The sequence below is a fragment of the Chionomys nivalis genome, chromosome 6, assembly GCF_950005125.1.
Source record: "Chionomys nivalis chromosome 6, mChiNiv1.1, whole genome shotgun sequence".
NCBI classification, from domain to species: domain Eukaryota; kingdom Metazoa; phylum Chordata; class Mammalia; order Rodentia; family Cricetidae; genus Chionomys; species Chionomys nivalis.
This window is the reverse complement of record NC_080091.1, coordinates 6936847-7004098: the sequence shown is the minus strand read 5'-3', so window position 1 is coordinate 7004098 and position 67252 is coordinate 6936847. Positions and strand designations below refer to the sequence as shown.

The 67252-nt window shown below is 55.7% G+C and overlaps 5 protein-coding genes and 1 long non-coding RNA gene across 15 annotated transcripts in view; 3 read left to right on the top strand and 3 right to left on the bottom strand.

Moving 5' to 3' along the window:
• The window catches only part of LOC130875929 (ankyrin repeat domain-containing protein 24-like), a 14059-nt gene extending 11158 nt beyond the window's left edge, over positions 1-2901 (bottom strand). The window contains exons 1-5 of the mRNA XM_057772239.1: positions 2863-2901; positions 1600-1730; positions 1437-1525; positions 880-944; positions 176-233 (exon numbers count right to left, since the gene is read on the bottom strand). Of these exons, the coding sequence (XP_057628222.1) occupies positions 176-233; positions 880-944; positions 1437-1525; positions 1600-1730; positions 2863-2901 (382 nt within the window). The remainder of the gene's footprint in view (positions 1-175; positions 234-879; positions 945-1436; positions 1526-1599; positions 1731-2862) is intronic.
• Positions 2902-8955: 6054 nt separating this feature from the next.
• On the top strand, positions 8956-13797 carry LOC130875838 (NAD-dependent protein deacylase sirtuin-6). 5 transcript variants are annotated; one of them, XM_057772093.1, is made up of 8 exons: positions 8956-9067; positions 9622-9749; positions 10237-10419; positions 11217-11276; positions 12181-12276; positions 12348-12428; positions 12792-12915; positions 12998-13797. In XM_057772093.1, exons 1-8 carry the CDS (start codon positions 9002-9004, stop codon positions 13262-13264), a joined length of 1005 nt encoding a protein of 334 aa, XP_057628076.1. In that variant the 5' UTR covers positions 8956-9001; the 3' UTR covers positions 13265-13797. The 5 variants fall into 5 exon arrangements, with proteins under 5 accessions (XP_057628076.1, XP_057628078.1, XP_057628081.1 ...); XM_057772095.1 differs by having other exon boundaries at positions 8969-9047; XM_057772098.1 differs by having other exon boundaries at positions 8969-9067; positions 12832-12915; positions 12998-13174.
• Positions 13798-31481: 17684 nt separating this feature from the next.
• Positions 31482-32139, top strand: LOC130876039 (uncharacterized). The gene is made up of 3 exons (XR_009057271.1): positions 31482-31546; positions 31824-31852; positions 32076-32139. It is a non-coding gene; the product is annotated as an uncharacterized LOC130876039 (long non-coding RNA).
• A 1285-nt stretch (positions 32140-33424) lies between these two features.
• On the top strand, positions 33425-41516 carry LOC130876038 (transducin-like enhancer protein 6). Its single transcript, XM_057772459.1, has 15 exons — positions 33425-33467; positions 33762-33807; positions 34166-34207; positions 36026-36091; positions 36176-36428; positions 36532-36548; positions 36706-36787; positions 36878-36957; positions 37035-37072; positions 37717-37975; positions 38062-38309; positions 39425-39566; positions 40329-40482; positions 41168-41244; positions 41328-41516. Exons 1-15 carry the CDS (start codon positions 33448-33450, stop codon positions 41430-41432), a joined length of 1629 nt encoding a protein of 542 aa, XP_057628442.1. The 5' UTR covers positions 33425-33447; the 3' UTR covers positions 41433-41516.
• Positions 41517-42102: 586 nt separating this feature from the next.
• LOC130875437 (transducin-like enhancer protein 2) lies at positions 42103-56374 on the bottom strand. 5 transcript variants are annotated; one of them, XM_057771214.1, is made up of 21 exons: positions 56266-56374; positions 55889-56002; positions 55675-55772; positions 55244-55307; positions 54899-54943; positions 53519-53581; positions 51056-51130; positions 50769-50952; positions 50554-50573; positions 49801-49911; positions 49042-49086; positions 48609-48758; positions 46701-46839; positions 46007-46167; positions 45246-45316; positions 44872-45121; positions 44486-44733; positions 44256-44403; positions 43584-43734; positions 43073-43149; positions 42103-42266 (listed from the first exon to the last, which is right to left on the bottom strand). In XM_057771214.1, the coding sequence occupies exons 2-21, from the start codon at positions 55910-55912 to the stop codon at positions 42159-42161; spliced, it is 2232 nt and encodes a 743-aa protein (XP_057627197.1). In that variant the 5' UTR covers positions 55913-56002; positions 56266-56374; the 3' UTR covers positions 42103-42158. The 5 variants fall into 5 exon arrangements, with proteins under 5 accessions (XP_057627197.1, XP_057627200.1, XP_057627198.1 ...); XM_057771217.1 differs by having other exon boundaries at positions 46043-46167; XM_057771215.1 differs by having other exon boundaries at positions 50769-50949.
• Positions 56375-64296: 7922 nt separating this feature from the next.
• Positions 64297-67252, bottom strand: part of LOC130875439 (TLE family member 5) — a 6970-nt gene continuing 4014 nt past the window's right edge. The window contains exons 3-7 of one of the 2 annotated variants that reach the window (XM_057771220.1): positions 66700-66763; positions 66163-66207; positions 65889-65951; positions 65437-65511; positions 64297-65205 (exon numbers count right to left, since the gene is read on the bottom strand). In XM_057771220.1, coding sequence (XP_057627203.1) covers positions 64987-65205; positions 65437-65511; positions 65889-65951; positions 66163-66207; positions 66700-66763 — 466 coding nt within the window. In that variant the 3' untranslated portion in view covers positions 64297-64986. Of the gene's footprint in view, positions 65209-65436; positions 65512-65888; positions 65952-66162; positions 66208-66699; positions 66764-67252 lie in introns of both variants that reach the window. The other variant, XM_057771219.1, reaches the window with a different exon arrangement.

Sequence of the window (67252 nt, the reverse complement as noted above, 5' to 3'; positions counted from 1 at the left end):
ATCCCCAGTGAGGGGGGTAGGGGCGTGGTCAGAATGGAGCCCCGCCTAGAATCCCCAGTGAGAGGCTGGGGCGTGGTCAGAGCGGAGCCCCGCCTAGAATCCCCAGTGAGGGACTGGGAGCGTCATCCACTGACAGGAGCCTGCCTTGAATTTGGGAGGCCCTGGTTGCACCCACCTGCGTGATGAAGGGCTGTCCACCCACTGCTGTCCTCAATGTCCACCACGCAGGAAGCCTGGGAAGTAGTGACAGGTGTTGTCATCTCTATCCCCTGAGTGACTGATTTCTTCAGCCCTCCCTACTCCCTTGGACTCTGCTGCCCTTGTTTCTGTGTGTGTGCTTGCATGTTGCCGGGTGGGAGACTGTTCTTTCCTTCCCTGAGGTTCCCAGTGAACAAAATCAGGTGAGCAAGCTTGGGGTAAGTACTTCTACCTACTGAGACATCTCATCGGCTCACAGTTTCGCTATTTTTAAGCTATTTTAGTTTGTGTGTGTGTGTGTGTGTGTGTGTGTGCGCGCGCGCGTGCGCGTGCGCGCATGAGTTCCCAAGAACACCGGAAGGGCAAGCAGGGTCCCCTGGAGCTGCAGTCACAGATGGTTATGAGCCTCCATATGGGTGCTGGGAGTCGAACATCAGTCCTCCAGGAGAACAGACAGTCTTCTAACCACTGAGCCGCCTCTCCATCCCCTCTGGCTCTTTTTCTCCCTTCCCCCATCTTGTTTCCCTGAGAAAACCATTTTCCAGACCCCGGGTGACCCTATTTTGATGACGGTAACAGAAGGGACCTAGCTGGGGGCCCGGGAGTAGCTGGGGGCCCGGGAGTAGCTGGGGGCCTGGGAGTAGCTGGAGTTTCGTGTGGACAGAGAAAGAGCATCGGGACCTCCAAGAGCTGCTTCAGGCACTCGGGGTGCCCATACTTGGCTGCCAGGTGAAGGGCGTTGTAACCTGAGGGTAGAAGAGATGGGGAGTGTCCTCCAGGTGTGCTCAGCGGCCTCCCGCGCCTCAACCTCCAAACTCAACTACTTCTTAAAACCGGCTGCCTCCGTAGACCTTTTGGTTGTTGTCTGTTGCCTCTCCATACAGGGCCAAATTACGTAGTCCAGGTTGGCCTGGAACTCGCAAGGATCTGCCTGCCTCTGCCACCCAGATGCTGGGACTGAGGTCTTTTATTTTATTTTTATTTTTGACCAAGTCTCATACAACACAAGCTGGCCTCCAGCGCACATATAGCTGAGCTGAATCGCTTGAACTCCTGATCTTGAGCCTCCACACCAGCTGCTGGAACGATGACAGGCATACACCCACCACGGATGCACCCCGGGGCTTCCCTTCATGGTTGGTGAGTGTCCTACCCACGGAGCTACAGTCTCAATGTGGACCTTACTCTGGACAGCCAACGAAACCCTGCCGTCCACCCAGGGGCGGGTCCGGAAGTACCTGCTCCATCTGTGCTCATGACGTCTGAGCCTTGAGCCAGCATCACCTCCAGACAGCCCACGGCACCCTTCATGGCCGCTAAGTGGAACCTACAGGCATTGAGTTAGGGGTCATTCCCAGAAGAGTGTCCAAAGCACCCCAGTCCCAGGGCTTGGGCACTCACGCAGACTTGCCCTCGGGGTCCAGTTTTGTGGGGACCAGCCCTTTGTGGGCGATCAACGAGGCCACTCTGGCTGCATCGTTGTTCTCCACGGCCTGGAGCAGGCGCTGGTCATTTTTGCCCCAGTCTTGGCCCTGTGGTGGCACACCCAGAGGTGTGTGGGACTGAGTGGTTCACCGTCCCCTCCCCACCAAGGAACAAAGGCAGTGGCTCCGGACTCTCACCCACCCACTCCTGGGCACTTGCCTGGCGCCTGCCTCTTGCTGCGGGTTTCGGGATAGGGCACGGGCCACAGGGCGGGCAGGAGCCAAGGTCGGTGGGACCGAGCCGGAGCTGTGGGGTAGGTGGTCCTGGCTGGGGGCCTCGAGACAGCGTCTCTGAAACCTGCACCCCCCAGCATGTGTCTGCAGGCCCACCACCACGGTGTCTTCCGAATGTCAGTCCTCGAGCCACCTCCCCTCACTGTGCCTTAAGCCAAAGCCAGTTTTGTAAGACAACGCCCATCTTCCTTCTTTTCTTTTTTAAAAGTATCTCTCTGTGTAGATCAGGCTAGCCTGGAACTCACAGAGATAGGCCTGCTTCTGCCCCCAAAATGCTGGGATTAAAGGCGAGGTCTCCAATATCCCCATTCTGTTTTTGAGGCAGAGTCGGGCACCACGTAGTCCCGACAGGCTTCAAACTCCTTGAGTCAAAGATGACCTTGAGTTCCTGGTCTTCCTGCCTCCCCCTCCCCAGGACTGGGATGGCAGGTATGAAGCAGCTCACCTAGTTTTACGTAGCGCTGGGGAGGGCAGCCAACAACCCATCACCTCACCCCTCCTCCACAATTATTTTACTATCTTTTGTTGTTTTGAGACAGCGTCTCACTATGTGGTCAGGCTAGCCTCAAATTAAAGATCCCCCTGCCTCAGCCTATGAATGCTACGATAACTGGCCTTTCACAAAACATCCTCCAGCGCCCATTGACCCCACTACCTCCCCACCCTTCACAGCTGCTCTGCCAAGGTCCCATTGTCCCCTGTAGCATTAAGGCCTGGCCGGTAGAGCTGCAGCCACAAATATGCCCAGGTTCCCAAGTCATTGTCCGCAGTGCCCTCCAAGACCTGCATCCCGCAACGCTCGGCTGACCCCGCGCGAGCACAGAGACCCTCGGCGCCGCCCTCCACGTCCGGCCCGCGCCCCGCAGCTGCCCCGCCCCCCGCCCCCCGCCCCCGCCGAGAGTCTTCCGGGGAAGAAGGGAAGGCGCAAAGGGACCCAAACGCCTACCGCGAAGGAGGCGGATGCGCAAAGACACAGCTGCTTCATAGCGAATGGATGGGACTGGGCCAAACAAGACCACGCCCATCCCCCCCCCGACTCGTGGCCACGCCCTCATCCTCAAGCACAGGCTCCTCTCAGCTTCACCCTCCCCACGCCCCCACCCCCGCTCAGGCCCCTCCCACCTCCTCCCCAGGCTTCTCCCTGTCTGGCAGCTGGCCCATCATTCATTCACACATCGTCTCCCAGCCGTTTACTCATTCATTCATCTCCGGCACTCATTCATTCACATATTTGTTTTTTTTTTTTTTTTTTTTTTTTTTGGGTTTTTCGAGACAGGGTTTCTCTGTGGTTTTTGGAGCCTGTCCTGGAACTAGCTCTTGTAGACCAGGCTGGTCTCGAACTCACAGAGATCCGCCCATTCACATATTTGTTAATCCTTTCATTCACCTTTCCCTTCTCTCGTTAATTCTCTCGCCGCCCCCCATTCACTAACTCATCTTTTCATGGGCACATTCAGTGGCTCACTCCTCCCTTCGCCCGCTCACTCCTGTAGCCCACCCGTCCATCCTCTCTTCCACCATTTGCTCCGGTCCAGCTGCTCTCACTCTGAAATGGAATCCCGCGCCTACCTCGCCCCTATCCACCTATGGGCCTGACCTAGAGCTCACCTACTGGGGCCTCTGCCCTCCTCACGTGCGCACTGGGGTTCAGGTAGATTGCCAGCTGAGCGGGACGCACCACCCCGCACGGGCCTGGTACACAGTGAGAACACAGTAAAAGCCGCTTCACTCACCGGACACATAGAGCGGTGCCTGCGCAATTCATTAGATCAACCTTTCAGTGCAGGGGTGCGGCCTGCGTTTCTGTCTCCGGGGTCTGTGGGCACCTGTCCCGCCTTGGCTGGAATTAGAGCTCTCCACGCAGGACACACAGATGCATCCCACGATCTGCCGCTCGGGGACTGGGGGGACAGGGTATGGGCACCCTGGGCACCCTGGGCACCCTGGGCAGAGGCTCTGCTGTTCAGCATTTGTCGGGTGACTGCTGGATGCCTTGGAGACTCAGAGCCAAGGCAAGCCCTCTCCAGTTTCGTGGCTTCTGTGCAAGTGGTTGGTACTATAGAAAGTGTCTTGGGGACAGGACGAGAACTGTGGGATGTGGAGTTTCCAGACAGGCAGAACTCTGAAGTGAGGGTCTCACCCAGTCCTTGCAGTTACGAATGTTTCCCTAACAAACCAATCCTGCCTTCCTGTCCCTCAACACTCTGGGCACTGGGCTGGTGTGTCAGTGTGTCATTCTCTATGGGGAGTCCTGGCACACACACACACACACACACACGTGCAGACACACACATATACGCCAACTTTGAGAGAGAGAGAGAGAGAGAGAGAGAGAGAGAGAGAGAGAGAATGAGAATACTTTGAGCTGGGTGTGGATGTCCAACTTGTGATCTCAGCACTCAGGAGGCTGAGGTGGTAGGGTTGTGAGTTCAAGTCCAGCCCGAGCTATCAGGACAGCATCAGCAAACCTCTACAAGCCTCCTCACTGCCCTGGAGGGATTTTTCTCAAATAAGATCAGAAAGTCGGTGAGAGGCCCCCTAAAGTAATTCCAACTCTAAACAAGGGAAACCGAGACCCAGAGCCCGCTGCGCCCAGCTGCGCCCCTGCTGGAGCCTGGAAGGACAGCGTGAGGACACCTGCTGGCATACAGCTTGGCGCTTGCCTGCCCCAGGAGGGGACCCAGAGCCACGGGTGTTCGCTTTCTTCCCTCGAGGCTGCCTTGACAAAAGCGGAGCTTCATTCTGGCTGCTGTGCGGAAACCGGAGAAGGGCGGGCAGAGGCGGCCCAGGCCTCCCATCTGCTGCCCAGGCTGGCGAGCGCCCCACTCCCCCACCCCCACCACCGCTCCTCCCACCCCGAAGCTGCCCCTTCAGCAACCCACGGAAATACACCTGCTTCCCATCCCAAACTAGGTGTTTCTCATCAGGGGTGGGCTGCAAGATTTCGAAATAATTCAGCTTTTAATAATAGATCTTTTTCCCAAACAGGGTTTCTAGGTATAGTCCAGGCTGTCCTGGAACTCACTCTGTAACCCAGGCTGGCCTCGAACTCAGAGATCCGCCTGCCTCTGTCTCCCGAGTGCTGGGATTAAAGGCGTGCGCCATCACAGCTGCCCTAATTCAGCTTTTCAAAAACTATTTTTCCTTTAATTTAAAATTTATATTTATGTGGGTGCGTGGGCGGGTGCATGACGACAGAGGTCAGGGGGCAACTTTGAGGAGTCCTTTTCCTCCTTCCCCCAGTGGGTTCTGGGAATCAAACTCAGAAGTCAGCGCACAGGCTGCCCCTGCAGAGGACCACGCTGGGCTCACAACCACCAGCGACTCCAGCGCCAGAGGAACCCGACGCCCCCTTCCGGCCTCCGCGGGTACTGCACACACGCGGTGCCCACACAGCTGTGCAGGACACAGGAAAAGCTTTGGCTGGATCACCTTTCCCCTCTGAGCCATCTTGTCAGCCCATTACTTGGCTTTTGCAGTAACTGGGTTTCCAACTGGCTGTGATTCCCAGGGTTTCTGTGAAAAATGTATCGGAGGAAATGAGGGGCCAGTCCAGCCTGTGTAGCTGTGTAGGAAAGCTTCTCTCTCTCCTCTCCCTCTCTCTCTCTCTCTCTCCCCCCCTTCCCTCCCTCCCTCCCTTCCATCTCCATTTCCCCATGCAGCAGGTCACACCCACAGATGCCTGGCCCCTACAGGAGGCAGGACCCTTCGGAGCTGTGTGACTTTGATCCTCTCTGAGCCTCCCTTCATCTCTGAAATGCAGACAACATAAGTTCATTCCTTGAAGAATCCGTGTGAGGGTGAGACAGGCTGACTGTGCAGAGCACCTGGGAACCCTGTGGAGTCACTAAATTCGGGGGTTCAAATGAAAACAGGTGGAGAGAGTTGGAGGTATCTTGCTGACACCTTGCTAACAGGCACAAAGGTCCTGCTTCCATCTCTGGGGGAGGCGTGATCCAGACTGGGAGGACAGAGTGGGGCCATCAAGGGAGTCAGTGGACCCATGTGGAGGGTAGCATTTGGCTAGCAGAAAAAAAAACACTGGTCCATGAAGCTGCTCTGGGCTCATGGGGTGGGGGTGGGGAGGCCTAAAGGCAGAGCCCTGGGTTCTGAGCTACTGTGGCAGGAGATTAGACAAGGGTTCATGCCCTCCCTCCCCCAGGTGGGTGGACTCACCTCTGTCTTCTTGAACCTTGCCCGAAGGGTCTTCATCATACCAGTTAGGGGCTCTTGTCCTGTCTCTGGGGAAGGGGGGGATGGAGTAAGGGAGGGTGTTGGCTGGGGCCACAGCACCCTGCACAGCACAGCCTCTGTCTTTCTCTTGCACTGCAAGCCCCTACATGGGCAGATCTGCTACCCACTCTGCTGTGTGTCCCTGTGCAGGTTACTTACCCTCTCTGAGGGAACTGTCCTCAACTGTAAAAAGAGGAGATAATTCCTCCTTGGCTCAGACACTGTGCTTCTGCATCAGCTCACAGCACCATCCTGTGCTGTATTAGCTCACACCACCTTCCTGTGCTTCTGCATCAGCTCACACCACCATCCTGTGCTTCTGCATTAGCTCACAGCACCTTCCTGTACTGCATCAGCTCACACCACCGTCCTGTGCTTCTGCATCAGTCACTGATGCTAAGAACCCTCCCCGCTTCTCTGTAGACCTAGTCATAAAACCCCATGTGCTCATCAGTGTTCTGTCTCCCAGACAGAATAAACTCTACCTCCCCAAGTGGAATGTCCTGCATTCTCCACAACTAGGTCACTTCCTCTGCCTCTAACTTGGCTTCTAAGCAAGGAGCAGCCACCAGGCTGCTTCCAGGTTTGCCCAGTGACAGGCTTCTTACTAGGGGTAAAGGAGAGGAGACACTGGACTGTCAGTTCCTTGTAGGAAAGCCAGGCACACTTGTCACTACTCTTGGTAAACAAGAGCAATCTATTCAGGGTAGACCCATCCACTCACCCATCCACCCACCCATCCACCCATCCACCACCCATCCACCCACCCATCCACCATCCATCCACCCACCCACCCATTTATCCACCCATCCACCATCCATCCACCCATCCACCCACCCACCCATCCATCCACCCATCCACCCACCCATTTATCCATCCATCCACCCACCCATCCACCCATCCACCACCCATCCACCCACCCATCCACCATCCATCCACCCACCCACCCATTTATCCACCCATCCACCATCCATCCATCCACCCACCCACCCACCCATCCATCCACCCACCCACCCATTTATCCATCCATCCACCCACCCATTTATCCATCCATCCACCCACCCACCCACCCATCCATCCACCCACCCACCCATTTATCCATCCATCCACCCACCCATTTATCCATCCATCCACCCATCCACCCACCCATCCATCCATCCACCCATCCATTCGTCTGTCTATCCACCCACACACCCACCTGTCTGTCTGTCCATCCATCCATCCACCCACCCATCCATCCATTCGTCTGTCCATCCACCCACACACCCACCTGTCCATCCATCCATCCGCCCACACACCCATCCGTCCATCCTTCCTACCCCCTCTACTACTCAGTGTAACGGTTCACTCTCACCCCCCAACTATAAAGTTCAATCACACCCAAGGGTGAGTAACAGGACACCCAGGAGAGTTGTCCACAGGTTGCCTGTCAGGAGGGAATCGCGGCATGGGGGCAGGGAAGGTCTGTGGATTTAGGGGTCTCTCTTTTAGAAGAGGTGACAGCAGCACAGGTCCAGTGGCCTGTGGGTCCCCACAACGGTTCAGGGTGGAGGCTGCGCATTGATCCAGGGCAGCAGCAGTGGGGTGGGACGCGTGCACCTATCACGATTGCGTAGGTGCATGTGTTCAGGGTGTCGCAGGCAGTCCCCCGCGGGGCAGCACCAGGACCCAGGCCTCCCCTTCCTTGGGACCCAGGGCAGCGTCTGCCCTGGCCTCCCCCAGCCTCATCCCCTACCTCAGGCAACTCCAGGCCAGAGCCCCGTGTCCACCGCAGCCTCTCTGGTTACCCGCTCCAGGTACGAGCTGCCAGCAGCGGAGTCAGGGTGATACCCGATCAGGTTGGGGGGGAGCACCCGCCCAGGAGGACCGGATGAGCCGAGGTGAGCTGTTGTTGGCCAGCCTGCTCAGGTGGGCAGCCCGGAGGACCGCCTCTCCCTCCAGCCTGTGCGCTCCCGCCGCCGGGAAGCCTTCCTCGGGTGTCCCCACGGGGATCAGGAGGTTCCTCTAGTTATGTGCTGCCCGTCACCCGGGTCCCCAGTCATCATCACCACGGTTTGGTCCTGTCTGTGACCACCAACAAGGTTCAGGATGGTGGCTCCTACTGCATAGATGACCACGGGACGGGGGATCATAGGGGGTCCTTGTGCCCCCAATATCCCCTTCTCCATTTCTCGGTATCTCTGGGCACCTCTGTGTAGTATGTGGCTCACTTCGTTCTGGGGACCTGACCCTGAAACTCTGTGCTATCCCGGGAGATGCACCCCAGAAACAGCCGAGAAAATGTTGGCAGGTAGTCCTGGGGGTCTTTACTCGGCCCGAGAACCGTTCCCATTCATCCTATCCTGTGGCCCAGAGAGAGGCAGACACGGGCTGACAGTCACACAGCAGAGACCCAAGAGCTGCCCTATGGTGTCAAGAAGCTCGCACCGGCTCTAGGCACCAGGGGTTGGGCTCTGCCCACTGAGCAAAAGCCTATTTTCATGGATTTTGTTGATGGTTGTGTCTCTTTTAGAAACAGGGTCTCTCTACACAGCCAGACTGGTCTGGGACTCGCAATCCTCCTGCCTCGGCTCCTGCGAGCGGCCGCATCAACTTTCCGGTCCAGAACTGGCCCAGCCAGACCGGGTGAACGCTTGTCAGTCGGCCAGGTAGTCTCTACCAGCACTAAAGATGGCGGCCGCGGCATCAGCGCAGCACAGCGCATGCGCCTTGAAAGAACGCCTCCCGACCCCTCCACACCCGTGTCTCTAGAGGAGGCGGCTCCTCTTCCCGGACCGTCCCTTCCCCACTTCCGGCGGAAGCCACCTCAACAAGGGAAACTTTATTGTTCCCGTGCTGCGGTGCCGACGAGGATGTCGGTGAATTATGCAGCCGGGCTGTCGCCGTACGCGGATAAGGGCAAGTGTGGGCTGCCCGAGGTGAGGGCCGCGGTGTCGGCTCGCCGAATGACCCCAGATGGGGGCGGCGCGGCGGAGTGGGGCATTGCGCGAGCAGCGAGAAGCACGGGATCTAGACAATGGGGAAAACTTCCCTGCAAGGAGGGGGCGGGAAGTGACGCCCCCCGCGCGTCCTGGGGGACACCGAGGTACCCGGTTCCGCGAGGGGGCGAGGGTGGCGGGGAAGCGACCGGGTGCGCCTGTCGGGAGACTGGGGTCCGCGGGACCGGAAGCCGGCACCCCGTCCGGGGCACCCGCGTCGGCCGGGCTGGCCTCGCGACCCCGAGGGTGGGGGGAGAGGAGCCTCTCTTCGCAGCCCAGGCTGGCCTCGAACTCACAGAGATCCCCCGGCCTCTGCCTCCCGAGTGCTGGGGTTATCTGAGGTCAGGGGTCAGAGGTGACATCACGGGGGTGTCAAGGAAGGGGAGTGGGTGCCCGCAGCGCATGCAGAGGCCACGGCCGGGGGAGAGTGACAGCACCGACCTCAGGAAGCCCACCCACGGGAGTCACGTGTTGCATGCCCTCTGACCCCACAGATCTTCGACCCCCCAGAGGAGCTGGAGCGGAAGGTATGGGAGCTGGCAAGGCTGATGTGGCAGTCCTCCAGCGTGGTTTTCCACACGGGCGCCGGCATCAGCACCGCCTCTGGCATCCCCGACTTCAGGTCCGTGAACAAGGAGGGGAAACTGAGGCAGGGCTCTTGCTGATACCTCTGGGACCGAGGTGAGGTGGGAGAGCGACCTTTCCGTTCCCCTAGGTCTCTGGAAGGCCCAGCGAACACGTCACATGCCCAATACACAGAACATACCCAGATGATGTAGTAGCCGCAAGGGATGCCGGAAATGTACCGTTTGCGTGGCCACCCACCCGTTGGGGTTTATAAGATCACCGTGACCACAGCAAAGCATTCTGGGAAACCGGACCTCAACCCCAATGAACTCCCATGCCTTTGCTTACCCCTGGGTCTTTCCCACTCCACAGAGCCCTTGTCCACCAGGTTGCCCGCCTCTCCCCGAGAGAGTCCTAAGCAACCCAAGAGCAGAACTGGGGACCACTGGGACCCCAGCATCACCAGCATGGACTGACTAACAGGAGTCGTCCGTGGGCTGGAAAATGAATTTTGTCCTCCTCCCTCTGCTCGCTGTCCTCAGAGGCCCCCACGGCGTGTGGACCATGGAGGAGCGTGGCCTGGCCCCCAAGTTTGACACCACCTTCGAGAGCGCCCGGCCCTCGAAGACCCACATGGCCCTGGTGCAGCTGGAACGCAGGGGCTTCCTCAGCTTCCTGGTCAGCCAGAACGTGGACGGGCTGCACGTACGCTCCGGCTTCCCCAGGTCAGGTGGAAGCAGACCAGGGGGCGCGGGGCTCAGCTGCGCCTCTTCCTCCTCTGGGAACCCGGGTACCCGAGCTCACGGGCATTTTACTGGCGATGGAAAAAGGCGAAGAGGGGAAGAGCTCAGAGCCCAAAGCCGGCCAGCACTGGATCACCGGGGGACTCTAGGCAGGGCTCTCTGCCTGGCCACGCCCCAGCTCCTCACTGGGGGACTCTAGGCGGACACTCTAAGGCCAACAGATTTGGTTTTTGTTTTTGTTTTTCGAGACAGGGTTTCTCTGTAGCTTTGGTGTCTGTCCTGGAACTAGCTCTTGTAGACCAGGCTGGCCTCGAACTCACAGAGATCCGCCTGCCTCTGCCTCCCGAGTGCTGGGATTAAAGGCGTGCGCCACCACCACCCGGCAACAGATTTTTTTTTTTTAACCATTTTTCGAGGATTTTTCTGTCTAGCGCTGGCTGTCCTGGAACTCGCTCTGTAGACCAGGCTGACCTTGAAATCACAGAAATCGCCTCTCTCTGCCTTCCAAGTGCTGCGGTTAAAAGACGTGGGCCACCACATACAATTAGCCAACAGATTTTTGTAGTGGGGAGCAGATATTTGTGTGTCTGCAGAGATAAGGTCAGCTCTGCCTGTGACAGTTCCTCTGGCACAGGCTGGGGCATCCTCCCTAGACTTGAGAAGTCCCTGGTCTTGTGGATGAGCAGCTCAGGAAGGCTTCCTGGAGGAGGGGGCAGGCTGAGCAGCTGACCCAAGCCTCAGGATTTAGGAAGGCTCCGAACTCACTTTCTCCTCCTCAGAGACAAGCTGGCTGAGCTCCACGGAAACATGTTTGTAGAGGAATGTCCCAAGTGTAAGACGTGAGTATCAGTGAGTGTCGCCTGTGTATGGGGGCGGGGGGGTGTGAAGCTTTTCCAGGCTCTCCCGGGATGGGGCACCACCAGGTCGTTCCCTCCACTCCCACCCCCTCAGCCAGCTAAGGGATCCTAAAACCTAAAATGCCCCTACAGAAGGCTGGGAGATGTCCCTGTTCCCAGGGACAGTCAGATAAAAACAGACGAACCAGAAGAAGGCAGGCCTACCTTCGCGTCCCCAAGCAAGGAACTACAGAACAGGGTGGCACAAGCCATGCCCTTGGAAATGAGGGGCTCCCCCTGCTCCGCCCTGCTGTGGCTCCAGCTGGGCAATTGCATGGCCTTACCCAAGAGCCCCGGGGTGTTAGGCATAAGCCATGCTCCTGAGCCTCGGCCCCTGGGCCTTCTCCAGGGGCTCTTTTTCAAAGGGGACCTCCTTAAGTTGTCCGGGTTAGCCTGGAACCTGCCTTCCTCCTGCCTCAGCCTCCTGGGCGCCGAAATCCCAGGTGTGAGCCATCACGTTGGGCTTAGCTGCCTCCCTCCCCTCGCGCCCGGTGTATGGGTGCCAGAAGCTGGCGTCAGGTGTCTTAACTCAGTGCCTCTCCTTGTGTTCTGAGGCAGAGTCTTCCAGAACTCACTGGTTTGGCAGAGTGGCCAGCGAACTCCTGGGGTCCCCGCCTCCATAGCACTGGAGAGTTAAGTCTGCTCCACGAGCCCTCTTTCTCGCATAGATTCAGGGCTTCCTGTCTGCATGGCAAGCCCTTTCCAGACCGAGCCATCTTTCTGCCTGTCCCTCAGTCTTGCTGTGTTCTCAGGGGTTGAACCTGTACCCCAATACACTGGTTACACCACCCCCGGATCCTTGAAAGAACACCAAAAAGGGCACATCCCCTCCTTCCTCCCTGTCCAGGCAGTACGTGAGAGACACAGTCGTGGGCACCATGGGCCTCAAGGCCACAGGCCGGCTCTGCACAGTGGCCAAGGCGCGGGGACTTCGGGCTTGTAGGTGAGTGACTTTCCCTAGGCCTGCCCCTGTCTGAGGTGAAGGCCCTGACTCCCTTCCCTGACCTGCCACAGGGGGGAGCTGAGGGACACCATTCTGGACTGGGAAGACTCGCTGCCTGACCGGGACCTGATGCTCGCTGACGAGGCCAGCAGGTGTGACCCGGCGCTCCCTAGGTGGGAATGGGTGGGGACAGCTGCACAGGCCTGGGATAAACTTCCGGGTGGGACAGCAGAGGTGGCGCCTGCATCACCCATACCCCTGGGCAGGATAGATGCAGAGGAGAACCTGGGACACAGGAAGATTAGGTTTGTTAGGTTCCTTATTTTCAGAGTTTCTGTAGTGGGGAGGGGAGATACTTGTGTGTACTCAACAAGCCCATGGTACAGAGCCAGCCCCTCACTGGGGATTCTGGGCGGGGCTCCACCATGACCATGCCCCCAGCCCCTCACTGGGGGATTCTAGGCAGGGGCCCCACCCTGTCCACGCCCCAGGCCCTCACTGCTTCCTGCTCCCAGGACCGCAGACCTGTCAGTCACCCTGGGCACCTCGCTGCAGATCCGCCCCAGTGGGAACCTGCCCCTTGCCACTAAGCGCCGGGGAGGTCGTCTGGTCATTGTCAATCTGCAGCCCACAAAACACGTATGTGCCAGTGCCCTGCCCTGTGGCCCCATATCCCCTGCAGTGTCCTCTGCCCCGGCCTGACCATCCATCACTCCGACAGGACCGCCAGGCTGACCTGCGCATCCATGGCTACGTGGACGAGGTAATGAGCAAACTCATGAAGCATCTGGGCCTGGAGATCCCCGCCTGGGAGGGACCCTGCGTGCTGGACAAGGCCCTGCCGCCCCTGCCGCGCCCTGCTGCACCCAAGGCTGAGCCCCCTGTGCATCTCAACGGCTCGGTGCACACTGTGTATAAGCCAGAGCCTGACAGCCCTGTATCCCAGAGGCCCCCCAAAAGGGTGAAGACCGAGGCTGTCCCCAGCTGACCCGAGTGCGTGGGACCAGAGAGGTGCTTGTAGGAACCACACATGTTGGGGTTTTTCTGTTTTGTTTTCTTATGTGCTGGGGACCACACCCAGACTTGCACATACCGTACCACGCCTTTTCGGATTTTTCTTTGAGACCTGGGCTCCCTAAGTCACTCAGGCTGCTCTTGAACTCATTGCTATAGCCCAGGCTGGCCTGGAGCTGGTGCCCTTCGCCCCGCAGCCGGCACAGTAGCAGGGATCCCAGCACAGCTCCTTCCAGGTCTCACTGTGTCTCTTGTCCGGGTCCCTCCGGGGAATCTCGGAATACAGGGAGTCCCACTCGGGTGGAGGAGGCTATGTCCCGGGGCTGGGGTTCACACGCCTCTCCACTGGCCACACCCCCTTGTGACTCAGGATGTGCCCAGAGCGGCACCCACACACTCCACCTCCCCACCTTGACCCATCTATGCATAGGAGGGACAAGGGGCCCATCTATGCTAAGGGCCCCAGGCTTCCAGAAGCCCCCAATGCAATAAACACAGTTCCTTTCAGTTCTTCTTTCCTTTATGTGTGCACATGTGTGTTTATGTGTACTTGTGCATACACACGTGTGTCTGTGTGTGTAGTGTGTAGGTTCATGGGTGGAGATCAGGACAGCTTGAAGGAGTCAGTTCCCTCCTACCATATGGCTTCCAGGAATGGACCGCCCAGCCGAGCCTTCCCCCCAGCGCCTGGTCTTCTTTATTTGCCTGAATGTGTTGGAATCCCCAGCCAGCCCAGGCTATGTGAAACCTGTCCCAAAACATCCCATTTGGTTATTTTAGTCATCCCCCAACATGGCCAGATGCGTGGATCAGACTGCTCTGTGCCCTCCCTCGCTACAGACACCACCCTTCACTTGGTCTTTGAGAGAGGTTCTCATTTAGTGTGTAGGTTTTGTCTGATCCTGCGTGGCTGCCTGGTGACTGCAGAGGACATCAGATCCCCGGAATCTGGATGGTTGTGAGCTACCATGTGGGTTCAAGGATTCAAATGCAGGTCCTCTGTGAGAGCAGCTGATATTCTGATCACTGGGCTGTCTCTCCAGCACCCTGCCCCTCATACAGATTCTTTTGAGACAGGGTCTCATCCCTGGCTGGCCTGGAACTCACAGAGATCAAAGGTGTGACCCACCATGCCCTGGTAAAGCCTGCCATTTTTTTTTTTTTTTTTTTTTTGGTTTTTCGAGACAGGGTTTCTCTGTGGTTTTGGAGCCTGTCCTGGAACTAGCTCTTGTAGACCAGGCTGGTCTCGAACTCACAGAGATCCGCCTGCCTCTGCCTCCCAAGTGCTGGGATTAAAGGCGTGCGCCGCCACCACCCGGCTAAGCCTGCCATTTTTTATATGGGTTCTGGGGATTTGAACTCAGGTCCTCACACTTACACTGAGCCTTGTCCCAGCAGTTCTTAGGCATCTGGTTGGTCAACCCAGCCACTGTGCCCAGCTTGGCACTGTTTCAAGGTCTTTATTAGACCATCAGGTGTTTTAGACAGGCAAAGAATCAGAGCTTCTCAGAGTTAAACAAATGCAGCGTAGACAAAAGCTACACAGCTTAAAATACTATTCCCCAACCCCTGGAAGGAGAGAGCCAGGTCCACAGTTGTTCCCTGCCCTTCATTGCATGCCAGCCACATGCACCCCCAACTAACATACCATCCACCCAAAGCAAGCAAAACTGACTTACCATCTAAACAAAAACATGCAAACATTCAAACAAATAGGAGACACTCAGCAGTTTAAGACCTTACTTACCCCATGAGCAAAAGCCTAGCCTTCACACATCCAGAATGTACGTAAACTGCATGTGGTATGGCCATCTGCCTTAAAGTCCTGCCTTGAAAGGGTTGGCAGGGGACCTGGTTTCATTGCGAGATCCCAAGTCAAAGAACTAGAGAGAGGTAGAATCCAACAGTAACCTCAGACACGGCCTCGTGAAGCTCAGACTGGCCCCAAACTTACTGTGCAGACAAGGAATGAGCTAGGACTGCTGATTCTCCTGTCTCCTCTCCAGGCTGAAGTGTGCACCACCATGTCTGGCTCCTGTGGAGCTGGACAGGCAGTCCCTGCACGCTCATCCACTCACTGGAGTTTAAGGGAAATGTCCCTTGCACCCTCTTGATTGGGACACTGGGAAAGGCCTCCTGAGGGATGTTTGTACAGTGTGAAAGTATATTGCTGTGATTGGTGTAATAAAAAGTTCAACAGTCATAGCTAGGCAGGAGAGATAGGTGAGCTTCAGGGCAGAGGGAATTCTGGAAAGAAGGCAAAATCACCAGCCAGCCACAGAGGAAGCAGCGTGGACAGTACGAAGTGATGAGGTAGCAAGCCACTTGACAGAACATAGGTTAATAATGGGTTAATTTAAGTTATTAGAGCTAGTTAGGAATAAGCCTAAACCATAGGCCGAGCTTTCATAATATAAGTATCCGTGTGGTTATTTGGGAGCTGGCCAGTGGGAAAGAGACTCATTCTCCTGAGAGGAGAGGACCTGACTGACTGAAACTTCTAGAAGGTTTCCTGCAAAACCAACTGTCAAGGAAAGCTGCTTCCAGATTCAGGGCACGCGGATCACTGCATCAGAGCAGGCTCCACACTCGAGATGCCAGGAAATCAACAGACACAAAACAGTGCTGGTCCACAGACTGGACCAAGTACATTGCAGGCAGCAAAGCTGGAGGGGCTGAGGCCATATCACAGCCAATGTTCCACTGCTGTGAGGAGACACCATGACCACCGCAGCTCTTATAAAAGAGGTATTTAACAGGCTGGTGTACAGCTTCAGAGAATTAGTCCGTGATGATCGCAGCAGGAAATAGACACTGGGGCAGTAGCTGAGTCCCTCATATGCCAATACACAGACAGCAGGCAGAGAGACGCTGGGCCTGCTGTGGGGCCCAGCCCAGGGACACCCCCCAAAAACCACACCCCTCCGGCATCACGGCCACACCACCAGCAAGGCCCTCCAGAAAGGCCACACTCACAATCCTTCCCAAACAGTTACACTAACTTACTAAGCATTCAAACAAAGTCTATGTCCGGGCGGTGGTGGCGCACGCCTTTAATCCCAGCACTTGGGAGGCAGAGGCAGGCAGATCTCTGTGAGTTCAAGACCAGCCTGGTCTACAAGAGCTAGTTCCAGGACAGGCTCCAAAACCACAGAGAAACCCTGTCTCGAAAAACCAAAAAAAAAAAAAAAAAGTCTATGGAAGCTATTCTTATATTCTTATTCAACCCACCATAGATCACCTGATCTTTTTGTAGCCCAGATGATTCTGTCCGAGTTCCAGGTGGCAGATATGCAGTTATAGGGTGGGGGGTATCCTGCTGGGTTCCTGTCTTTTTTGGTCTGATTATTCTTGACTGTGACCCCATTTCTCCCTCCTGGAATAGGAATATTTTTTCTGTGCCAATGTCTGTTGCAAATGTGTAGCTTGATTTGTAATAGTACTCACAGGTAAGAAATTGCCTTGAGTCTAAAACATGAATCATGGACTTTAAAAAGATTGTTATTATTTTTATGTGTATAGGTGTTTGTGATGGTTTGGAAGAAAATGGTCCCCAAAGGGAGAGGCACTATTAGGAGGTGTGGCCTTGTTGGAGTAGGTTGTGGTCTTGCTGGAAGAAGTGTTTCACGGTGGGGATGGACTTTGAGGTCTCATATATGTTCAAGACACCACCCAGTATCTCAGACCACTTCCTGTTGTCTGCCTGCACACTGCAATGTCCCACCATGATGATAACAGGCTGAACCGCTGAAACTGTGAGCCACTACCTCAATCAGATACTTTTCTTCTTAAGAGCCGCCGTGGCTATGGCATCTCTTCACAGAAATACAAACCCTAAGATGGGGGTTGGAGAGATGGCTCAGAGGTTAAGAGCACTGACTGCTCTTCCAGAGGTTCTCAGTTCAATTCCCAGCAAACACATGATGGCTCACAACCATCTATAATAAGACCTGATGCCCTTTTCTGGTGTGCAGGCAGAACACTGTATATATACAAAAAGAAACCCTAAGACAGTGTTTAAAAGCATGTTTATGTAGCCAGCCGGTGGTGGCGCATACCTTTAAATCCCAGCACTCAGGAGCCAGAGACAGGCAGATCTCTGTGAGTTCAAGGTCAGCCTGAGACCAGCCTGGTCTATGGAGCAAGTTCTTCAAAGACAGGCTCCAAAGCTACAGAGAAACCCTGTCTTAAAAAAAAAAAAAAAAAAAAAGCCTGTCTAAGCACCATGTGTATGCAGTACCAACAGAGATCAGAAGAGGGCATCAATCCCTTGGAACTGGAGTTTGAGTCACCATGTGATGCTGAAATCTTAATCCAGGTTTTCTGTAAAAGCAACTAATGCTCTTTTTGTTTTGTTTTTTTAAAGAAGGAGCTGATTCAGATAAAACCAAAAGTGGATTCTCTGTTGGAAAGCCTGAAAAAGAACAAAGCCAACAAGTAGAGATGAAGAACGAAAGTCCGAGGAAGGGCAGAGCAGCGCTCTGTGAAAGAAGAGGCCACTGTGAAGACAGCGGACGCCTAAGGCGCTGTGACCTGCTGAGCAGGGCGACCCACCTGCTGGATGAAGAGCCAGGGGATGACCAGCTGCCGCCGATCAAGGACTATGTGGAAGGAGAGGGTGAGACAGCGCCAATGGGAGGATGACTCCAGCACACAGCGCAGTTTAGAAATCTTATCCCACAGATTCAATGCAATGCCCATCAAAATCCCAGCAAAATTCTTCACAGACCTCAAAAGAATGGTACCCAACTTCATATGGAAAAGCAAAACACCCAGGATAACCAAAACAATTCTGTACAATAAAAGAACTTCTGAAGGCATCACAGTCCCTGACTTCAAACTCTACTACAGAGCTACAGTACTGAAAACAGCCTGGTATTGGCATAGGAACAGACAGGAGGACCAATGGAACTGAATTGAAGACCCGGATATCAATCCACACACCTTTGAACACCTGATCTTTGATAAAGAAGCAAAAACTATCAAATGGAAACAAGAAAGCATATTTAACAAATGGTGCTGGCATAACTGGATATCAGCATGTAGAAGAATGAAAATAGATCCATATCTATCCGCATGCACAAAACTCAAGTCCAAATGGATCAAAGACCTCAACATAAAGCCAGCCACACTGAGCCTTATAGAAGAGAAAGTGGGAAGTACACTTGAACGCATTGGCACAGGGAACCACTTCCTAAATATAACCCCAGCAACACAGACACTGAGAGAAACAATTAATAAATGGGACCTCCTGGAACTGAAAAGCTTCTGTAAAGCGAAGGACATGGTCAACAAAACGACAGCCTATAGAATGGGAAAAGATCTTCACTAACCCCACATCAGACAGAGGTCTGATCTCCAAAATATACAAAGAACTCAAGAAATTGGACACCAAAAGATCACATAATCCAATAAAAAAATGGAGTCCAGACCTAAACAGAGAACTCTCAACTGTCTACACCTGCAACCCCAGTGCTGCGGGAATGGAGACCGGAGGATTGCTGGGGCTTGCTGACTGCCAACTCAGCTTGAAGAGCAGAGAAAGCCCATGTGTCAAAGGAATAAGACTGAGTGTGAGTGGACACCAACATCCTTTTCTGGCCTCATGCATGCACAAGTGCACCCCCAGACAATGCACACATGTGTGAGCGTGCAGACACACAAAAAGTGGAGAACAAAAGAACAAGGCACCTAATGCTGACCTCTGGTCTTCATGTGCACACACACACACATCCTCAGAGGAACACACGCACACAAGTGTGCTGTTAATCAAGGGAAATGGATGGGCCCTGGTTTCAGTGAGAGGCTCCAGCTGGATAATTATGCAATCAGCATCCCTGGAGACAGGACCAGACATCTGTCCAATCAGATACTAGCATCAAGGGCGCCATCCAGTCAGAGCCACCCTAGATATTCATGAAGGTCCTCTGTGCTCATGAGCAGTGTGATCCCAGGGAACGGTCCATGGCAGCACATTTGAGAGTTTGCAGCTATGTAAATACATGAACAGATGCTGTGCAGCTCAGCTGCATGCGATGCATAGGCGGCTCTAGCAGTGATGGTACACACCCTTAATCTCAGCACATGGGAGCAGAGGCAGGAGGATCTCTGTGAGTTTGAGGCCAGCCTCATCTACAGAGTGAGCTCAAAGACAGCCAGGGATATAGAGAAACCCCGTCACGAAAAAAAAAAAAAAAAAAAAACAAGCAAAAAGTTTGTCTTTGGGACTGGAGAGATGGAACATTGGTTAAGAACACTGCCTGTTCTCCTAGAGGACCATGGTTCAATTCCCAGCATCCACATGACAGCTCACAACTGTCTGTAACTCTAAGATCTGGCACCCTCACACAGACACACCTGCAAGGGAAACACCAATGCACATAAAATAAAAATAAATAATTTAAAAATTTTGTCTTCAGCAATACACACAGATGATGGAGGAAGGTCGTTGGTTAATTAATAAAGAAACTGCTTGGCCTGATAGGTTAGAACATAGGTGGGTGGAGTAAACAGAACAGAATGCTGGGAGGAAGAGGAAGTGAGGTAAGACGCCTCAGACAGACACGATGCCGCTCTGCGATGAAGCTCCGACCCAGGATGGACGTAGGCTAGAATCTTCCTGGTAAGCACACCTCGTGGTGCTACACACATTAATAGAAATGGGCCAAGCAGTGTTTATATGAATACAGTTTGTGTGTTGTTATTTTGGGGCATGAACTAGCCAGGCAGCTGGGAGCCAGGGTGGCAGGAACACAGCCCACAGCTCCCACAACACACAGACGTCTACCTACAGAACAAAATCCAAAATAAATACTGACATGGTACAAAACAGGATGTTTATGAAATTTTGTTTATCAGAAACATTACAAGAAATTAAGGCCTATGACTCTCTAGTATGGTCGAGTCACCTGCAAAACCAGACCAGGGCTGGGTTTGGATTGAGATTGCTTGCAGAGTGCTCGCCTAACATACATGAGAGGGCCTGGATTTGCTCCCCAGCACCCCTAAATGAGGGAAGAAAAGCAAATGAAGGTAATGCCATATTAATAATCAAAAAGATGGGCTGGAAAGATGGCCCAGAGGGACCTAGACTATTGCCAGCAGCCACACTGGGTGGCTCACACCACATCCATGGGATCTGACCCTCTGGCCTCCAAAGACAAAATACCTACCTGCACAAACCTAAACACACACACATAACAAAAAAGAAAATACAACATTTTGTTTTGTTATTAGAACTAGAGACCAGGTGTGGTTTTTTTTTTTTTTGGTTTTTTTTTTTTTTTGGTTTTTTTTTTCGAGACAGGGTTTCTCTGTAGCTTTGGAGCCCGGCCTGGAACTAGCTCTTGTAGACCAGGCTGGCCTCGAACTCCCAGAGATCCACCTGCCTCTGCCTCCCGAGTGCTGGGATTAAAGGCGTGTGCCACCACCGCCCGGCAACCATGTGTGTTTTGTGCACACATGTGGGAGATGGAGGTTAGGGGTCATTTAAAGCTTGATTGAGTCTCTCTCTCTCTCAGGCAAGATAGGGTGATCCTCCCTCAGGGGGCTTGTGAGGATGTCTGCCTCCTCTGAGGTCTCACAAAGAAAACAGATGAGGGGTCGGGCGGTGGTGGCGCACGCCTTTAATCCCAGCACTTGGGAGGCAGAGGCAGGAGGATCTCAGTGAGTTCGAGGCCAGCCTGGTCTACAAAGTGAACTCCAGGACAGCCAAAGATACACAGAGAAACCCTGTCCCCCCAAAAAAAAATAAAAGGAGGAGGAGGAGGAAGCAGATGAAGCGACACAGCCATCTTCCTGGACCGTCCAAGCAAAGGAGGTTTCTTCCCAGTGTGCTTTTCTCCACTCACCAGAAGACATTTTTCACACCCGTGGTGTTCTTGTGTGGGCTGAGCCCAAGACCCTGGGCTATGCTTGTCCCACCACACCCTACCACAGGGCCACACGGCATCAGTGGCCCCTCAAAGGTCCTGTCTAGCGTGAATTTCCACGTGTCCTCGGAAGGAAGGGACAGACACGAAGGCTTTCCCACACTGCCTGCATTCATAGGGTCTTTCCCCAGGGTGTGTTCTCATGTGCGCATGAAGGGACGAGGAAGAACGATGTGCTCTCCCACACCTGCCGCACACATAGTGCCGCCGCTCCCTGTGCTTCCGCGAACACTGAGAGTGGCTGACGGCTTCGACGCACAGCTCACGTAAGGAAGGCTTCTCTCCGCTGTGCGTCCTGACGCGCTCACGAAGGGAAGACTGCTGGCACTCATAGGGCTCCCCGCAGTGTGAGTCCTCACGTGGATGTGGAGGAGTGCCGAAAACCCAAAGCCCTCCCGCACTGTGCACAGGTGTGTGGTTTGGCCCCACTGTGCATCTTCAGGTGCGTCTGGAAGCAGGCACGTGTCCTCGAGCGCGTCTTCCAGGATGCGGGATACCGGAAGGCTCTGCCACACTTCTTGCATTCGTAGGGCTTCTCCTTACTGTGTGACCTTGTATGCTCTCTGAGGGCTGAGTAGCGAGAGAAGGCTTTGCCACGGTGCTAACAAACGTGTGGCTTCTCTCCACTGTGTGCCATGTGGTCTCGGAAAGATGAGTGACAGCTAAGGGCTTTCCCACACTCTTTACACTCCTGGAGCCGCTTTCCAGTGCGCAGCCTCGTGTGATCCTGACAGTGGGAGGGGGATCTGAAGGCTTTCCCAAAGTCCTTACACGCGTCGGGTCCATGCCCGGTGTGTGTGCACGTGTTGCTTAGGATAGGAGTAGAAGCTGAAGGCCTTCCCACACGTGTCACATGCATGACTTTCTCTCCTCTGCGACTTCTCGTATGTCCCTTAAAGGAGGAGGAGCAGGAGAAAACAGTTGCACGGTTTGTACATTCCAGAACTTTGTCCTACTGTCTGTCTGGTTTTCTCAGAAGTCTCCCATTGTTGGCACAGCGACAACAGCAGGCTCTCCCACGGTCCTCACGGGGATGCTACAAGTGTCTGCTGAAAGGCTCTTTCTGGCTCTTGGAGGCTTTCCTGGGCCTCCTGCCTTCACTGGCTCTGCCTCCAGTTGGAACACTTCAGGACACAGCAGGACCCTCAGCCTGGAGCCACAGAGTCTGTCCATCAAAGGACTGTCATTCAAAGTGAGAACAGCTAACAAATCATTGGGGATTACAAATAACCTCAATATTCAAAGTTTAGTTTAAGATCGTGTCTTGTGCCAGGCCGTGCTTGTGCACCCCCTTAATCCCAGCACTCCTGGGAGGCAGAGGCAAACAGATCTCTGTCCAGGGCCAGCCTGGTCTACAGACAGTTTCAGGACAACCAGGGCTACTCAGAGAAACCTTGTCTCAAAAACAAAACAAAACAAAAAATTAACAAAACAAAACAGTGTCCTCAGACTCTGATTCCCCCCCCTCCCCACCCCCTCGTCTTCCTGAGCTCCAGGAGAGCAGGTGTGAGCTACTTCCTCACACAGCCTGAAGGTGATTCTCTGTCACAGACTACATACTCTTGCGGCACTGTCTACCTTGGTATCTAGTTTTTAAAAACAGAGAGGCAAAGCCAGGTGGTACCTTTAATCCCAGCGCTCAGGAGGCAGAGCCAGGTGGATCTTTGTGAGTTAGAGGCCAGCCTGGTCTACAGAGTGAGTTCCAGGACAGCCAGGACTACACAAAGAAACTCTGTCTTCAAAAAACAAAACAAGCCGGGCGGTGGTGGCGCACACCTTTAATCCCAGCACTCGGGAGGCAGAGGCAGGCGGATCTCTGTGAGTTTGAGACCAGCCTGGTCTACAAGAGTTAGTTCCAGGACAGGCTCCAAAACCACAGAGAAACCCTGTCTCGAAAAAAACCAAAAAAAAAAAAAAAAACCAAAAAACCAAAAAATATTCTGTGCATACATATTTGCATTATTTATCTTTTAAAAACACTTGTATTGGCTGGAGAAGACAGCGTAGTGGGTAAAGGGCACCTACAGTAAAGGCCGGCCTGAGTTCAGTCTTCGCAGACACATAGTTTGTTTGCGGTTTTTGTTTGTTGGTTGGTCGGTTTGGTTTTTCGAGACAGGGTTTCTCTGTAACTGTGGAGCCTGTCCTGGAACTCTCTCTGTAGAACAGACTGGCCTCGAACTCACAGAGATCCTCCTGCCTCTGCCTCCCTAGTGCTGGGATTAAAGGCGTGCGCCACCACCGCCCAGTTTAAAGGAAGATAGTGCATACAGAAGTAATTTTCTTAGAGAAAACAAAAGAGATCCTCATTGCTGAAAGCCAGGACCGAACCAGGGACCCTTAAATGTTCAGTCTGACCCTCTCCTAACTGAGCTATTTCAGCCTCCTGCTTGTGTTCTGAGACAGGGTCTCTCTACATAGCCCTGCCTTGCCTGAAACTCACTCTGTAGACCAGGCTGGCCTCGAACTTGCAGAGATCCACCTGCCTCTGCCTCCCGAGTGCTGGGATTAAAGGCAAATGCCACCATGCCCATTGCCCTGGCCTCCTGGGATTACATTTTGAATCCATCAAGTGTTAATTAAGGCATTCACTGGCTGGTTTTGTGTCAACTCGACACAAGCTAAAGTCATCAGAAGACTCAGCTGAGGAAAACCTCCATGAGATCCAGCTGTAAGGCATTTTCTCAATCAGTGATCAATACAGGAGGGCTCAGCCCATGCTGGGTGGTGCCACTGTCTTCACCTAGACCCTGGGGATCTGAATCAGCTCCAAGACCATCCTGACCAAGAAATGACAAAACGAGGAAAACCAGACCTCCCTCTTCTCCTGCCACAGGAAAAGGCGCCCCGGGCAGTGAGGGGCCTGCACGGCTTGGTGGGAGAGTCCTTGCCTAGTGAGAGTGAGGTCCTACACTACAGAGAATGAGGAGAGAGAAGATGCGGAGGGGAGAGGAGGGAGGGGACAGAGGACAGGAAAGGGGAGGAGGAGGGGAGGGGCCATAAAAGACCTCCCTCACATTGCTAGAGTGCCCACAGACAAAACTTATGACTGCAGATGAAGGTAAATCAAGTGTTGGGCCTGGGGAGTCGCATCTATCTGTAAGGGACATGCCACTCAGGCACGAGGACCCGAGTTCAGTCCCTGGTGCAGAGGAGGATCTGAGAGGGATCGCTGGCCCTGGCCCAGAAAACAAGTTAGGCAGCATTAAGAAAGGGGGCGCTGTGGGCTGGAGAGATGGCTCAGCGATTAAGATCACTGGCTGCTCTTCAAGAGGACTGAGGTTCAATCCCCAGCACCCACATGGCCACTCACAGCTGTTTGTAACTCCAGTTCCCGTGGGTCTGATTCCCTTATATATACATGCAGGCAAAACACCAATGCACATAAAGTAAAAATAAATAATAATAGCCGGGCGGTGGTGGTGCACGCCTTTAATCGCAGCCTTCGGGAGGTGGCTCTCTGTGAGTTCGAGGCCAGCTTGGCCTACACTGTGAGTTCCAGGACAGGCTCTCCTTCCACCATGTGGGTCCCAGGACTTGAACTCAGTTCATCACGATAGACGGCAAACACCTTAGTCCACTGAGCCCTACTGCAGACTTTTATTTTTCAATGTTTTTGTGGCTCTGTGGGGACCCATACATTTTGCCCTGCAAGGACGCTGTACCCCGCACCCTAATCCAAAGTCACGACCTCCCGAGCACTCTAAGGACCACTCTTTACAACCAAATCCGCAGCCGGTGACTGCCACCGCGCATTCGGGGCTCTGGCACCTCAGTCAGAGGAGGATGACTTTGGGTCAAGAGCCCGGTTGCGAAAGCGATAAGACCGTGACGACAGAGCACCATATTGCATTTCCGGACATCTTTCAGTCGCCCCAACATCCAATTCCAGCCAATCTCAGGATCCTGTCCCGGTTTTCTCCCCAGAACAGGAAGTCGACCAAGCAATTGTTAACTATTGCAGGTGGGCTGGGCCGCTCAATTCTCCACTGGCCGATCCCGGAGCCGCCAGTGCCCGCCTCTACTCAAATGCGATTGGATAGCGCCGCTGTCAAAATGCGCTGGCGGGTGGGGCTTAGCTTTGACACCGCACAGCGGGTCTTTCCTGGATGCCCGGATGCTCCGGTCACCAATGGCCAGGTCCACTAGCTGGGCTAGAGGGCTCGGCGGTGGGGATGCTCGCAGCCAAGCCTGAGAGCCACAGTTCGATTCCCAGGTCAGGCAAGTGGGGTCCCGAGCCCCGCAGGTGCTGATCGAGCCCCGCAGGTGCTGATTCTGACGTCCATCGTGTTCTCTGCAGCTGTCCACCCACACGTGTACTCAAATAGACTGATAAGGCTGGAGAGATGCTCCGCAGTTAGCGGTCCGCTGCCCCGCAGAGGACCGCCCGGCTTCACTTGGTTTCTTCATTTTAATTTTATTCTTTGACACAGAGCATCACTCTGTAGCCCAAGTTGGCCTCAGACTCAGGGAGATTCCCCTACCTCTCTGTTTCTAGTACCTGAAAGACAAGTGAAGTCTCTGCAAGCCCTACAATCAGAGCCCCATCCCTTCCCCACCTTCTCCGCCCCACCCCCAGCCGGCTCCCACACCTACCCACCCCCAGCCCACTCCACTCCTCACTCACCCCCAGCCCGCTTCACTCCTCACCCACCCCCAGCCCGCCTCACTCCTCACCCACCCCCAGCCCGCCCCACTCCTCACCCACCCCCAGCCCGCCCCACTCCTCACCCACCCCCAGCCCGCCCCACTCCTCACCCACCCCCAGCCCGCCCCACTCCTCACCCACCCCCAGCCCGCCCCACTCCTCACCCACCCCCAGCCCGCTCCCACACCTACCCACCCCCAGCCCGCCCCACTCCTCACCCACCCCCAGCCCGCCCCACTCCTCACCCACCCCCAGCCCGCCCACTCCTCACCCACCCCCAGCCCGCCCCACTCCTCACCCACCCCCAGCCCGCCCCACTCCTCACCCACCCCCAGCCCGCCCCACTCCTCACCCACCCCCAGCCCGCCCCACTCCTCACCCACCCCCAGCCCGCCCCACTCCTCACCCACCCCCAGCCCGCCCCACTCCTCACCCACCCCCAGCCCGCCCCACTCCTCACCCACCCCCAGCCCGCCCCACTCCTCACCCACCCCCAGCCCGCTCCACTCCTCACCCACCCCCAGCCCGCCCCACTCCTCACCCACCCCCAGCCCGCTCCCACACCTACCCACCCCCAGCCCGCCCCACTCCTCACCCACCCCCAGCCCGCTCCCACACCTACCCACCCCCAGCCCACTCCACTCCTCACCCACCCCCAGCCCGCCCCACTCCTCACCCACCCCCAGCCCACTCCACTCCTCACCCACCCCCAGCCCGCCCCACTCCTCACCCACCCCCAGCCCGCTCCCACACCTACCCACCCCCAGCCCACTCCACTCCTCACCCACCCCCAGCCCGCCCCACTCCTCACCCACCCCCAGCCCGCTCCACTCCTCACCCACCCCCAGCCCGCCCCACTCCTCACCCACCCCCAGCCCGCTCCACTCCTCACCCACCCCCAGCCCGCCCCACTCCTCACCCACCCCCAGCCCACTCCACTCCACCCACCCCCAGCCCGCTCCCACACCTACCCACCCCCAGCCCCTTTCTCGACTCTGGAAGCCTGCGGTGTCCGGCTGCTGACAGCAGATGGCGACCTTGCTCGCCTGCGCGCGCCGCCTCGATCCCCGCAAAGCTTCCCAAAGGAACAGCCGCGACCTCCGCACCCCCACTGAGGTCTGCGATGACAACCGGGGTCACTCAACTCAAGACACCCTAAAGTGCTTGTGTGCCTCTAAGGAATATTCAACCAACCGTTTACTTCCCAGACGACAGCTGAGAGCAGGAGTGGATGAAGCAGAGCCTCGGACTCTGGACCGCTGCGGGGAGTGTGGGTGACAAGCCCGCCTTGAGGGGAGACACGCCAGCCTCGCTGTTTTCCTTCATCTCCGCCCTGCCCACCTGTCTGACCCTGTGCCTTGCTTCTCAAATTTTTGTTTTCCAAGAACCCAGCTACAGTAATTCCCAGAAGCTGATGCAGGAGGATCACAAAGTCCTCCTGCATTGTTTTTTTTTTTTTTTTTTTTTTTTTTTTTTTTTTTTTTGGTTTTTCGAGACAGGGTTTCTCTGTGGCTTTGGAGCCTGTCCTGGAACTAGCTCTGTAGACCAGGCTGGTCTCGAACTCATAGAGATCCACCTGCCTCTGCCTCCCGAGTGCTGGGATTAAAGGCGTGCGCCACCATCGCCCGGCTTCCTCCTGCATTATAAGAATAAACTTTAAAATAAAATGGGCTGGGAAGTGGTGGCGCAAGCCTTTAACCCCAGCAGTCAGGAGGCTGAGGCAGACCGATCTCTGAGTTCAAGACCAGCCTGGTCTACACAGTGAGTTCTAGGACAGCCAGGGCTACACAGAGAAACCCTGTCTTGAAAACCGCAATAAATAAATAAAAATTGTAAGAAAATAAATGCAATAATAAAATGATACAATGACTTTAAAAATTAAGTAGCTCAACAAATGAAATGAAAAAAGACAGACAAAACAATAAATAATATTTTTTTTAAATGGTCATGGGGGGCGGGGGAGAATGTCCTGGAGAGATGAATCAGCACTTAGGAGCACTTCCCAGCACAAAGGCTTCAGCCTTGTCATGCCCAGGACTCCAGCTGCATGCCCTCTTCTGGTGACTGCAGACAACCGCACTCCCATACACACAGCCCTCCAAACACACACACAATTAAAACTCCTTACTTCAATATTAAAAAGGTTATAACATAAAGTAAATAAAATAATTAAATGTGGGGCTGGAGAAATGGCTCAGTAGTTAAGATCACTCACTGCTCTTCCAAAGACCCTGAGTTCAATTCCCAGCAACCACATGATGGCTCACAACCATCTGTAGTGAGATCTGGTGCCCTCTTCTGGCCTGCAGGCATACATGGAGGCTGAACACTGTGTACGTAATAAATCTTAATAATTAAACACAGTGAATAGCATATACAATGCCCTGGCTCTCTAGGGCTGAAAAAAAAAAACAAAAATGTATTTGTTATTAATGCTGGGTAGTGGTGGTGCACGTCTTTAATCCAGCACACAGGAGAAAGAGGCAGGCAGATCTCTGAGTCTGAAGGCAACGTGGTCTACAGGGCAAGTTCCAGGACAACCAGGGCTACACACAGAGAACCCTGTCTTAGGAGAAAATTTTGTATTTATGTATTAATTTGTCTGTTTATTTATTTGATTTTCTGAGACAGGGTTCATCTGTGTGTAACCCAGGGTGTCCTGGAGGCTTCGAACTCAGAGATCTGCCTATCTCTGCCTCCTGGGTGCCGGAATTTACTATTTATTCTTATCGTTATTATTTATTTATTATTTGTTATTGTTAGTAGTACTAGTATTGGTGTTTTGAGACACAATCGCACTCTGTAGCCAGGCTGGTCTCAAACTCACAGAGATCCTCCGGGCTCTGCCTCCCAAGTGCGCCACCTCCCCCAACGAAGGAAATGTCGGCACCATGACTGAAGAGTTCTGCAGTAGCAGCTGTGGTGGTGACGCCATCTCACGTAGTCATAATAGGCACGAGCGCCGCACGGGGGGAGGGGGGAGGCCTCCACCCCACACCCCACACCCCACACCCCACACCCCACACAGGCCGACTTCAGCTCGCTGCCCAGCCCCCGGCTCAGGAGCAGGAGATCTATGGTCCTGCCAGGGCCTTGCAGTGACAGTCATGGCTAAAACAGATGACGACAGCTTGAGGACTGACCTAGCATGCGCAACAGCCCTGGTCAGGAGCAGGAGAGCGGGCTCAGCGGTTCCCAGCACTGGCTGCTCTTTCAGAGGACCTGGGTTTGAGTCCCAGCACCTACATGGTGGCTCCAGTTACAGGGGACCAGACATCCTCTTCTGGATTCCGAGAGCACCAGGCACACACGCAGTGCACATGCATGCAAGCAAACATTTATACACATCAATTAAAATGTTCTATTATTTATTATGTGTACAGTGTTCTGCCTGCATGTATACCTGCAGGCCAGAAGAGGGCATTATAGACGGTTTGAGCCACCAAGTGGTTCTTGGGAATTGAACTCAGGACCTCTGGAAGAGCAGTCAGTGCTCTTAACCTCTGAGCCGTCTCTCCAGCCCTGTAAATTAATTTTTTAATGAAGGAAAAGTTACTGTGACCTGGGCCTAATTGAGTTACAGTTACTCATTCGTGTGTGTGTGTGTGTGTGTGTGTGTGTGCGCGCACGTGCGTGTGTGGTGGGGTGGAAGGAATCCTCGCCTTTCTGCTGTGTGGGGTACAGGGATTGAACTCACGCCATCAGGCTTGGCAGCAGTCCCCTCACCCACTGAGCCCTCTCACATCCCACTCCCTAGTAAGACCTGCTCTTACTAGGGAGCACAGGCTGGCCCCAAACTCACGGTCACCTCCCTGCCTCTGTGTACACAGAGGTCATGGTTTAATTTCACCTGCGACTGGAGCAACATGGAGGTGGGGAAGGGGCTCCAGAGTCCACTTCACCCCAGGGTCCCCTGTGGAGGGCTAGAATCTGGCTCTGTGGTCCTGCCAGAGTCCAGGGGTTGACACCCCCCCCCCTTTCCACCCTGCTTTTTCTGTCTTTTTCCTGTAGTCCAGGTTTGCCTGGAACTCGCTACTAGTCTCAGGGTCCCAGGACGGCCTTGAACTCCTAACCTTCCTGCCTTCACCTCCCAGTGCTGGGTCCGAGTTCAGGAGATGCTGAGGCTAGGGTCTTGGGTGCACGCGTGCCAGCCTGGCTGTGGCTTTTTTTTTTTTTTTTTTTTTGGTTTTTCGAGACAGGGTTTCTCTGTGGTTTTGGAGCCTGTCCTGGAACTAGCTCTTGTAGACCAGGCTGGTCTCGAACTCACAGAGATCCGCCTGCCTCTGCCTCCCGAGTGCTGGGATTAAAGGCATGCGCCACCACCGCCCGGCTTTTTTTTAATTTCTTAACCTTGCGACTAAGTTGAGTCCTGATCCTCGGGCTTCAGTTTGCAGAGGAGCAAGGGCTAGCCTGGGCACACAGGCAGGTCAGTGTCACTTCACAGGACACCCAAAGCCTCGTTTCTCACGGGAAATTTGGGGGGTTCTCAAGCTATGATTTCCCATTGCATCAGCACACCCCAGAATTTCAAAAGTGGGCCCTCTGATTTTTGTTAATTTTTTATTTATTGGAGATTTTTGTTTGGTTGGTTTTCTGAGACAGGGTCTCTCTGTGTAACTCTAGCTGTTCTGGAACTCGCTCTGTAGACCAGGTTGACCTCAAACTCACAAGAGATCCGTCTGCCTCTGCCTTCAGTGCAAGGATGAGAGGCGTGCGCCACGACTGCCCGGCTTTGATTTTTTTTTGTTTTTTTTTGTTTTTTTTTTTTGGTTTTTTTTCGAGACAGGGTTTCTCTGTGGCTTTGGAGCCTGTCCTGGAACTAGCTCTGTAGACCAGGCTGGTCTCGAACTCACAGAGATCCGCCTGCCTCTGCCTCCCGAGTGCTGGGATTAAAGGCGTGTGCCACCACCGCCCGGCTGACTGCCCGGCTTTGAATTAATTCTTCTGCATCTTATTTTATGTAGACGGATGTCTTGTCTGCATGCATGTGTGCGCACCTTGAGTTCAGAGCCTCTGGAACTAGAGTTACAGATCACTGTGAGGCCATCACCTGGGTGCTGGGATCGAACCAGGGTCCTGTGCAAGAGAGCCGGTGCTCTCAACTGCTGAATTATCTCTCTAGCTCACACAGATTAAAAAGAAATTTATTCGTGTGTGCGTGCATGCGTGTGTGTGTGTGTGTGTGTGTGTCTTCCAACATGTGGGTCCAACGGATCGAACTCAGATCAAAGGTCTTGGCTGCATCACCGCCACCTGCTGACCCCTCGCATGCCCCAAATATTCAGACTTAACCACTCTGAAATCCTCTCCCAGCTCCCAAACGGCACCGGGAATGCGGGGGTTAACCCGAGGCCTGGAACTCCGTGATTGACAGCCGGGCCACAGGCTGAACAATGAGCAGCTGGGATCGCGGGCCACGTGGGCTTGCGGCCTCCTGATTGGCCAGCACCTGCTGAGGCGGCTCGTGCAGCCCCGAGCCCACGTGCACCCGTGGCCTGGGCCCTGATGCTTCTCTCTATGGGTGCAGGTGGGAGCGTGGCTTGGGGCGGGGCCGAGCGGGGCGGGGTCGGAGGGGTCAAATGGCCGGGGGCCCAGCAGGAGGGGCTTCCTCCTGGCCTGAACTTGGCTGACCTCTGTGGCTTCCTCTGGGGTCCCAGGGGCCTCCCCGTCCTCTGAGGTGGTGCGTGGGGGTAGCCCGCTTCCTGCAGGCAGTTTGCGCGGGTGGGGGAGGAGAGGGAGCTGGAGGGGCGTTGTCCCGCACAAAACTGACTTCAGCAGGGAGTTTGCCCATGTTGAGTGATGGGAGAATGAACCAAATGTCGTTTCTCTTGTCTCCTAAGTTCTTTTTTAAAAAATGTTTTCCGTGTGTGCCTGAGTGTTTGTATATATATATGTACTTCACGTGCATGCTTTATTAGTACGCCTGGCAAACTCTTACTCGTCCCTCAAAACCCTAGGCGACTCACCACATCCGTGACTGCTCCCGGTACGCTTTCCTCGGTATCTGAAGGGATGAGCCCCCCATGCTTACCTGGGGGCGGTGGTTCTGGAACCGTAGCCCCTGCAGTAAAGACGGGGCTTTGGGGATGCAGAGAGCATGGGGAGGAGGGGGGAGGCTTCTTCCGCAGCTGGGTCCTGACCCTGGGGAGACTACAGGGATGGATGGGGGGTCGGCTTTTCCGTCCAAACCCGAACCTGACCCCCTGCAGGACTCGCCAGATTTGTTACTTCCACAATCCTCTAGATGACTTCCTACAGCCAGAACAATGACACCGCTAGTGGAATTTTGGTGAGAGGTGGTGAGGGGCGGCGGGGTGGGGCTTGGGGGTTTGGGAGACCGAGGTCACGGTGCCAGCCCGGCCTGGAACCCGCAGCAACTCTCGCAGACCTAGCTAGGAAAACAGCCCCGCACAGTGTCTGCACCTGTGACCCCGCTGCGCAGATGAAAATGAGCGGTGAAGCTCTGGCCTGCTTTCCCAATGTCAATCACCTGGACTTCACCTGGTCCAGAAAGCAGGGGTGGGCCTGCCTACTGGGGCCCGGGTCAGAGTGGAGCCCCGCCTAGAATCCCCTGTGAGGGGCTGAGGGCGTGGTCAGGCTGGAGCCCCGCCTAGAATCCCCAGTGAGGGGCTGAGGGCGTGGTCAGGGTGGAGCCCCGCCTAGAATCCCCCTGTGAGGGGCTGAGGGCGTGGTCAGGGTGGAGCCCCGCCTAGAATCCCCAGTGAGGGGCTGGGGGCGTGGTCAGGGTGAAGCCCCGCCTAGAATCACTCAGTGAGGGGCTTGGGGGCGTGGTCAGGCTGGAGCCCCGCCTAGAATCCTGTGAGGGGCTGTGGGCGTGGTCAGGGTGGAGCCCGCCTAGAATCCCCAGTGAGGGGCTGGGGGCGTGGTCAGGGTGGAACCCGCCTAGAATCCCCAGTGAGGGGCTGTGGGCGTGGTCAGGGTGGAGCCTAGAACCGTCCAATGAAGGGCTGGGCGCTGGTCCTATGTTCAGTTAACACTATCCTGTGATTAAAGTTGGCGCACGCCTTTAATCCCAGCAGTCAGGAGGCAGAGGCAGGCGGATCTCTGAGTTGGAGGCCCACCCAGTCAGGACTATATTAGTGAGACCCTGTCTGGAAAAACACACACAAAATAGGCTGATATTCCCTGCTTCCTCTCCTCCCTCCTCTAACGATCAAGGCAGTGTTAGGCACAGGTCCGCCCCGAGTTGACGCCAGCATGTGGGTCGTGACCCCCTTGAGATCATATGGAATATCTTGCATATCGGCTATTTACATTGATTCCTAACAGCAGCAAAATTAGCTATGAAGTAGCAAGGGAAGAATTCTGTGGGTGGTGGTCGCCACAGCATGAGGATCTGCCTTCTTAAAGGGTCCCTGAGAACGAGGGTCTAGAAGGCTCCACCATTTCCCCTTTATGGCTGGTCCTGTACCCCGAGAGTTCAGGGCTTCAAGAAGCTGGACCTGACTGGCATCTCGGGGGCTGTCTGGGAGCTGGGAGTGCTGCAGACTTTATGGTTCTGGCCTTTGACCTTTCCAGCCTTCCAACTTGTCCGAAAGGTACTCCTCCATCATCAAACAAATGCCGGAGGAACTGGACAGGTGAGGGTTTCCCTGGGGCGGCCAGTAAGCGAAGGCTGATTTCTAGTGAAGCGTTCCTTCGGGTTTGTTTTCGAGCTGGGGTGTTGATTTTGTAGTGGTGCCTGCCTGGGTCACCCAGCCACCAAATCCTGTCCCCAGATAAGCAGTGGCAGATGCGTGCTTTTAATGTGCACACTCCCTGCACCGGATAGAAGGGTTTGGGTGCCACCCTCCTGTGGTCCTCCTGGGGTTCTGCCCTAGGGCAGGTTGGGGTCTGTTTCTAGAAGGATGCTCAACTGCTTTCCCCGCCATCAGTGTTCTCTCTGAGATGATGATCCAGCTAGACAACATCTCCATCTTGGTAAGCCACCCCAGCGTCAGTTGAGAGGCAGTAGCTGTGCTGGGGGTGGGGGCAGCAGGGAGGAGGCCTGTGTGTGCACTAGAGAGGGGAGGTTGGCAGAGGAGCGGGCAGGGCCTGGGAGGCTGCAAGCGAGAGTTAGACTTGATTTCCCATTGAAAAGGACGTAGTAATATTTTATTTAAAAGCAGAGTTAAACAGCTGGTGACTGGCCCAGACCAGTTGTCCCAGCCCAGGGAGGTGGAGGCAGGCCGGAGGATCAAGGCCAGGCTGGGCTCCATGGGCCTCTGTTGTCTCACGAGTAAAGGTGTAGGGGTTTTCTCAGGGACACAGACCCACCCCTCATCTGCTGTGATTTCAGGTATCCAGAATCAATCAGTCCTTCCAGGAGCATCACAAGCAGGTGAAGTGGAGCTGGGGACCAGAGCAGGGGTGGCAGGGTGGAGGTGGGGAGCTGGTGATCAGTGTCCTGGGAGGAGGGGTGGAGAAGAGGATTCCAGGATCTTTGACTTCAGGGAGGTGGGAGCCACCCAGAGATGCAGACAGGTAGGAGGGAGTTGATTCAGAGTGCTTATACCTACCTAGCTGTGGCTCATCTTCTGCCCGGGTCCCAGGTGCCCCGGAGTTCCTGGGTCAGGGTTGCACACGGGTCCCATGCATGAGCTGGAGACAGGCTTTCTGAGGGGCTCCCAGCTCTCCTCCCCCCACCCCCGCCAAGGCACGTGCGTCCTCATCCGCCTCCTCTCCTGCCACCTGGCCTCTTTCTCAAGGGCACTGGCAGGCAGGAAGCGCTGCCCAGGGCCAGATGTCACTGGTGGCAGCCAGGGCCAGGACTCTGCAGCTCGGCGGGGGGGGGGCGGCGGCGGCGCAGGAAGCCACCAGAACATGGTTGGTCATTCAAGGCGCTCAGCAGCCTCAGCAGCCACCATTCACCAGGCCGGCAGAGGTGCCAGGGATACAGCAAGGACCGGGGACTGAAGGGGGGGGAGGATGGGCGCTCCAAAAGCTCCAGGCAGGGTCTACCGCTCAGGGTGCTTAGGAAGGTGCACTGGGAGAGGGGGACATTGTCCAGGCAGGAGGAGCGACGGCCCTCTGCAAAGGCCAGAGGCAGGGGTCCCGTCCCGTCGTCGTCCTCCGCCCATCCCCCGCGTGGGGGCAACGGGAAGAGGGAGGCAAGAGTGACATGCGTTGCAGGGCTTATGGGGGGCTGCAGGGAGTTCCGGGTCTTGACCCCGCCCATTGAGCCGTAGGGGCCCTGGAAGGCAGTGGTTGGTAGAGCAAGGGGACTGATCTAGCATCAGGTGCAAGAATGAAGGGCTATTGGGGGGCTGGGCTGTAGTCATTGAGGGAATGATTGACAGGTACATAGGGCCAGTCACTGCCTGTATCTTGTGATATCCCGGGCAGCTCCCTGCAGCTCCTGGTTTCCCCAGTTCCCTTGCTTCTAACCGCCCCGCCCCCCAGCCTCACACCCGGGAACACAAGCCCCCCTCCCCCAGGAGCAGCAGGGGGGAGCGGCAGCTCTCCCTCCATTCACTCTGAGCACCAGGCACACTAAAGTGCCAGTAAATTGCACGTTAATGAGCCGGGGGTCGGGGGTGGGGGGTGTTGGATCGGGAGGGCTCCCCTGGGTTTTGTGCAGCCCCCAGGCTGGCGCTGTCCTGGAATCCATCATCCCCTCCCAGGGAGGCAGCTCCCTGGGTCTGCAGCCTCCATCCAGGGGGCTCCCCCTCCATGGGGGGGAGGGTCCACAAAAGCTCAAAGAGGAAGGAGCAAGACTGCTGAAAAGCTGAAAAATTAGCCCCTGGCTCTGGACCTCAGTTTCCCCACGTGCAAAATAATACGAAGGCCTTTGATCCATGCTGGGGAAGGGCTCGGCAAGTTGTGGGGGCAGGGGGGTGGGGGGGCTCGTACCTCAACGGCTGCATCCCAATCCCTATTTGTGGTCTTAACTACTCTTTTAGTTGAAGTTTTTGTTTTGTTTTGAGACAGGATCTCAAACTCAGTATGTAGCTGAGGATGATCCTGAACTCCTGATCCTCCTGCCTCAACCTTGGGAGGTGGGCAGGTGGACACTACCATGCTTGGGTGTGTGTAAGGTGGTTTATCCCACAGTGCAGAGCTTGCCTCTGTGTATGGAGAGGTTGCCAAGTGCCCAGCATTGCCACACTCCTTCTCCACGTTAGTGCCTGCAGTAAGGTTCAACCCTAACTTATTCTAGGTGGAAAACTTCTTCCAGCTGGTGGGGATCTTCAGCAAGTCCCCCCGTATCCTGGAGATGATCAAGGTGAGTATGTGCCCTGGAGCTGGAGGGGACAGACACTGGTTGACCCAATCCTGTGTCTCACGAGGTCCCATGGGCTCTGTCCAGGCTGTTCAGACTTCAACTGAGAAAGAAGCCAAGCAGGGCTCAGAGACCACGGCCCCCCAGGACCCTGAGGAACTCAGGGCCACCCCGGAGCCTCAGGTGTTCACCAGACGTCAGTGCCTCTCCGAGACTGAGGAGGAGCAGCAGGACCCACAGCCTGTGTGGGACAAGGAACCCACGTTCTGGAGCGATACCCTGACCCAGGAACTCTGGAAACTTTTCAGGGAAAACCTGGAGAACCAGCAGGCACAGGAGGGTGAGGGCCCCTCACTCAAGGGCTGGGGGGAGTGCTTTGGGTGTCCAGGCAAACTTCATTGCTCTCCATCTCTCTTCCTTCTCACTGGTTGTCATGGCGATAGAGGAGCTGCTGGGATTGGTGAGTACCCTTGGCTGGGAACCCCAACACACATCTGCCCTACAATGCCCCTCCTACTTCATCCCTGCACTCTGCTGGGTGCAGCCCTGGACCCCCAGGCATCTGCTGGGTTCCCCTGGGTCGTGTGTCCCCTAGCTGACCCAGTTCTGTCTCCCAGGAAAACAAAGACTCCTGCCTGCCTGACTCAGAACGAGAACCCCAGTCTGAGCCCAAGCCCAGAAGCAGCCTGAGTGACTTCTGTAGGAAGGCGGGGCCTGGGGCGTGGAGGGGCCTGGGGCATGGAGGGGCAGAGGTTGCTGGGTCCCCCTAAATTCTGCTGTCTCACACAGCCCCAATCCTGAGTGAGGCTTCCTTGGGTCTGCTTGGTATTTCCCAAAAAGACATCAGCCAGCTCCAGTGTGAGACCCAGGTGAGCAGGAGACCCTGATGCAGACATGGCTGGTAAGTCACAAGCCAACAGGGTCAGCTTCTTTCTTTGCACTGCAGGAATCTTCTGGAAGTGCTGGTCCATTTCTGAAGCCCCTGTGAGTAGGAGGAGAGCAAGATTACCTTCACCCTGCCCCTCCATTCCCCTTCCCTGCTCCTCTGTTCCCCCACCCCTGTCCTAACTGGTGGTGGAAGGGGAGGGGAGAGGGGCCAGCGAGAGGGCTCAGCAGGTACAGGGGCTTGCTGACAAGCCTGGAACTGAGTTTGATCCCTGGACCCAATGACTAAAAGTGAAAACTGACTCCCACAAGTTATCCTGACACCCCCCCACACACACACAAATTAATAAGTAAAACAATAATTTTTAAAGTGTTGGAAAATGAATCTCTCACTTAAAACTCAACAGATTCTCCCAATCCTGTAGTCGGGAGAAAACTACTTGGAAAAAGGAATATAATAATTAGGGCCATAAGAGGGTGCATGAAAGTTTAGTCTAATTGGGCAAAACATTTTAGATAGAGTGGGGAAGCAGATGTGGCTATGTCAAGAGTTGAAAGCTCTGTCTCCTTGCACTCAAGAGGGGCAGGCAAGGAGGATCAGGAGTTCAAGGCCAGCCTTGGCTAAGTAGGGAATTCAAGGCCAGCCTGGACTAAGCAAGAACCTGCCTTGAAAATCTCATGCCCTGTACGCCCCTCTCCACCCATTCCCGTCCCCTCCCCGTCTCCCCTCCTCCTGTCCCCAGATCCTGCGACTCTGAGAACTTAGAGCCCAGCTGGGAGAGACCAGATGCATCACTCTGGCAATGGAAGAGGTCCGCTGTCCCCCAGGCCCTGCAGAAGGTGCGAGTGTTGAGACACGGGGAACTCCTGTTGGCGATGGCCGTGAGCTGCTTCACAAGGCACGTCTTCACCTGTACCCGGAGTGGCATCAAGGTGTGGAGTCTAACGAACCAGGTGGCAGAGGACCGATTTCCCGAGAGCCACTTGCAGTGTGGCATCCAGGTGTGCGGGCAGGGAAGGTGCCTGGGGCGGGGTCTGGAAGCCACCAGCGTGGATGGACCCTCACTCATGGGGCCCGTCCTCTGCAGACCAGCGGGGCGTACCTGCGCACCTGCCTGCTGTCCTCTAACAGTAGGACCCTGTTCGCCGGCGGACACAACCTGCCATGCGTGAGCGTGTGGGACCTGGCAGCCCCGTTCCTGTACGAGAAGTGCCAGCTGCCCTGCAAGGGCCTGTCCTGCCAGGTGCTAGCCAGCACAGAGGAGAACATTACCTTCGCAGGCTTCACAGATGGCAGGGTCAGGATGTGGGACCTACGGAGTCAGGGAGTAGTCAGGTGCGGACACAGGGACCACATACCCTGAGCCTCTTCCTGGCCCAACCCCCCTCCACCAGAGTGGAGCCACGCCCCCAGCCCCTCTCTGGGGATTCTAGGCGGGGCTCCACTCTGACCACGCCCCCAGCCCCTCACTGGGGATTCTAGGCGGGGCTCCACTCTGACCACGCCCCCAGCCCCTCACTGGGGATTCTAGGCAGGGCTCCACCCTGACCACGTCCCCTGTCATTCACTGGGGGCTCTACCATGACCACGCCCCCAATCCCTCACTGGGGGATTCTGGGCGAGGCTCACACCTTGACCACGCCTCCAGCCCCCTTACTAGGGAATTTTACCTTTTGTTTAGGATAACTTGCAGGTAGCCCAGGTTAGCCTCAAGCCAGAGGATAGCCTTGAACTCCTGATCTTCCTGCCTCCATCTCCCAAGTGCTCTGTATGTGTGTGTGCCTGGCTTATTCATTGTATTACTTGTGGATGGGGCCTAGCAGGGGCTTATAACAACCCACAGGATCCTTCTCCTTCCATCAAGTGGGTTCCTGAAAATGGACCTCAGGTCACCTTTCCCGCTGACCACTTGGAAGCCATCTGGCAACACTTTTATGTTTACTCATTTATCTGGTACAAGGTCTCTGTGTAGACCGAGCTAGCCTGGCCTCCCAAGTGCTGAGATGACAGGTGCCGTCGTTGTCAAGCCCTGTGCAGTTCATGAGGTTAGACCAAGTGAAGCTTGCAAGGCTGATAACTGAGCTCACTCTGTAGCCCAGGATAGCTCTAACTTGCGATCCTCCTACCTTAGCCTCCTGAGTAGCTGGGATGACAGTTTTGCATCACTGTGGCCGGCTTTGGTCTCCCTACTCCTTTCTGAGGCGGGTTCTCACTATATACCCAGGCTGGTCTAGAACTCATGACAATCCTCCTGCCTCAGCCTCCTCAGTGCTGGAATTACAGATGAGGGTCAGCACACTCGTGTTGGTTTGGAACATTAGGTGCAGGGACTTTGGGATGACGTCACTGTCCCCTTCTTGCCAAAGGTAGAAGGCTGCCTTCATGACCTGTGGGATCTCAGGAACATGGACCCCAAGGCTAGGCTCACTCCCTTTGCTCTCTCTGGCTAGGGACCTCGAAGGCCCTGTCAGTGCGGCCAAGAGCCTGGTGGTCAAAGATGACAATGTCTGGATAGGAGGTCTGGATGCCTGTCTACGATGCTGGGACCTGCGGATGGTCAAGGTGTCGCTGGAGTACACATTCCAGTCCCAGGTGCACAGACCCCACTGGGGCTGGACGGGCATGGGCCCTGGAGGTAGAGGACAAGGTGGACTCAGCATGGGGAGCTGGGACATTCCAGGTCAGCTCGTGATTCTGGCAAGACATATAGGGGTCAGCCAGGCAGTGGTGGCGCACGCCTTTAGTCCCAGCACTCAGGAGGCAGAGGCAGGCGGATCTCTGCGTTCAGGGCCAGCCTTGTCTACAGAGCCAGTTTCAAGACAGCCAGGACTACGCAGAGAGAAACCCTGTCTCAAAAAAAAAAAAAATTGTCCTAATGGACATGGTGGCACAAACTTTTATCCCAGTACTCAGGGCAAGAGGGTGAAAAGTATGAGTCTATCCTGGGCTACACAGTGAGACCTTATCTCAGGGGGGGGGGTAGGTCAGGCTCAGTGGGTATAGTGCTTTCTTAGGGTGCTGGGTCCTATCTCCAGCATTGTGCCACACTATACCCAACACCCCAGCACTGGGGAGATGGAGCCGGGAAGATCAGAAGTTCAAGGACATCCTCAGGTACATGGGGGGGGGGTGAGGGCTAGCCTAGGCTACAGAGGAAGACCTTGTCTCAATAAAACCAAAAAGGGAGAGAAACAGATTCTTTGTTGTCTTATTTTAGCCCTTTTCCCCATCTCAGATTAGCAAAGGGAGGCCCAGGGACTGTGACAGGAAGCACCAGGGGTGGCAAGTCCGAGGGGCCCTTGCCACCTGCTGGGCTGGGGTCTGACCTCTGTGACTCTGCCCTGTTCATCCCAGATCATGAGCCTGTCGCACAGTCCACAGGAAGACTGGCTGCTGCTGGGCCTGGCCAACGGCCAGCATTGCCTGTATGACAGCAAGAGGAGGAGCGAGGTGCTCCCTGTGGGCACCAAGGACAAGACCATCTTAGGCCTCAAGTTCTCCCCAAACGGTAAGGAGTCCGAGGAAAAGCGTACACCGCAGCACTGACTTTCCAAAAGCTTCCACTGTTCGCTCAGCCCGATCAGCGCTTTGACACCCATCACACTGATAGGGTCTCTCTGTGTAGCCCTGGCTGCCATGGAACTCTGTAGACCAGGCTAGCCTGGAACTCAGATCTGCCAGCCTCTGCCTTCCAAGTGCTGGGATTAGAGTCATTCGCCCCCAACACATTCTATTGACATAAACCACCCGCAGGAATCAGTTCAGGGTCATCTCTGGCTACGTGGGGAGTTTGAGGCTAGCCCTGGCTATGAAAGACTCTTGTTAAAAAAAAAACCAAAAGCAAACACAACAAAAGGCGGAATAAGGAAACATTTTTTCTGTCATTTTGTTTGTTCTTTTTTTTTTTTTTTGGTTTTTTGAGACAGGGTTTCTCTGTGGTTTTGGAGCCTGTCCTGGAACTAGCTTCGTAGACCAGGCTGGTCTCGAACTCACAGAGATCCGCCTGCCTCCGCCTCCCGAGTGCTGGGATTAAAGGCGTGCGCCACCACCGCCCGGCTTCATTTTGTTCTTTTGAGGCTCATCTCAAACTCTTGAATCCTCCTGCCTCAGCCTCCTGAATGCTGGGGCTGCCAGATGAGAGGGTGAGTGGGTGGGGTCTTGTGTAACCTCGCTGTCTCTCCACCTCCTCCCAGGCCAGTGGTGGGTGAGCGTGGGGATGGACGACCTGGTCACCATCCACAGCATGCCCTCAGGAAAGAAACTCTTCCAGGTACTCCCGTGCAGGGTGGGACCCTGAGGGAGGGGCTGAGCTCCGCTGGGTCCCCTGGGCTCATTCTGCCTGCTGTCACACAGGTCCCTGAGGCTGCCGCTGTCACGTGTTGTGACGTTACAGCCAATAGCAAGCTGATTGTCACGGGTTCCGGGTACTGCGCCTCGGTGTACCAGATCAAGTACTGATGGCTTCGACTCCTGACTCTCTCCCAGCTGCACAGTGGTGGGCGAGAGTCCTAAGGGTGTACTTAACCCTCATCACATGTAGTAAAGCAATTGAGAAAGCAGAGTGCTCTGTTCTGTCCTCAGAAGAGACATTGTCCTCTTTTGGTTTTTCGAGACAAGGTTTCTTTATAGCTTTGGAGCCTGTCCTGAAACTCACTCTGTAACCCAGGCTGGCCTCGAACTCACAGAGATCTGTCTGCCTTTGCCTCTTGAGAGACCAGGAGGATCTCTGAGTTTGAGGCCAGCCTGGTTCTACAGAGCGAGTTCCAGGACAGCCAGGGCTATAGAGGGGCCAGATCCTGCTGGGAAGATCACTTAGTGGGTAAACTGCTGAGGACCTGAGTTCAAATCCCTAGATCGCATGTATTTTTTAAAAGAAAAAAGTGCAATGGCATGCCTGTGATCCCAGCTGTAGGTGTGGAGACAGGAGGATCCTGGGGCCAGATGACCTGCCTGCTGTGTCAGTGAGGTCAAGATCCTGTTTGAAAACCAGGGTACAAAAAAAACCAATAGGGGCTGACACCCAACTGGCCCTGGCCTCGCACGCTTGACACACACACAAAAGGAAAGCGAGTTGATGAATGGTTATATTTCCCCAGTGCCTCCAGCCCCACCCAGCCAGGAGGGAGGGAGCTGTCTGTGTGACCATCCTTGGGCAGGTGACCTGGAGGTGTAGACAGACGGGGCTCAGTACACCACCTCGTACACAGTGGCCTTCTTGTCCCCTGAGCCTGTCACAATGTATTTATTATTCCTGGAGATGTCGCAGCTCAACACGGAGGAAGACTCTTTGGACTGGGACAGAGAAAGAGGTGAAGGCCAGCCTGACCACCACGAAGTGCACAGCAGGAAGCCTGGTGCTTGGGGACAGTCAAGGCTGATGGGTGTGGGTGTCACCAGCGCCTTCTAGCTGGGGGCAAGCCTGACCAGCGACTTAAGATATGGTACCCAACTCAAGGCTTGCCTTCAGATAGCTCAAGGACACGGAAGCACACGTACAGCCACCCCGTCACCTGCCCTTCTTCCTAGTCTCAAACCAGCCATACCCTGTCCCGTCCCGCCCACGTGCTGGGTAAAAGGGGTCCAGTGGTATCCCCGACATGTGAAGGATTGATAGGAAGGGGTCCCAACAGCACTAACTCAAGAGAACAATACTAAAGATTGGCGGTGGTTCGGGAGGATGGCACATCTGGAAGACAGCTATGCCATGTCCGAAAGAGCTTCAAGAGACTTAGTAGAAGGAGCCTGGGGCTGACTGGGGAGAGTGCTTACCCAGCACACACGGAGCCCTGTCTCCATCCCACCCTTGGGTGACTGAGCAGGACCGTGAGGCCCTTTTTCAAATCTCACTTCATCTAATGAAGTAATGAAACGGCAACAGTGAAGGCTGCACTTCTGTGGGGGGCGGGGGTGAAAAGCCCCACACACACACACACTTCGTGAATATCGCTCAGCCATGAACAGAGCCTGGCTCTGACACTTGCCACAGACTGGGCCCCGGGGACATTCTGCTCAGCACAGAACCCAGTGTGGGGTCCCTTAAAGGGAACATCCGGGACACAAGAGTGTAGAGGCAGCCACCGGCTGGGGAGGGTGGGTACCTGGAAAATGCTGGCCCCATAGGGTGTCCTCCAGGCGTTGAGCAAGTTGTCCTTGCCTGTACTAACAAACCAGCGTCCTGGGGAGGGAAGAGACCCGGTAGTTACAGAGACGGGGACCTCCCAGGGCAGGGGCTCCTTGCCTGAGCCTTTGAAACTCGGCCCGCCCCACCCTGCCACTCTACAGTGTCAACAAGAGAGCTGCCAGTCAAACCCCACCCCCACACTGGCTACCCAGACTCTCCTGGAACTGGCTCTGTAGCCCAGGCTGCCTGGAGCTCACAGAGATCCGCCTGCCTCTGCCTCCCGAGTGCTGGGATTAAAGACGTCGTGCGCCACCACATCTGGTCCATCCTTTTGTGACGTGTGTGTGGGGGGGGGGGGCATTTATCTAAACCGACTTTGACCTCAATAAGTGGCTGGGTGGACAGGCCTGGGTAAACCGTTCTAACTTGAGCCGTTTTGGGGTGGCCCACGCTCCCTCTGTCGTCCCGTGGGGTCTCCCAGGCTGTACCACAGGAGGCGAACTTGAGCGACAGCACGCAGCTCTCGTGCAGGCGTAGCTGGTACTTCTCGGGTTTGCGCACGTGCAGGACCTCCACATGGCTGCTCTCCATCCCCACGGCCAGCCAGTCCTGGTTGGGACAGTGGCCCAGCGAGAAAATCTAGGGCAAGAGACAGCACTGAGACTACGGGTGCCCCACGTCTCCCATGGGGACAAAAATGTAGTTGGTGATGAGTGTCACATTTTAGCGCTAATCTGAGGCACAGGCGCGCTGAACTGTGGGATTCTGGGTCAGTCTGTGCCTTGGTATTTTGGATTTTTGAGACCTGGTCTCACTATGCAGCTTTGGCCGTCCTGGAATTCACTCTGTAGACCACGCTGAACTCACAGACATCCACCTGCCTCTGTTTCCTAGTGCTGGGATTAAAGACATATACCAGACACCTTGTATTTAAGGCAGGGTCCCTCACTGAACCCGGCGCTCACCTATTCGATTAATCTAACCCTCCAGCCAGTCCCGGGGATCCTTCTGTCTCCACGCGCCCCAGGTTGCAGGCTTTTTGTGTGCATCATAAGGATTTGAACTCAAGCCCTCATACTAACTAGGCAAACGCTTTACCCACAGAGTCTTATCCTGGCCTGGGAAGGGCACCCTGGGGGAGGCCAGGATGGCAGGTGCACCTGGGAGCTGAAGTCGTGCTGCTGAAGCTGGCGGCCCTCCCGCAGGTCCCAGCAGCGCACTGTATTATCCAGGCCCCCAGTCCACAGCCGGGTCCCATAGTCCGATATGTCTATGCAGCTGGCCCCGTCCGTGTGGCCCTGGAACTGCCTGTGGGTGGAGGGCAGGCATCGGCATCCACATCCACATCCACCTGTACCTCCCCCACCCTACCCCAGGCCGCCCTACACACCTGACCATGGCCTGGTTCTGCAGGTCCCAGACCACGATGTTGCCATCGCTGCAGCAGGAGAAGCAGACTTTGGCGTCGGGGCTGACAGCCAGCGCATAGCAGGCCGGGGCGGAAGAGGTCAGCTCCGCCTTAATTCGTGGTGTGGGTGCTGCTAGGTCCCAGATGGACAGGGTGCTGGCTTCGCCGCCCACTATCAGGCTCTGTCCGTCTGGCAGCAGCTTGCAGGAGCGGATGTAGTTGTCGCGGTTCTGCCGCAGTGAGAAGCAAGCCAGAGCAGAGTTGGGGCCACCCAAGTATCCACAGACCTACCCTATAGACCCCGCCCATCCCTACAGGCCCCGCCTAGTCCTGCAAACCCCGCCCAGCTCCCCACGCCCCGCCCTCACCAGGCAATCCAGCTGAGCCACAGGTGTCTTGCTGCCTGGCTGGCCCACGTCCCACACCTTCACGCAACCTTTGCCGCCCGTGTACACGTGCTGTGTGGAGCCGCTGATCGTGACGGCACACACCACCTCACCGTGGGCCAGTGTGTGTAGCTGCCGAGCATGGCGAGGGATGCCCGTGCCCACCAGCGCATCCGAAGGAAAGGGCACCGGCTGCATCTGGCCATCCGCAGACACGTGGAAGGAGTAGGCCCTGCAGAGGCCGCAGATGCGGGTGGGCGGACCACCCCGCCCACCCCACCCCAGGTGTTCCCAGGAAGATGGGGACCCATGCCTCACACACACCCTGGTGACAGCACAGCCCACATGCTACTCACGGCTTCGCCCCAGAGATGCCAGGCAAGGAGATGGACGAGCCTCGGAGATGCGGGTGTGACTCAAATGCCATCTGCCAGAGGCCAAAGACGTGACCCAAGGCAGGGTGTCCAGCACCCCTCACCCAGGTCCCATCCCATGCCTATCTGTCCCTCTGACAGGAAACAGACTCGCAAGCTTGCTACTATACTTTTAAAATAACCTCCTGGACCAGGCTTTTTAACCACTGCAGCACGTGCTTCTTCCCACACACATACTGGACCAAACCTCCAGTTTCTCCTTTATTTCTTTTCTCTTTTTTTATTTTTTCTTTTTTTCGTTTCTTTTCTTTTTTCTTTGTTTTGTTTTTGTTTTTAGTTTTTGCTTTTTTCAAGAAAGGGTTTCTCTGTGTAGTCCTGGCTTCCTGGAACTCACTCTGTAGACCAGGCTGGCCTCAAACTCAGTGATCCTCCTGCCTCTGCCTCCCCAGTACTGGAAGTAAAGGCGTGCACCACCATACCTCCACCACGGTTCATTTTTGAGGCAGAGACTCATGTGGTATGGGCTAGCCTCAAACTCCTCATCTTCCTGCTCCCCAGGGCTAGGGTGACAGACAGGCACTACACGTCCAGTTTAAGTCGTCCTGGGAATGGCACCCAGAGTTTCCTGAGTCCCAATGTTAGTCCCTCTTTTGTTACTAATTCTGGTTCTTTGGATGAAGTAGGTTTCTCCACACCCCCCGCAAAGACCTCCCTAGATCCGCTGACCATCCAAGCGGACTCACCAGGGGTGAGCGTCCGTACACGACAGAGCTGCTGACCTGGGGGGACAGGTGGAGGCTGACGTAGGAGCTGGGCATGGAGAGGTCCCCGTTGAGGGTGCTGTGGGAGCCCAGGCTGAAGGACGAGGTGAAGGGGCTGGACAGGGTCAGGGGACTCCTCAGGGCTGAGTGAGAAGGGCCAAGATACACATTCAGACACCCAAATCCCATTTTTCCTGTCTTTCAGCTGACGAACTCCCACATCCTCCAAACACCCAGACTCGGTAAGAGGAGGATGGGAGGCTCAGAAAGGTCATGCAACTAGCCTGAGGTCACGCAGCTGGTGAAGGCCCAGACTCCTCTCACAATCAGTAAGCTGGGGGTCACTTTGTTTCCCCGGGCTTCAGTTTCCTAGACTGAGAAGTAGCCAAAACAAGAAGACCGAGGCCCAGGGAGAGGCAGGCACCTGGCTGGGGGTGAATCTGGGGTCCAATCCATCAGTCTCTCACCCTTCCTTCACTTTTTCTTTTTCTTTTTCTTTTTTCAGACAGGGTCTTACTATATAGACCAGACTGGCCTTGAACTCACAGAGATGCACATGCCTCTGCCTCCTGAGTGCTGAGATTAAAGGCCTGCGCCACCACCGCCAACTCTCTCATCCTTTCTACTCTGGGGAGTCCCTCTGGATCAAAGGTACGCCAGGAAGGAGGGGACTTACCGATGCTGTCTGTGGATGGTGCTGGTTGAGCCACCAGCTGACAGAGGTGACTGGCAGAGCTGGGTCCCGGGGTGGACGCGTCCTGGGGTGGAGAGGGACCACATGACCTAGAGGCAGGAGTGCCTGTGGAGAGATCGTTCTGTGGAGAGCAAAGGGGCACCAGTCACTGCAAGGGCCAAGGCCCATACAGGGGAGCATATGGCAGCCCCCTGGTCTCTCAGGCACTCGGTGGGCACACAGCCGAAAGCCGGGAAGACCTAGGTCTGTGGTGCAAACACAACCTTGGGAGTGTGGCTATAAAATGGGTCCACAGAAGAGAGTGCTGCAAAGAGGTGGGAACTCTTTGGGGCAGCAATGTGCCATCCAGAGACAGACAAAGTCGGAGGCCACTGAGCTGGCAAGATGTCTCAGCAGATAAAGATGGTTGTGCCCAAGCCTGACAATCTGTGTTCAACCCCTAAAACCCACGTAGTGGGAAAGAACTGACTCCCCAGAGTTGACCTCTGACCTTCATGTGTGCAATATGGCACACACACAGACATGGGAGAGCACTTGGGAGAGAGAGGCAGGCGGATCTCTGTGAGTTCCAGGCCAGCCTGGTCTACAGAGTGAGTTCTAGGACAGCCAGGGCTACACAGAGAAAACCTGGCTTGAGGAAATCAAAAAAGAAAAAAAAAGAAAAAGGTTCTAATTTAGAGGCTGAGCAAGGTGTGATGGTGCACACCTTTTATCCCGGCGTTCCAGAGCAGAGGCAGGGGATCATGTCTCAATAAACAAAGAAACTGACAGGCTCCTAGGACAGTGGTCCCTTTGGCTCCAGAGGTCCTCAGCCCCTGGTGTCCTGACAGCCAGGCCTCTGCTTTCTTTTTTTTTTTTTTTTTTTTTTGGTTTTTCGAAACAGGGTTTCTCTGTGGTTTTGGAGCCTGTTCTGGAACTAGCTCTTGTAGACCAGGCTGGTCTCGAACTCACAGAGATTCGCCTGCCTCTGCCTCCCGAGTGCTGGGATTAAAGGCGTGCGCCACCACTGCCCGGCCAGGCCTCTGCTTTCTATAGGCATATTTTGCCAGACAGGGTTCGAGTAGCTGAGGCTAGCCATGAGCTGACATCCTACAGAGGAAAATGCCTTTGGACTCTGGATCCTCTGGTGACCTGGTGACATAGCTCCTGGAAGACTGTGGGACACCCTTGGGGGTGTCTCCAGCTAGACCTGCCCCTACTGCCAAGGTCTCCCTAAGTGGAGAGGGGACTAGATAACACTGGAGCCCACAATGACTGCTGGTTGCCATGGCAAACTTCGGGGGGTGGCTAAAAACAGATCATCTCTTACCCTGGGTGAAGTGGAGGGCAGAGGGTCTGGGCAAGACTGGAGAGGGACCCTGGACTTTCGGGGACATCTGGGGTGGGGGAGGGGAGGTCTCTGTCAGGACCCAGTGCTGCAGTGAGGGGGGGTGGGGGTGGGGAGGTGAGGGGGTAGTTCCCACCATTGCAGGAAGTGAGTGACCCAACTAGGTCCTATTTCTTTGCTCAGTTTGGTCATCAAGTTGCTTTTAAAATGTTTCCTGAGACTCAGCAGAATCTTCTGTGGGGGGAAAAAATGAGGAACCCAAAGGAAAAAAGTCAGGTGTAGTGAGTCATCAGTCCCCCCAGTACTGAAGAGGTAGAGGCAGGAGGATCATGAGTTCAATGCCATCCTAGACTATATGAAGAGTTGGTGGCCAAGAAATATTGTCTCAGAAACAAAACAAAAAACCAACCATCAAAACCAAACAAACAAAATAAATAAAGCAAACAAAAAACAAATGAGAAAATCTCGACTGCCCTGCCTGGCTGATCTGCTCTTGCATTCTGTCTGTTTCCAGGCCACCCTGGGATGATGAAAAGAAGTCTCACGCACACCCTCTTCCATACCAGGGCTAGGTCTTTGCTTCTGGGGAGTGGTGAGCCCAAACTGGAGGCCAAGGAGGCTGGGCTGTCCGCGAGGTCCCTGCGGGCAGGGATGCAGACGGGTGCCTTTCCACAGGGGGTGGTTGCAGGGCTGGGTGGCTCTGAGGGTTGGTCCTGAATTCAAGAAGGTGACACTGAGAGGGAATGGGTAAAGGGGAAAAGACACCCACAGCGGCCATGCAGCCCCGCCCTCCACAGCAGCAAGGAGAAGGGCTGGGGCTCACTTCTGGGGAGCCTGAAATCCAGGAAATGAGTGGCCCACCTCCACTGTGGGCCTCAGGGTCCCCACCTGTCCTGCAAACCCCCTGTCTGCCCTCGCCAGAGACAGACAGGAACTCTCTCCTCCCTCCCGTCCCCCTTCCCCGTCCCCCTTCCTCGTCCAGCCCCAACATCTCACCTCATCCACCACCAAGTTATAATCACTCTTGTCTTCATCACTTTCCTGGGGGTGGGGGGAACACAACAGGGGACACACAGGCCGTCATGCCCCTGCCTCCACACCTCTGCGCTATAACCTCTCCGGCTCCCACTGCCCTCTAGAGGGACACCAAGCTCCAACTTCATTCCCAGGTGCTGAAAAAGCCTTTCCTGACCCAGAGAGCAGGACAGATCACATTTGGATACACAGGGAGGAGCCAAGGGTGCAATCTGAACCGAATTCTACAGAACCACTGTCTCCGGCTTCCCTTCCAAGCTCACTAGCCTCTGAGTTGCTGCTGAGGGTGATGCCTACGGTGTCCTAGAATCACTGTCTCTAAATCACTCCCCCAGCCCCTCACAGGGGATTCTAGGTGGGGCTCCACCATGACCACGCCCCCAGACCCTCACTGGGGGAGTCTAGGCGGGGCTCCACTCTTGACCACGCCCCCATTTCCTCACTGGGGGATTCTAGGCAGGTGCTCTACCTCTGAGCAATACCTGCAGTTCAGTTCATGGCGGAAATATATCAAAACAGCTGCTTGTCTCATTGGCTACAGACACTTAGAGTGAAGCCTGGTAGGACAGTGTCTTTTGATTGGCAGGTGCTCCGCAAGCAATGGGAGGCTACAGAAGGCTGTAGAGTGAGCATCATGGACAGTTCCCAAGGCTTTGCTCAGGGGCAAGTCTGCGTCCATCTCTTTTCACCCCAGTTTCTGCGTCTCTCTCTAGAACTCACATAAGGCCCTGACAGATCCTTATCTTCTGCTCTCTGCTGCTTCCCATTGCCACCTCGGCCGCTAGAATTCTCCTCTTCCACCAGACTCTCAGGGGGCGAAGGGGAAGCACTCTGCAGGGAGACAGGAAGAGGTAAAGGCGCGCTTGAGGTGCCTCTCAGTCTACATTCTTGTCCAGCCAGTACTGACTGAGTGCCCCTCACTGGGGATTCTAGGCGGGGCTCCACCTTGACCACGCCCCCAGCCCCTCACTGGGGGATTCTAGGTGTGGACTCTACCCTACCTCAGCATCAGTGCTAAATTCTCTGGATCTGTACAGATGGGGAAACTGAGTCCCACGAAAACTCATTACAGTGGGACTTACAACCCACCCAACACTCATAGCTAACCTCTTGAGAATGGGGGATTCGAACCTTCCCACAAAGCCTGTGCCAAGCAAGGAGTGCACCTGCATGAGGACCCCAGCCCGTTTTTTCTGAGGCACACCCATTACAGCAGAACTTGGGAGACTGAGGCAGGGACTGTCATGAGTTCAGAGCAGTGTAGACTCTAAAGCAAGACCATGCCTCGAAGTAAATAAACCAGAGCTGGCTTGGTGGTGTACAATTCTATCTCCAGAAACCAAGAGGCAGAGGCAGGAGGATCTCTGTGAGCTCGAGGTCAGCTGGAACTATACAGTGAGACCCTGAGCTCCCGCCACCCCAACACCCCGTACCCCCTCCCACAGCCGCCACTGCCAGCCCAGGTGAACTCACCCTGCTCGCAGCTCTGTCCACTGGACGGAAGCCGAGAGAAAACACACAGAATTAGGGATTGAACCCGGTGGTGCATGGAACAGTTCCATCCCAGCTCAGTACCCTTCCAGGAGATGCCCAGGACAAGACTTGAACCTCATGGCTGCAACCCCTACTATCGGTTACCCTCCCCGTCACGGTCCCTGCCAGTATCAGCCAGGGCTACCCCCACTCACCTCTGGACCCCTCGGCGTCCACACCCACGCGTTCTTCCTTGGCTGCAGCTACCAGCTGGGCCTGCGCAGCCAGCGCCCCGGACAGGGCCAGCAGCCCCGAAGCCCCGGTGCCCACCAAGCCAGCTGGGCGTGGGGTGAGAGGTGCAGGGGCGGCGTGGGACAGCGGCTGGAGCTGGTTCTGCTGCTGAAGGGGGAGAGGATGGCCAGGGGGGGCAAGGGGTGGGGACAGGGGTATGCGGAGGGTGAATGAGGCGGTGTCCCTGAGGCGGTGGACTTGGGAGACTCACCCCCAGGAGGCTGTTCAGTTCCCCCACGGTCACCTGCTTGGCTCGGTCCACAGCCTGGAGAACCTGCTGCTGATGCTGCGGGTGGAGGGGACGCTGAGCGGGCTGCCGTGGGCCTTGGCCCAGGCTGTCTCTCTGTCTGTCGCTCTATGCCTCTATCTTTGTCTCTGTCTGTCTCTCTGTGTATGTCTCAGCCTGTGTCTCTTTGTCTCTGTCTGTCTCTCTGCACATGAGGGGAAGAGGTGGGTATTGGCTATCTTCCATCTTGTTTAGAGCCCAGGTCTCACAGCCCAGGGTCCCCTCCATACCTGGCACTGGCTGCCGTGCCTGGTGTTGGGGATTTGAACTCAGGTTTTCACGCTTGTGCGGAGAGCTCTTTACTCTCCTAGCCACCTTCCTGGCCCCTTCTCTGGCTATTTTCAGTCTCATAACCAATTTAGTCAGGTCTCAAACTCCCAGCAATCCTCCTGCCTCAACCTCCTAAGGGCTGAGATGGCAGGAATCATCCTGGCTTCCTTCCTTTGTGTTACAAAACAAAACAAAACCAGGAATGCACCTTAGCTGATGTTCAGAGTTGGGCCGGGCAGATTGGACCAGTACCCTAACGAATAAGCACCCATGCACACAACACCTGCTGCCAAGCACCCACCCCAGAGTGGGAAGCTCGGGCTGGTCCTGAATTTCAGCAGCAGCCCCACCCAGCATGTTCATCCCCAACACTGCAACATTAAATATGGAGGAATTCAATAAATTTGAGCACTCATGGTTGGCGACCCCACACTGGACACGGGGTGGAACCCAGGCCCCCGGCCTTACTGTGGGGAGCTCTTCTCTCACCCGCAGGAAAGGGGCAGCAGGTCCCACAGAGGAAAGCAGGGATGCTGCATGGGGTACCCTGGGTGCCTACACGGAGGTGATACCCGTTCTCATGTCTCTGGAGGAACATCTCCAGACAGAGGTAGCAAAGGCCAATACCAAGGCCCTGTGGTCAGCGGGAGCGAGGAATCGCTCACACAGGACACAGAGCCTTCTGATAGTTCCATGAGCTGTTCACACAGGTCCCCCGTCAGCCCTGACTGTGTTTTCAACATCACTGTATTAAAAACACCTAACAAAATTTACTACTCTGAACCATTCCAAGTGCACGGCTCAGCAGCATGAAGCTCATTCTCGCTACTGTGTGGCCTTCCCGCCATTCGTCTCCGGAACTTACCAACTCCCCATTTTGAAGTGGTGTCCCAGGTCTCTCCCCAGGCCCCACTCCCTGGCCCTGGATCTACTAACTCGAGAGTGGGAACCTGCGGTGTATCCCGTGTGTGGTTCATCTCACCAAGCATCGTCTGTAGGATTAGCCCCATGGTTGCTCACCTAACCCTCAGGATACCCTAAGCAAGAGGCTGCTGTAGAAACCCCTTCAGCCAGTAGCCTTTAAGTTACCCGCCCATGTAACATGGGTGTGGCCTCTTATACTATAAATGCCGATGTCAAGCACACACTCCTTCTCTCTTCTGGCTCCTATTTCCTCATTCGTGCAGAGGACTGTGATCTGTGAGTCCACCCCTAAATAAATAATCCTTTATTAAACTCAATTCTGAGCTAGTGTGGGATTTCTTTTTAGCATCCTTCCTTAGGAGGTAAGCACAGAGAAGCATGTATCCTGCCAAAGGTCACACAGCGCAGGTCTGTGAGCAGTGAGGTACAGGTGCAACCCTAGCAAACCATCCAGAGAAGAGAGTCAGGGTTAGAAAAATGGCTCGGTCAGTAAAGGGCTTGTCAAGCAACCAAGAAGGCCTGAGTTCAGTTCTCCAAGAACCCTGTGAAAATCCAGGCATATAGTGTGCGCCTGTAATTCCAGCACAGTGAGGAGACAGGAAGACCCTGGGGCTCACTGACTCAACAGCAACCCCTACTCAGCAGATTTCCAGGCCAGTCAGAGTTAGGGGGGTGGTTCATCATGTGAAGATGACTGGGGGCTAAGCCCTAAGACCTTAGTTCAATCCTTGAAAACCCCAAGGTAGAGAGGACCCACTCCCGCAAGCTGGCCTCTGACTTCCACATGTGTGCCATGGCCCATGCATCCTCTTCCAAAAATAAATAACGGGTTGGCCCAGTGGTTAACAGCACGAGATGCTCCTGCAGAGGACCGGGGTTCAGTTCCCGGCACCCATTGGCCATTCACAACCTTCTACGACTTCATCTCCAGGGGACTCTGCAGTACTGCATACACATGATACCCAGACATATAAAATTAACTAAATATATAAAATTGTAATAAAAGCAAATGAAGGTGAATGGCGCCTTGGGAAGGACACCAAGACTGACCTCCAGCCTCCCCAAGCATAGGCATGCAGAAACGTAAGGAGCAGGAAGTCCCTGGTCCACACCTTCAATAGTGTGGCCTCCATTTCTCCAGGGCCAGGCACACCCACCCTGTCCCTTCCCCACCCTCTGCACAGGCTCACTCACCTCCTGTGTGAGGAACGGGACCATCTGGGCACAGATTGCACTGAGCCGCTTCACGATCTCAGCCTAGTGACAAGATGAATGGAATTGGGGGGACGACCACCCCAACACCCACGGTCCTGAGCATTTGGGTCATGGCCTCCTGCTCCCCCTTCCCCCGCCCTCGTGAATCCCTCAGAGATATGGAACTTAGATGGATAGGTCCCCAGGCACTGTGGTGACTATCTGAGCTCGGGTATCCCGACGGACGACACCCAGAGAAGCTGTGTGAAGGGTGGGGGTGCCCAGCTTGCATGTTCCAGCTCTCCTCAAGTCTTTGGGGTGCTCTATGGTTGCCTCTGATCCCCCACCAGGGACCAGATGATCAGCACTAGACCAACAGAAACCAGTAACATACACAGATCAGCCCTCCAAACCCTCCCACTCCTGGTCCACTCCACGTCTAAGGGCCCAGTGTGGGGCTCTGCCGTGGAATCTTAGGTCAAGAGGCTATGACTCCATTCATCTAGAGGTCTCTGAGCCCTCAGAACCCCCAAAACCACTGGCCGCTCTGGGGACCAGCATTGACTATGCACCTCTGGGATTAATTTCCACAATGTAAAGCCCGTCCTAGAACCCCAACACCACTTGCTGGAGCCTGAGGAACTCATGGGGTCAAACCTTACAACCTAGAGCCCTGACTCAGCACTCTGAGCCCTGAGAACCTTCAGGGCTAGCTAGAACCTTCAGGGCTAGCTCAGAACCTTCAGGGCTAGCTAGAACCTTCAGGGCTAGCCCAGAACCTTAAGGGCTAGCCCAGAACCTTAAGGGTTAGCTCAAAACTTTGAACTCTACCTCAGAACCCTGAGGGCCATCTCAGAACCTAGACTCACATTCAGAATCCTAGATAGGAAGAGTCTCAGGACCTTACAACCTAGGAGTCCATCTCTTCAGAGACAGACACAAAGCCCTTTGGTCTGTCTCTGAAGCACAAGACCAGGCTGAGTCCCGGCAGCAGGCCGAGCACCTAGAGAAACAGCATTCCAGCCCTCCAGGCCACTCTCTTTAGGGTCACACACAGAACACCAACAGAGTCCTGGGACCACCACATGCTCCTGGGGGTCTATCATGCAATTGCAGAAATTTGTCTCTGCAGTGGAGTCCCTCCAAGACTTCCTTGGCCTACAGCCCAGGCCCTCCTCCATGGGGACACTCCACTCCTCTGCTCTTCCTGCTCAGGCCACCGTCTCTAGATGCTGAGAATACTTTTTGTTACAAGCTTAAGATCTTTTCCCCTGGCCTTGGGACAGCCCTCTGAGGCCTCCAGAGATGTTCAAAGATGACCTCTGCCCCCACAGAAGTGCTCTGCCCCTTCCCACAGACCCCTGTCCCCAGAACGGTCACCTGTTTATGCATCTCAATGTTGAGGCCGTAGGACATCTCGTAGTACTGCAAAGAAGACAGCATGGCCAGTGTGGACAGTCGGCCCCACCCAGGGGACACAGTCTTAACCCAGCCTCGGGGGTGGGAGTATCAGGGCAGAACATGGAAACCCTGAACCTCATGGGGACCCAGACAGGGAACCCAGAAGGCAGGTCACAGCTGGGCTCAGACAGAAGAGACAAGCAGGCAGTCCCCAAGATAGGAGATGGGAGGCATCCATAGAAATAGCACCTGATACCCCAGACCCCAGGCTGCCTTCTTTAGGGAGAACACGAGGGTGGGGGCAGCAAGGGCGGGGACCCCTACCATCACGTAATGCCTTTGCATCTCTGTCTTCTCGCTGGCCAGCTTTTCACACTCCAGCTTGAGGCTGGCAGGAAGATTGGACAAAAAAGGGGGATTGCCTCGCCACACCCCACGTGGGTCAGTTTTCACAGTGACAGGTAGGGGCTGCCTGCCCCTCGCCCCCCTCCCACCACGTCTTTAGAAACTGCCCCGGTCCGGTCCAGACCTACCCTCCTGGATGAGATCAAACCCTTCCTCAGGGAAGGCTTTCCACACACTGCACCTTGGGAGCACCACCTCCACCAGGAAGCCCTCCTGTAGACCCAGTGAGCCCCGCCCCTTGTCCTACAGACCACGCCCCCTTCATAAGCCGTCGTCCTCTCCACTCCCCCCACCCCCGCTGCCGGGGGGTGGGGGGCTCCCAGTGCCCAGAGCTATCTGCTCCCCCTCACCTGTGATATTGAGCTTGGAGAAACTGGAATTCCTCTTTGATTCGGTCACAGATTTCCAGGACTGAGAACTTAAAAGGCTGGCCGGACTGCAATGGAGTCTGAGGGGGGACAGAGAGTAAGGACACGGGGTGGGGGGTGAGTTCCGGGGAACCAGGAGGCAGGGATCCCTTCCTCGTCCTCCCCTCCTGTAGCCAGAAATGAGGCTTGTACTCACCGGGTGCCTTCCCTGCGGGTACATCCTGCTGATGAACGGGTGGGAGAAGGGGCCCCCCAGCTTCGTGGAGGCTTGGGGATGTGGCAAGAGGGAAGCTGGGGTGCAGAGGTGGAGCTGGGAAGAGAAATTTAGGGTGCAAAGCTGAGGTTGGGAGTAGAATGTGGGATGCGAGGTGGAGCTGAGGGTAGAATGTGGGGTGCGGGGCGGAGCAGGGGGGCAGTATTTGGGGTGCTAAGCTAGAGCTGAAATGCGGCGGGACTGAGGCTGGAGAAGCTGGGAGAGAAGCCGGAGCTGGGGGAGGGATTTTCACGCAAAGAAAGAGCAGCCAGGGAGAGCCTGCCGGGGGCAGGGGACCCGGACCCCGCGCTGCGCCCCACCTCCCGCCAGCGCGCCCCGGTCGTCCAGCCCGAGGGCAGCTGCAGCCCACGCCGCAGGTCGGTGGCCGCCCGGGGTCGGCGCTGGTGGCCAGCGGCCGCTGTGGCTGCGGAGCCGCCTCCCTCCGCGGGACTCGGCTGGGAGCCGCGGGCGGGACCCGCCTTAAGGTAGCACCGGTCTGCTTCCTTGGCTCCCAGACCCGCTGGGGAAACTGAGGCTTGAGTTATAGCCTAATGTTCCCACCCCACCCCCACGCGAAAGGAAAAAAATAAGAATGAAGGAGAAAAACAAGTTAGAAAAAAATTTTTCCTTGCACGCTCTGGGAGCCCTGGGGGGATGCAAGTGGCTTCTCTGAGTCAGTGACACAGTGCCCCATAAAGGATCAACACACCCAAGAGCGAAGCAGAGACACACAAGGATCCCAGAAAGTGCGGATTCTGGCTTTGCTCGCCAGCCAATGCTACTCCACTGTGGGGACCTCATGAGGGGCCTCTCTGAGCATCAGGAGTGAAGGACCAGGCAGTCTGACTAGCATGTTGGTGCCACCACCAGATCTCTATCAGATCCGACTCCTAAGGGACCAGACACCTCAAATTAGTACACAGAACCTCAGCTATGGGGACCAAACCTGAACACTAAAACATCTTGGGGGGGGCTCCACCCCTGACCACGCCCCCAGCCCCTCACTGGGGGATTCTAGGCTCCAAACCACGACCATAGACCTTTTACTTTTGGAGATGAGATCGTGTTCCTTGGTCCCTACTGTAGCTGGGACAACAGGCTCAGCTCTGACATCAAGCTTAAGTGTGTTCCCAGAGCTGAGAAAGCCACCTGTCACCTGGGAACCCCTCCCAGGGACAGAACAAGAGAGCTCTTAGCCCATTTCACAGAGAAGAAACCTCAGATCTGGTCCATCATGAAGTCAGTCAATAAACACGTGCCTGATACTACTGTGGACAACTATGCACTGGGAAACAGCAGGCAGCAACGATCATCATGGTAACGGCTGGACCTCTGTGGGCAGCAAGCCAACTACAGGGGACAGAGGCGTTTATGAGACTCTGCAGAGGGTTTCCAGGACAGAAGGACAGACTGCCACCCTCTCTGATCAGACTCTGGGAGATGAGCTACAACCAGCCAATATCACAGCTCAGGTCAGGAGCAGCATGTGCAAGGCAAGAATTTAGACAAGCCATGATAGAGACGAGCGCACAGGAGCCACTGGTGTCACGTGTGTGGGCTCGGTGAGGTTGACATTGTAGATGGAATCTTAAAATTCCGTGTGGGCCCCAGGAAGTGACGGGAAAAAAGACCTAGGGGGACAGCACTCAGACTTTGAGTGTTCAGTAACTCCCTGGAGCCCCGCCTAGAATCCCCAGTGAGGGGCTGGGGGCGTGGTCAGGGTGGAGCCCCACCTAGAATCCACTAGTGAGGGGCTGGGGCGTGGTCAGGGAGGAGCCACGCCTAGAATTCCCATGAGGGGCGTGGTCAGGATGAAGCCCCGCCTAGAATCCCCAGTGAGGGGGCTGGAGGCGTGGTCATGGTGGAGCCCCGCCTAGAATCCCCAGTGAGGGGTTGGGGGCGTGGTCAGGGGTGGAGCACCCTTAATATCTGGACCACCACGCTCTCCAAAGTCCCAGGCCTAGTGCAGCACCCCGCCCCCAGGCCTTTGAAGATTCTGTACAGTGTACAGCTCCTTTGACAGTGGAACATTTGCCCCCCACCGTTCCCACCACTGAGATTCTCCCCTGCGATTCTGTGCCAGGGTTCCCTGAAGCATCTCCTAGCTCAGTGGCTCTCAACCCTCCAGATGCTGAGACCCTTTAATACAGTTCCTCATGCTGTGGTGACCCCCAACCATAAAACTATCTCATTGCTACTTCATGACTGTAATCTTGCTACTCTTACGAATTGTAATGTCTCTGCTTTCCGGTAGTAGACCCACAGGTTGAGAACCTAGTACCTGCTGCTTTGGAACTGTCATCCAACTCCTCAGTCCTGGTTTCTGCCGGACTGGTTTGGTCCTTACTTATCATTTTTCCTTGCAGGTCGTTCTGTACCCGTAGCATGTGCCTCCCTAAACTGGCGGGACCAAGCCACAACCCCCACCCCCCAGGGCCTGGCTCAAAACTAAAGCGGGCGACGGGTTGAGACCAAGGAACACACCAGAAATCCTGGGCACACTACTGGGGAGTTTGAGAAAACACCGCGTCCCCCAACCCGTGCCCAGTCGCCAGATGGCCTGGGACCCCAGTACCTCCTTTCCCTGCGCCTTTGCCAAACCTCACCATCTCCCAGAATCAAGCCTGTTTGCTATTGGTGGTAGCCCAGGCTGGTCTCAGCCTCTCCTAGGGAGTCAGGATCGCAGGTGCGTGTCACTGGAATCCTTTAAGCCCCCACCCCCACACAACACCCTTCCTTCTAATGACCCTCAGCCTCGGTATTCTAATCCGGTACAAGCTCCCGTGGCTCCTTACTACCCAAGAACTGGGTCCCTCCTAGCTCCAAGCCGAGCGCGTGTAGGTCACACCCTGCACCCTCCATGCTCTAGGCTCCCAATGCCTAGTGACTTAATTTGAGTTCTGGCTCCGGGACTTTCTCTGGGGTTTCCAGGAATCCCCTCCCCCTACTGTCTTCAAAGATGAGCCCAAGGCCAACTTGGGACCCGAGGGGACGTCTAGGAGGAGGGAACCACTGTCCCGCGGCTAAGCGTCCTGGGAAGCCACAGACTCCGCGCCTCCGTGGGAGTTGCGATCTCTCAGGACTGAACCCCATCACACCGGGAAGTGGGGAGCACCGCGGAGTATCAAGTCTGCCTGGCCCCCAGGTCCCCCTCTTTGTAAAGTGGAGCTCAAAGGCTCGCAGTGACCCCCTGCCTTGGCGGCTCTCCAAAAGTAAAGAGGGGAAAAGCTGAGACTGGGAGCCCGGACCGGGACTGCTCGGTCCACCTTAAATCAGGCTGGCCGCCCCGCAGCCCGGGGACCGGCCTATCTCCTCCACGGTTGGCCGGACGCGCCAGCCAATGGGCTCCCGCAGCGCCCACATGGGTCTCTGACGTCATTCGGAGCACTGGCCAATGAGTGTCACGCTCCCGGCAGCCAATAGCAGGAGGCGGTGGGCTGGGCTGGGCCAATAGGAAAGCTCCCGTTGGACTGGGGCGCGCGGCTCCCACCAAGCTCCCCCCCACCCGCCCGGAGAGAGAGGGGGATTCGCATGGTGGTCCCTGAGAATCGTGAATCCCCCTTTAAAAATAAAAAAAAGCCCCTTTAGCCAGCCTTGGTGGCGGATTCCTGCTATCCCAGCACTCGAGAAGCTGAGGCAGGAGGATGGTTGCGAGGTGAACACCTACGTGGGTTACTGTCTCAAAACATTCTATATTAAAAAAATAAGTCCCGCGACTCAGTGGTTACCTTGCCAGGCTCGGCAGACAACGCGCCATCAGGCCTATTTTAGACACAGGTAAACTGAGGCAAAGACTACCGAGAGCACCTTGGACACCTAGGGAATGGCTGACGTTCGTTTGTTTGTTTTTTAATCCCAGCTCGCGTCCCAGGGTTGTTTCGTCTAAATCACGGGTGGTGGTGGAATGGGCTTATTTTACAGGGAGACGGGAGGTTGGACGCGCTGGGCGTGCCTCAGTTTATCAGAACCGAGATTGCCAGGAGAAAGGTGAGGAAGCGTTCTGGGCTGGGAAAAACTACGTATCCCAGCAGCGCCCGCGCGCCTCACCGCGCTCGGGCTGTCAATCAAAGTAACGTGGGTCCGCGCAGCCCGCGCCTCCGCCCGCCGCTCCCGCCTGCCAGCTCCCGCTCCCTCCCCGCCGGCTCCCGGCCCGGCGCGGTATAATTACAGCCCATTGATCCGACCCGGGCCGGGAAAGCGGCTCCCTCAGGGAGGCCAAAGCCTTTGGCTCCCGACAGCGCCAACCTCCCCCTCCCCGCGCCCCCAGCTGAGCCACTGGGCCACCAGCCAGGCCGACCCCCTCCTGCTGGCCCAGGGCTCGGGGGTGACCTCTGAGCCCCGGTTCCCGGCCAGGCTTGACAGGATAAAAAGAAAAACCACGTACACGCGCGCGCGGGGGCATACACACACACACACACACACACACAATCATTTTCTCCCTAAGAACATGGGGGAGTCACCCCCTCCCCCAAACGTAGTACCTGGTGTTGCCAGAGAGATGCCCCCTGAGGTAGCCTGGGCTGGGCTAATGACAGGACTCTGCAGAGGGCAGAAGCCCCGGGAAGGCTGAGTCTGGGGTCACAAAGCTGCTTAGAATATTCCCAAGGCTTCCTAGATGTGGATGTTTTATACTGGGGTTCTGCAGAGAGCATAGGAGTTGCCTTATTAGCAATCTCCCTAATTAAACGCTGGTCAAATTAAAATGAGGAGTTCTGACCTCTGACCTTGCCTGTGGGCCTCCTTGCTTCTGGCTGTCGCACCTGGGGTAGAAAAGGGAGGGTGGGGTGCAGCTGGATGTCCCAGGAGGCACAGGGGTCGACTGAGGTTGGAAGAAGCCCCATCTTGTTGAGCCGCTAGCAGACAGAGGTTTGTGAACACGAACCCTGCGTCAAGTGGACCCCACTCCAGGCCTCCTCCCTAACCTGGAGATTCCAAAAATGACTTACAGTGAGATTAGAAAATGCCTAACTGCAGGGCAGTGGTGGTGCACGCCTTTAACCCCAGCACTCAGAAGGCAGAGGCAGGAGGATCTCTGAGTTTGAGGCCAGCCTGGGCTACAGAGAGAAACCCTGGCTTGAAAAACCAAGCAACAAACAAAAGAAAACAGTGCTTAACCAATATGACCATGCTCCACCTGCCACAATAAAGTACCATTTGCTGCCACCTATACCTCACAGAGAGACTGTGACTTCATCTCCCCAACACCTGTGATCACCCATTTCCACGTGAATCCCAGCTAAACATTCCCCCGAAGCTCCAGAACCTTCCATAGCTTCCCATTGTCTCCAGAAATTCTCCAAGCTGCTCAGCTCTGTGTGGCAGGAGGCTGTAATTATCCATAGGGACCTCAGGGCCCTTGCACCTGCTACAGGATAGGACTTTGTCAGCGATGGTCTGGGGCGTGGTCGGGGTGGAGATCAGGCCTAAGGTGACATGCCTGGGTCCCCCCACACACTCTGCAGCCACACAGCTGCTGTTCCCCAGGTGGTCACCTCTTGGTCAGGGCTCCCCCGGCCACTGTGAAATCCACCATGCTTTCTTACCTTCTTCCTGCTCGCACCCCCACTTTGTGGGTTCCCTGTGGCAGGTGTAAGTGTCTAATAAATACCCAAGTCAGCCATGAAAAGAACATGGCTACAGAGTAGGGATTGGTTTAGTTGGTTTTGAGGGTTTTCGGACTTTCTGGGGGGTCTCCTTTCTGGTGCTGGGGATGAACCCCGGGCCTGGCCCATGCTGGGCAGGAAGTCACCCCTATTGCACCTACTGGGCCTTGGCCTTCCTTCATCCTCCTGGATTGCAGGGCCATCAGACTTGAGGGTCGCTGGGCCCAGAAAAGACTAGAGACCCTGTCTGGGGCCAAACAGCAAAGTGAGGTCCACTCTTTGCATGATCCTGAGTTGGGGGCCACCGCGGTGGTATCGAAGACAGGCCTCTTGCCGCCTCTTCCCCTGCTCCCTAACACTGGGCAGAGCAGAGGGGGAGCACCACCCAGCAGGCCCTGCAGCCATGGAAGGGGAGCTGGGAGGAGGAGGTGAGGAGGAGGAAGAGAAATGAAGCTACGAGGGGTAGAAGAAGGGGAGGGAAGAAGGGGAGGAGAGGAGGAGGGGAGGGGAGGTGGGGTGGCTGCTGCGGGGAGGCGGTCAAGGTTGTCTGGGGCTTGGCTGGCAGCCAGCTGCTGGGCCCAGGGGGCCAGGCAGTAGAGCAACCAACAGCAGAGGAGGGGAGGGGAGGGAAGAGGAGGGGAAGGGAAGGGAGGGGATGCGTGGGAAGAGGAGGAATCCAGCAGGAACAGCAAAGGATAAAGAGCTTCACAGCCTATGGGAACAGAGAAGGGGGGTGCAGATCAGAGCCAGAGCTGCGGGAGGACCCCAAGAGTCAGCAACAACATGAGGCCCTCTCTCTAGAGCCCAGCTTCAGTTCCCTCCTTATCCTGGTCCCTCCGTTTTCGCCCCCACCCAGCTGATCTTATGACCCGACTACCTGAGATTCGGAACCCTATCCTCACGCACTGAGCATCTGCAGGAGACACTCTGGACCCTGGAGACACAGCGGTGCCAAGGTGACCAAATGCTGTCACCCAGTGAGTCCCGCTGAGGGTCAGACACAGCAGGAGGAGGACATTGGAGGAGGGGTGACCGCTCCCTGTCCACCACTTAGTCTGGCTGTCCCCACTCTCAGTTCCCCTTTTCCATGTCACTACTGCTGACCCCATTTTTCTCCTCATACACCAAACAGCTCTTTAAAAGATGGGTTTCTGTCAGGAGGTGGTGGCGCACACCTTCAATCCCAGCACTCAGGAGGCAGAGGCAGGCGGATCGCTGTGAGTTTGAGGCCAGCCTGGTCTACAAAGCGAGTTCCAGGACAGCCAGAACTATATAGAGAAACTCTGTCTAAAAAAAAGGAAGGAAGGAAGGAAGGAAGGAAGGAAGGAAGGAAGGAAGGAAGGAAGGAAGAAAGAAAGAAAGAAAGAAAGAAAGAAAGAAAGAAAGAAAGAAAGAAAGAAAGAAAGAAAGAAAGAAAGGAAGATGGATTTCCATGCACACACTTAACTGTCCTGATCCAGTTGCTTGCAGTCTCTGGGCCTTTCTCCTGTGATACACAGGAAGCCTTGGTGTTTCAATATCCTGCTGGTTTGGGGGTGTTGCCCTGGCCTCCCCCTGTGATGCCTTGGTCTCCCCTGTGCTGCCCTGGCCTCCCGACCCAGAGGGAACCTAGTATCTTTCTGTAGCCTGGTATGATTTCCTGCGCTTCAGTGGGCCTCAGTTTCCCTGTTGGCACAACAGGAATTTCACCATCTTCACCCCAGGATGAATTTTAAGGTACAGCCTTCCAGGTCAGGGGGAGGGGACAGTCACTGCCTGGAGTCTACTCCTTGTTGGCGACAGGGTGGGGTCCCATTGGACCTGGGCCCTCAGCCTCCACAATCCCAAGAGTCCCCTAGCCAGAGACTGACCCCAGAACAGAGTGGATGTGAACACAGTGACACAGAGTGGCAGAAGGTCTCCTGTGGGACTCTACGGACCCAGCCGAATCCCCAGGGAAGCACCTGGAGAGGTCACTAGTCCTCACTGGGCATGAGGAGCTGGACATCTTACCCTCTCCCCATCCCATCCCACCCAACCTTTCCCTGTCCATCCCCCTCCCTGTCCCCCCTTCATTGGGCCACCAGACCATCAGCAGATGAATTACCCAAGGTCAGACTAGCTCAGTGCTCTCCCTGGGGTCCCCCCACCCCCGCAGGAACCCTGGAGGCAAAGAGACAGTTATCACCCGGGGCCCCTCAGATTGATCTTCCCAGGAGCAGACTCCGGCTGAAGAACCCAAGTGGGCACAGCACCCCAAGATCCAGAGTGAACCCCAGGCCTTATGGTCCACCACAAAACACAAAGGTGGTCAGGGGCTGGTGGCACAGAGGCAGGAGGATCTCTGTGAGGAGTTCCAGGCCAGCCTGGGCTATGGAGATCATGCCTCATAAAACAAACAACAAGCTAGTCCAACAAAAACAGGGGCCACTGATATGGCTCCACGGGTAAAGGCGATTGCAGCGAAGCCTGACATCCTGAGTTCGATTCCCAGGCCCACATGGTGAACAGACTTCTGCACAGTGTCTGAGCAGACAAACACCTAACAAACCAGTAATGATAAAAAAATAAAAACAAGTAGAGATTCATGCCAGGGCCTTCCCACAGACAGCCTAGCAGGGCCCAGTGACTCACCTGTGAACTGTGCTGTGGGACCCCACGTCAGTGGCTCACCACTGCTTGCCCACCAAGGGATTTTCCTTCCCCGGACGGGGGTGTCCAGAGGAAAGGGGTCCCCACCCCACAAGACAGAGCCAGGGACACAGCGGCCAACCTTTTCATGTTTTTATTTTAAAGGCACAGCTAGACCCCACCCTCAGTACAGCAATCCCCCTTCGTGGGGAGACCAAGACGACACACCAAAGCTAACTATATACACAGACTTTCTTTAAATCCCCTTTTTTAGAAGACAAGCTATAGAATACTGGGGCAAAAAAAAGGAATAATAAACAAACCAAATTCAGAACCCTCATGTTTATTTGGGGAAGGGGAGGAAGGGAGGTTTGTGGGTGCCCACCCCCACTGCAGTCCCGAGCCTTCATGTCACTTCCTCTGTCCCCCTCCTTCGTGGGCGAGGGAACTGGACTGGGTGAGTTGGGGGGGGGTCTGGACCTAGCAAGTGTACAGTGTGGGGAAGCAGAGCCGGGGCACGGGGAGGACTCGGGGAGCACAGGGCGGAAAGGGGCAGCTAGAGTTGCATTGTGTACATTCTGGGCCAAGACTGGTGGCGGTGACCCGGATAAATGTCACAGGTGGGGGATTTCTTGCTGCCCTCTGTAACCTGGGGAGTCCCTCTGAGGTCCCCTAGGTCCAGGGTACAGGGCAAGAAGGCTGGAACCGGAACTGGGGGTGGAAGCTTGGGTAGTGACCGAGTTCTGTGCTGTGTGGCCCTCGGAACACTGCTCCCTCTCTGTGCCTGTCTCCCCTGTGTCCCCCTCCCCCCACCCCCCTCCCCAGGAGCTAATCCGACTTCTCGCCATCATCCTCCTGGTGGGTGTCTCCATCATGTCCATTCTTGTCCTCCTTAGAGAGGTGTGCCTGAGAGCCCAGAGCCGAGAGCGACAGCAGGCCGGTGCCTGCGCTGACTGCAGGGAGTGATGGCGGCTGGAGCCCCACGGGCAGCGGCGTCAGGGGCAGGGCCAGCGCCTGCAGCTGGGACAGCTGGTGAGCCTGGAGCTGCTGCTGCGGGGCGGGGGTGGGGGGGTCATCCCAGGACCCTGTCCCCGTCCCCTGCCCATCTGAGTCATGCGTCCATCTGCGTCCCTGTCCTGCCTATCCAGGTCACCTGTCAGTCACCTGCCCGCCCGAATCCCCCGTCTCCTGTCATCACTTCACAGGGGTCATCTGGCCATCCGGGTCACCTGCCCACCTGAGTCACCTGTCCCTGCTCACCCAGGGCTCTTGACTTACTCGGATGATGGAGTTCAGCTCAGGAGCCGTGACCTGCTTGGCTCTCTCGATGGCTCCCAGGACCTGTTGCTGATGCTGGAATAGGCAGGGGAGGGGGCAGTGACTGTTCTCTCACGCAAAGGGACAGTTGCAGTGGGCAAACGCTGGAATGCACAGGGAAGCCCTGCCCTAGGTACTCAGGGGGACCATGGGAGGATGTGGGGTGGACACGGCTAGGAATCCAGCTCGGGGAACTTTCTCTGAAAGCTGGTCTACAGGAGTTACCTGCCCACCTGGGTCCCCCATCATCTGCCCTCCCTCCACCCGGGTCCCCCTTTATGCCTTGGTGCCACAGGGGTCTGACCCTACCACTTCACTTCTCTGCTAAATTCAGAATGGGCAGGTTTGTGCCCCCAGGGCAACCGGCAGGTGCGGAGGGAGCCCCACTGCCCCCGCTGGTGGCTTGTGCTTACCTCCTGTGACAAATAGGGCAGAACCTGGGCACAGATCCCATTTAGCCTCTTCACGATTTCAGCCTGGAACACACATAACTTCCCTCAGTACCTGGGGGACACTTGGAGGGGGTGGGGACGGGGCTGAGGCCATGCCTGCGGGCCAGCCAGGCCCACCAAGAAGGGCTAAGATGTCGGGGTGCTGGAACCGCCTCTGGGGGGGTAACAGGTGTAGTCTTAACTCTCAGTCTGGAAGTCACTGGGCGCTGAGGTGATGAGGGAAACTGAGGCTTACCTGTTTATGCATCTCGATGTTCAATCCATAGGACATCTCATAGTACTGTAGGGTGGGGAAGGAGGCATGTCAGGCACCAAGGGGTGCGACATTCTGGGTGGCCTGGCTCTCTCTGCACATCCCAGCATTCCCTGTGCCCCTCCCATCCAGACTTCCTATTTGTTCTTCACGACCCCTGCCACAAAGCCCTAGGACCCCACAACCTCCTCTGCAGGGAACTACAGGTCCCATGGCTCTGGCCGTGGAAGGGTTAAGGGATGCCTATCCTGATGGCCTGGAGGGAGGGGACTGGTGACGGCTTCCCAGTTGCTTCCGGCTGGCTGGCTGTGGCTTCCACTGCCGCCTCCTCCAGCTGCAGCCAAGGACAGCGGGGTCCTGGCAGGCCCAGGATACAAGTCAGTAGTTTGGCACCTCAGCCACTACCCGGGCTGGCGGCCAGGCCACCTCGGCCACGGGGACTTGGTAGCAGGCACCTGCGCTGTGTGGGGAGTCTGGGGTCACCCGCCCAGGCCCCCCGGGTCCCTGAGGGGACTTTACCATGACGTAATGCCGCTGCATCTCTGATTTCTCGCTGGCCAGCTTGTCACACTCCAGCTTGAGGCTGAGGACACACAAGGGTAGCTCAGGTCCCTTCGGCCCGCCTTCTGGAGGGTCAAACTAAAAACTTTTTGGTTTGTGTGTTTGAGACGGGGTCTCGTGTAGCCCAGCTAGCTTTCAACTCACTATGGAGCTGAGGACCACTCTGAACTCCTGATTCCCCTGCCTTAGCCCCCTGCAGGCTGGGCTGCCCGCCTGCACCACCTGAACCCCAGTCCTGCAGGCTGGGAAGCGGCCAAGCACCACATCTGACTGCATTTAAGGACACCCCTAGGTTTTCTGCAATCCTGGGCAGGCAGGGTTGCCTCAGTTTACCCTACTGTGAAGCTATGAGAGCAATCTCAACAAAATAGCAGCCACCTAACAACCACGGAGGCAGAGGTGCCCCTGTGAGCAGCCGATGAGGTCTGCAGAACTTGCCCTCCATCTTCACAGGTCACTCAGTGGGTGCCCAGAGAGGGTGAGTGGGCAGTTCAAGGTCACACAGCTGGGC

Excerpts from the sequence above, each read along its gene's own strand:
- LOC130875838 (XM_057772093.1), top strand. The coding sequence starts at position 9,002 with ATGTCGGTGAATTATGCAGCCGGGCTGTCGCCGTACGCGGATAAGGGC. Across the intron at positions 9,068-9,621 it reads GCAAGTGTGGGCTGCCCGAG|ATCTTCGACCCCCCAGAGGA; the intron begins GTGAGGGCCGCG and ends CTGACCCCACAG. Across the intron at positions 11,277-12,180 it reads GAATGTCCCAAGTGTAAGAC|GCAGTACGTGAGAGACACAG; the intron begins GTGAGTATCAGT and ends CTCCCTGTCCAG.
- LOC130876038 (XM_057772459.1), top strand. The coding sequence starts at position 33,448 with ATGCCGGAGGAACTGGACAG. Across the intron at positions 33,808-34,165 it reads TAGACAACATCTCCATCTTG|GTATCCAGAATCAATCAGTC; the intron begins GTAAGCCACCCC and ends CTGTGATTTCAG. Across the intron at positions 37,976-38,061 it reads ACTTGCAGTGTGGCATCCAG|ACCAGCGGGGCGTACCTGCG; the intron begins GTGTGCGGGCAG and ends CGTCCTCTGCAG.
- LOC130875437 (XM_057771214.1), bottom strand. The coding sequence starts at position 55,912 with ATGTACCCGCAGGGAAGGCACCCG. Across the intron at positions 48,759-49,041 it reads ATAACTTGGTGGTGGATGAG|GACCAACCCTCAGAGCCACC; the intron begins GTGAGATGTTGG and ends TCTTGAATTCAG. Across the intron at positions 46,840-48,608 it reads GAAGCAAAGACCTAGCCCTG|AACGATCTCTCCACAGGCAC; the intron begins GTATGGAAGAGG and ends TGCTCTCCACAG.